This window comes from Callionymus lyra, chromosome 19 (assembly GCF_982586985.1).
Source record: "Callionymus lyra chromosome 19, fCalLyr1.hap1.1, whole genome shotgun sequence".
Taxonomy (NCBI): Eukaryota; Metazoa; Chordata; class Actinopteri; order Syngnathiformes; family Callionymidae; genus Callionymus; species Callionymus lyra.
The window spans coordinates 10667792-10732758 of record NC_141836.1 but is presented as its reverse complement, the minus strand read 5'-3'; the positions used below and the strand labels follow the sequence as shown (position 1 = coordinate 10732758).

The 64967-nt window shown below is 36.2% G+C and overlaps 5 protein-coding genes across 9 annotated transcripts; 1 reads left to right on the top strand and 4 right to left on the bottom strand.

The window, feature by feature from the left end:
- Positions 1 to 7671: 7671 nt before the first annotated feature.
- Positions 7672 to 12609, bottom strand: mrgbp (MRG/MORF4L binding protein). The gene is made up of 5 exons (XM_087782232.1): positions 12398 to 12609; positions 10575 to 10696; positions 10415 to 10496; positions 9629 to 9703; positions 7672 to 8784 (listed from the first exon to the last, which is right to left on the bottom strand). Exons 1-5 carry the CDS (start codon positions 12537 to 12539, stop codon positions 8555 to 8557), a joined length of 651 nt encoding a protein of 216 aa, XP_087638358.1. The 5' UTR covers positions 12540 to 12609; the 3' UTR covers positions 7672 to 8554.
- A 756-nt stretch (positions 12610 to 13365) lies between these two features.
- Positions 13366 to 23984, bottom strand: hm13 (histocompatibility (minor) 13). 2 transcript variants are annotated; one of them, XM_087781665.1, is made up of 12 exons: positions 23646 to 23984; positions 21671 to 21706; positions 20389 to 20487; positions 20238 to 20320; positions 20058 to 20146; positions 18866 to 18951; positions 18661 to 18786; positions 18516 to 18573; positions 18293 to 18413; positions 18087 to 18189; positions 16912 to 16997; positions 13366 to 15242 (listed from the first exon to the last, which is right to left on the bottom strand). In XM_087781665.1, the coding sequence occupies exons 1-12, from the start codon at positions 23856 to 23858 to the stop codon at positions 15170 to 15172; spliced, it is 1173 nt and encodes a 390-aa protein (XP_087637791.1). In that variant the 5' UTR covers positions 23859 to 23984; the 3' UTR covers positions 13366 to 15169. The 2 variants fall into 2 exon arrangements, with proteins under 2 accessions (XP_087637791.1, XP_087637792.1); XM_087781666.1 differs by lacking the exon at positions 21671 to 21706.
- Positions 23985 to 25304: 1320 nt separating this feature from the next.
- LOC148059466 (deoxyribonuclease-1-like 2) lies at positions 25305 to 35796 on the bottom strand. 4 transcript variants are annotated; one of them, XM_087781969.1, is made up of 10 exons: positions 35697 to 35796; positions 31723 to 31885; positions 31558 to 31658; positions 29924 to 29935; positions 28307 to 28393; positions 28115 to 28212; positions 27868 to 27980; positions 27651 to 27808; positions 27485 to 27581; positions 25305 to 25861 (listed from the first exon to the last, which is right to left on the bottom strand). In XM_087781969.1, exons 1-10 carry the CDS (start codon positions 35702 to 35704, stop codon positions 25730 to 25732), a joined length of 969 nt encoding a protein of 322 aa, XP_087638095.1. In that variant the 5' UTR covers positions 35705 to 35796; the 3' UTR covers positions 25305 to 25729. The 4 variants fall into 4 exon arrangements, with proteins under 4 accessions (XP_087638095.1, XP_087638096.1, XP_087638097.1 ...); XM_087781970.1 differs by having other exon boundaries at positions 31570 to 31658; XM_087781971.1 differs by lacking the exon at positions 29924 to 29935.
- A 27-nt stretch (positions 35797 to 35823) lies between these two features.
- On the top strand, positions 35824 to 42927 carry snx21 (sorting nexin family member 21). The gene is made up of 7 exons (XM_087782177.1): positions 35824 to 35858; positions 36150 to 36297; positions 37488 to 37814; positions 38681 to 38883; positions 39756 to 39897; positions 39980 to 40145; positions 41219 to 42927. Exons 3-7 carry the CDS (start codon positions 37496 to 37498, stop codon positions 41682 to 41684), a joined length of 1296 nt encoding a protein of 431 aa, XP_087638303.1. The 5' UTR covers positions 35824 to 35858; positions 36150 to 36297; positions 37488 to 37495; the 3' UTR covers positions 41685 to 42927.
- Positions 42928 to 47425: 4498 nt separating this feature from the next.
- LOC148059464 (uncharacterized) lies at positions 47426 to 61179 on the bottom strand. Its single transcript, XM_087781256.1, has 6 exons — positions 60868 to 61179; positions 52366 to 52598; positions 49344 to 49527; positions 49181 to 49276; positions 48615 to 49110; positions 47426 to 48512 (listed from the first exon to the last, which is right to left on the bottom strand). The coding sequence occupies exons 1-6, from the start codon at positions 60892 to 60894 to the stop codon at positions 47560 to 47562; spliced, it is 1989 nt and encodes a 662-aa protein (XP_087637382.1). The 5' UTR covers positions 60895 to 61179; the 3' UTR covers positions 47426 to 47559.
- Between the last annotated feature and the right edge of the window lie 3788 nt (positions 61180 to 64967).

The window sequence follows — 64967 nt, the reverse complement described above, 5'->3', positions numbered from 1 at the left end:
GCGAAGCGGTCGCCACAATACTCCATTTCAATTCGACAGCAGTATCGCCATGTCACCTGTGACTGTTGGCTGGGCGGCAAAGCATGCGAGCTGTTCAAGCCACTGCAATGGCAGGGTTGTTGAAAGGTTGAATGGAAGGGAGTTCTCTGGTGATAAGAGGTGGAGCCAGTGTTGAAGGGGGATTATTTGTGCTAAAACTAGCATTGAGGAAATAAAACGTCATGATGATATATAATGAATGTGTTAAGAATAGATAGCGACGCGACGGTGCTATACTTGTTCAGGAGGAACAGTTGGGAGGCTTTTTAAAAAAAGATAAGAAAATGGGTTTTGTCTTACTTGTTAAAATGAGATTAGATTAGGGAAAAAAAAAAAAAACATTTCCAAAGTTCCCAACTCTTCCCTAAAGCTCCTTTTGAAGTCTGAAAAGAAGCTGAGGTCGAGGTTTTAGACAAAGACGTCTCATCACGGAACTCAGTTACAACACAAACTAATTAGAGTTCAGGAAATTTAATTAACTGCGAAGCGAAAAAAGGCAGAAGGAGCCGAGCCAAGAGGAGAATCCACAGAGGACAGCGCGGCTGTCTCTGAACGCGACGTGCAGACAGGAAGTGACTCACAAATGAATATCGATCAGTGTGTGTGCGTCCGCATGAAACATGCTTCCATGAATCAACATTAAACCGGTTTGGTCTGATGTTTTTTTTTCGTCAACCGACGGATAAATAACCGACGGAAGAGAAGGAGGAAGGTTCGTGAAGAGGCCGACGGGCTTTGAATAATGGATGAGTTGTGGAAGAAGGTCTAGACCACCACAGTCAACAAACCCTCTGTTTTAGGCCTGAGGTTACGCTTAAATCCGACTGAAAAAACAACAACATCCGACACACACACACACACACTAATGCACACGGACTCGGACAAAAAGGAGCCTCTGAGATTCTTCCGACACCAAAAGGCATTGATGCAGTTCAGATATCATACAAAGACGTTGACGTTCGTCACTTGTTGACCAGCTGAACACACAAGACGCGGCGAATAAGAAGAATTAGACCCGTCGTGATCAGACGCACTATTCAACGCACACTACTCAGTGGGTGAACGTTTATGTACAAAATATAACTTCTACTTCTTTCCAGACAAAGCTGAAGGAAGTCGTAACTTCCACAACTCAATCAATCAATCCTCGAATGTAATACTCGTGAAGTTTAGATGCTCTTTTTAAATGACAGCGCAACATTTGATACGATCATAGTTGAAGAATCCATGTTTAAATGGTTCTCAAATCAGAAATATTTAGAGTAAAAAAAACAACCTTTAGATGGAAAAAAGTCATACATAACACTTGAGAGCGGAGAGAAAACTGCAAACATATAAAGTAGATATTAAAATAAAATAAATAAAACACTGAAAAGCGAATGAAAATATCACACTTTTATATTTCAAAACTGTTCACTAATTGCAGCATGTTTTTGTTTCTTTCAATTGAGACTTGAATCACTATTATTACTTTTAAAATAGAGCCTGCAACCTGGAGAAGCATATGACTAGTTAGCTATATGCCCATACTAGCTAGCTAGTTATATGCAAACGCTGTGCTCAATTTTATACATTTGAAGGTTTTTTTTTAAAGATAGCCCTTATCTTGTAATAGCGGAAGAATTCATGTTTAAATGGTGGTCAGAAATTAGACATGTTTAAAAAAAGATGTCAATCAATCAATATCAATCATGAAAGATTAATAAATGGAAAAAAAATTGCCAAATTGTAATAGTTTTTTATATAAATAATTAAAGACAAACTAAAATAATTACATTTTACAGTTATGTTACAATATTCTATTTGAGGATATTTTAAGGACAGACTTCTGAGAGAAATATGGCCAAATTACATGTAGATTGATTTATTTTTTAATTATTAAAAATACTGAAAAGTCACATATTTACATGGCACAATTAAATGATAGTAGATGTGCTACACAAGCTCACTGCTACAGCATTTTCCAATTCTCTATAGTCTTTAAAACTATTTTATCAAAGAGAGTTGAATAAAACCAGCATCTTTCTTGATTCCAACTGCGTAAGAAAACTGACAAGCCTTTCTTTAAATTTTCCCCCAAAACTTGCTCCTATGAGTGAGTTACATGCATATGCTAGCTAATTTTATAAAGGCTTATATACTTCTATCATTTTTAAGTGTATTTTCATTCATTCATTTTCTTATTAATTTTTTTAATCTTCAAGTTAAATCATTCATCTTAAAAGTTATTTAACATGAGATAATTGTGGACGTTCACAGATGCATATTGACTGTCAAATAAGTGAGGAGTTTAATTAAAAAAGCAGATATCAAAACACAAATGTGACTAATTGAAACCGCCAAACTAATGGAATGCAGCTTTACTTACCACACACACACACACACACGCACACACACACACGCGCACACACACAAGCACACACACGTACTAAGGTCATCAGTTGTCGACTCATGTCTCTGCTAACTAGCAGAAAATTCAGCAAAGTATACACAACCGTAGAAGTGCAAATAGAAACGCACATGTATGCTCATCTTTGTAATCATTGTGCGCTTCACAACGGGGGGCCTGGGACCCCCAAGTGTGTGTGCGTGCATGCATGTGTGTGTGTGTGTGTCTAAGAATCCACTAAAAAGCCCCTTTTGTGTTTTTTGAGATGCTAATCGTTCCATTATCAGCAGGATAAAAGAGAGTTTAGCCGCTTTAAGACAAACAAATGACTTCTGGCACACACACACTGCTAATGAGCTGTGTGAGAGTTTGTGTGTGTGTGTGCGTGTGTGAAGACTATGTCCATTAAGTGACAGAGATAAGTCTAAATCTGTTTTTTTTTTCCCGCACTCTCCCTCATGACGACACGGTCCTCGCGTCAGGAGAAGAAATCCCATGGCGAGGGCCACAGGAAGCCTTCATGACATCACTCACGTCAGCTTACACACTCGGGGCCAAGTGTGATGTCAGCGAAGCCGCCGAGACGTCTTCATCCCGCGTGAGAAAAGTCTTTCTGTTTAGGTTCTGCCAATTATGCAGCTTATGAAAACAATCGATGGTGGAAGAAAAGTTTGTTATATTTCCAAATCACCTCCAACAATCCCAGCATGCAGTTGTATTTCTGCCACATTTCTATTTTTGAGAGCTGAAAATAAGCCAAAACTTCTACTCAATGAAGACTAAATGTGTGTATTATTACTGAGAAAGGGACCGCATTTGATTTTAAATGATTAAAATACTCTAAAAAGTAAAGTTCTTTCCCGAACTTTCCCAGATCAGGCTTGAATAGCATTTTTTTTATGATCCTTTTAAGTGTGTCCGGAGTGTATGAGGTAAATTGGTGCCATAGGAATTCTTAATGGTTGAATTTAACATTTTAAATGTTTACTTGGGAGAAACTTGGGAGGGAGCAAAAAAAAAGACTTTAATTGTTCATTTTTTAACTATTTTATTTAAATAAATCTATATTAAAATATATTTTTTTAAACAAATAATTGAATACAATTATTTGTAAATGTTGAAAATAAATAAATATTTTATGATGAAGTAAGAATGTAAATCTATCCAAATTTTTCCTTTTATTAAAATGTATTTTTGAATTACTTGAATAGGTATATTAAACTGTAAACAAAAAAACAAAAAATCGTTTTAATTAAATTATTTAAAGAAAATAGTTCAATACAGAAATTATAAAATTCGGTTATTAAAATTAATTCAATGCTTAAAAAACCTTTCAATACAAAAAATGATTTCATAATTTCATAATTTAGAAATAAATCATTCAAAATTATTTCCCAGTTAAATATCCTTATATCCACAAAATTAGAACATAAGCGTTACGGGGTGTCGTGTATAAACTTCGGCACGAACATGTAATGGTTTTTCATATAAATTATTATCCATGTCTTTAATGTAAAATTATTCTATGATGTAAGATTTTTATTTCAGAAGCACATTGAAATACATAACTAGATTAAAAGTTTTTATATTAAAAATGTATTTTAGGTTATTTTTTATGTATAAATTTTGTAACATTTGTAAATTGAGAGCAAAGTGAATGTAGGATGATTCCTGGTAGTGAATTGTGAAGAATTCCCCGGATTAAGTCGTGGTATATCAGCCAAAACACCAGTACATCAATATATATATACATCTCAAATATTCACACACAAGAATCGGTCTACTTGAGAAATTGAACCAAAAATGAAGCTCAAATCAGCTGTTCTTGGTCTGTCATCAAGTCTTTGTAGGTGTTTTAGTGTGTTTAGATTCCTATTGACAACCAACAACAAACATACTTTCACGGTCATTTACGCACAAACCCAACGACAGCAGCTGTAACACTAACCCATCTTCAAAAACGTTGTGTCAAAAGTATCATTTTTATGAGACAAATATAACGTCTTTCTTGAATCAAATCATGCTCAATCAGATGCTGATACTGAATGATTATTCTGCGTGTGCTGTGACAAATTTGTCACCAGTTTGATTCATGTCTCACCTGATAAGCAGCTGATGATATGACTGGGCTCACAATTGTGGCTTCATCGTGACTACATCACATCTAAAAAGAAAAAGAAAATGTTACTTTTAAGTTAATAGTAAACAACAAAAACAAACGCAATATGAAATTATCACTGGAAATAATAAGATCTTTAAATAGGAGGTTGAGCTAAATTAAATGGAAAAGACTTTTAAAGGTTGTATTAGATGAAATAAACAGTGTCGTTAGGGAGTTTGTGAGACAATATTTTCTCGGTGATGAAATAACAGGCTCTTAATTGATCCCTCGCTGCGATCTGCTTTTTAATAATCTCCCTGGTAATGAAGTGTTGAGTGGGCGACGGTGCAACTGCAGGCGCTCACTCTTGGTCTGACTGGAATATGAAGTGTGGCATATCTCTGCTAATGTCCCTATGGTATCAGTGGCAGCAGAATTTATGACTTGAGATGTAACATCTCACTCTCCTCAACTCCAGCCCCGTCCCTTATCTCGCGCCGACGTCCTCTGCAGTCGCAGCTCCTGCTCCCGTCCGACACAGGCTCGCTCCGCTCTCCGAAATCTGATTGAAAAACGCGATGGTTTCGGATTATTTCAACTGAATTTAAGTGACACATTGTGATTCTTCTACCCTTTCGGTTGAATCCATAAAACTTAAAAAAGACAAAATATGTCCAAAAAAAAGCTTTAAAAGACGCTGGAGTCGACTGTATCCTCTCATCCTCAGTCATAACTGGGCTTGCAAGAATTTATTGTTATTTATTTGTGGAGGTGGTAACGACTGCTGCCATCTAGCGGCGAGAGGTTTTATTGCAACACGAAAATGAACAAACCTCGTTATTGAATATAATTGTACTTTTTTTTAAAAACCCACTTAATTGAATGTAAATAAAGATTATAAAATATGATTTGAAATCACAATAAATAAAATAAAAAAATATTACAAAATACATTTTGAGTAAAAATATAAAAATAAATACAGTGCTTTTGAATATCGATATAGTATGGTGACATTTTTTTTGGATAAATAATGGTATATTCTTTTTTTTTCCCCTCACAATCCTAATACTTTGTATGTTTGGTTTGGTTAGAATATTATCAAGTTTTAATATAAAATAAATGCATTTACTCTTGTAGTTGAGCTGCAGCGTCGCAGCAAAGTAGCCGTGGTAAAGTGAATTTAGTATTTATGGAATACATTATTAAAAAAAAGAAAATAAGATCATGCTTTATAAGAATCGTATATCAAATTCTGAAGTACAATAATTCACTTAGTTGAACTTTGAATCTGTTCTCCAATATTACAACACAAAAAAGTAGCAAAAAACGTGTGTTTTGATAAACTATTTATTTTTTTAATAATCTCATATAAATGCACCTTTGTTCCCCCAAAATATCTTTTTATATTCAATGAAAACAAATGTGTTTGAGTCACCTGGACCCTGAGCTTAGGGTTAAATCTTTTCGTGGGACAACAAGTTCTCACAAAAATGACAAATACTGAGGAAAACCAAAGTCACATTTAGATACTGATAATAAATAATAAAAAATATATACATTTGTACATGATCTTTGACCTCATGAGGGCCACATAAGTAAAGGTCATGATAATGTTAAAAAATAATAATAAATGACAATAAGCCAAATTATCTTTTTTTTATAATTAACATTTATCTCTTTTTGGACTATAAGATACAAAAATACAAGTTCTAAAAACGGCACATGTGTTTGAGCTAAATAAACTAAACGAGAAAACTATCTTAATATGTTGGTGATATTTGTTTGCTAAGTTAGTAAAGTAAAAAAGGATACTTCTAAAACTACCGTTATGAATATAAAAAACAAAAATAAAGTAGGTTTTACGTGATAAACGTGCTTAAATTGCTCTGTTTTAAATATACACAATAATGAGCTTCACCTGCTAAAAACCACACTTTTCCAAAAAGTAATTCACATGTGAAACTCTTTAAACTAAACTTATGAATACAAATTTGCAAGTACAACATGTATTCAATGTAATACTCAGCTTGCATTTAATGAAATACTCACCTTGTATTCGCAGTAGTACCTCGGAGAAACAGAGGCTAATAGCTAATTAGCTAATAAGTGCTCAGCTGCGAGTTGTGTCTACGGAAGCCCCACAGCGCCACCTGTAGTCAGACCACCATCACGGCAGAATGTAGGAAAAAACGTTTGATAAAACAAAAACAAAAAAATGATTATTTCATTAATATAAAGGTCATAGATTATTGTAGAGAAGGGAAAGAATTATAAGTAAATAATTTGTTTTACGTTGATATTATTTTATGATTTAATTTATTGTGTTTAAATAATTTATTAAAGCTACAATTTTAACTTTTTTTATTTATGTAACATTTTAATATTTATTTTTTATTCACAGAATATTTCATTAAGTCTATTACGAGGAGATTCTTGCAGTTTAAATGGTCAGTCCATTATCGAATATATTTGTTTTTATGCGAGAAAAAAAGACAGTTCGCCCACTGACTTGTTTACATAATCCAGTATGAATAAACATGAGATGATTTCAGAATAAACATAGAAAGGCAGCAAGTGGGGTAAAAAAAATAAAAGAAAGTGCTGGGAACTCTTGTCGACCATGAATATTCATTCACAAGCATTTGTTTGCTCACTCTATCACGTTTGTCTTTCTCTCAGTCTGAGTGACAGCTCTCTCAGATTGACTGACACCCACTTCTCCTTTACTTCATCTTCATTCTATCTCTTTTCAAGGAATTTCCCAGGGATTGGAACATTAAACTCAAACTTCCATTTCACTTTTAACTAGTCTATAAACCAATCGCACCTTTATTTACCTTATTACACATTATTTACTGACCAATTTATTATATATATAAATATTTAAATTATTGACACTAGTATATACTTTGCCCCCTACTTTATTGCCTTTTTATGTTGCGTTTTCTTCATAGTTTTCGTCATCATTTTTACTATGATTTTTTTATTCATAAATCATCAAAACATTCCAATATAAATTGTGATCTATTATTGTCATCGCTAATCACGTTTCCTAAAAAACAGCACCCCCTTGTGGCCACAGGCAAAAACGCAGCTGGATTAAGATTTAAAAACAAATTAAAATTCACAAAAAAATGAGTCGTCGTTAATAATATTTTTAATGTTACAACCAGTAAATGATCCATTTAACCTTCTTACAAGTAAGAGCTAAACATGTAGGCGCCTGGAAGATGTTTTGCAAAAGTCTTTTTTTTCCAATAACCAAAACAGTTCTTACAAAAAATGTAGAAGGCATTTCTTTTAAATGGCAAGATGAGAAAAAAAACATGCAGAGAGTTTCAAGTTTATTGCAATTTATCAAGTGAGAACAGGTGCTGAGAAGCAGTTCCTCGGGGGGGAGATCATAGAAGTAGAAAACTAAACAGAATGAGATAGAAAAGAAAAGGTTTAATTAATTTGAACCTGCTTTGTGAGTGATTTAGACTCAAGACTACGTGAAGTATTGGTTGAGAAGCAAACAGGAGGTAGAAAGTTAGATGAGAACATGCACGGCAGAAGTCGACAGTGAACTGAACTTGGTCACCTACTGAGTAACTGAATATTTCCTTAATAAAAAAAAAAAAGAAAAGACGGTAGGTTTTAAAATCATTTCAGAATAAATAAAAACCATCACACGTTTCATTGATTTCAGAAGCTACAACTACTCCAAAAGTCGCTCTACTTTAAGTTTCATACAAACCTTGACCCGAAAAAAACATTAAAAACAATTCATCAAAATTAAAATGTAAACTCGTGGCCTCCCTCTTGACGCCAAGCAAGACGGCGGGGGCCACTGAACGTTTGCTACAGAATATAATATGATCACACACGACGGGACGAACAACATTCAAGGCTCTTAAGATCTGTTTTTGTTTTGTTTTTTTTGCAGCAGTGATTCGCCGTCGTCACGGCGACGACTACTCCTCCGGTGCGGCGATCAGTCATGGAATAAGAGGCTCACAGGTTTCGGTGTTTCCCCGGGGGGCTCAGGTGCGCCTCCTTTTGGCTCCTCCCGGACTCGCGGGGTTGGAGGACGACAGTAGCTTATCGGCGGCTCGACTCCTTTTCCGCTTCTCGGCCTCCTTGGCGCCTCCTCCTGCTGAGGGCGCCGCGGCGCTTCCCTCACTTCCGCCTTTCTCCTTCTCCCGTTCGCGCTCGCGCTCCTTCTCGCGGCTGTTGCTTATTCGCTCCGACATCTTCACGGATGAGTTGCTCCCTGTGTGGTAAGACAACATTTTTCAAATCTGGCACAAATTTGACATTGACATTGTGACCTATAAAGACACCAGTGTTCAGGATAAGATACAACAAACATTATAAACAAACATTATTAAGATATAAAAAAAAAAGAGAAGAAAAGACAATATAAAAATCAAACTTCTTTTCAGGTGTGAAAATATTTTTTTCCTACACGTGTACAAGTAACAGCTTGTAAGACACAAAAGTGTACTATATAAGGACAACAGGGTTCTATCTCCATTCAAACTACTCCTAAACCCATTACAGCAAAGCCCTTCCAGTAGTTATCAGACACATTATTATTTAATAATACCTTCATTTACCACATCTTCAGACTATAAGGCTCACAAATATCCACAGTTTATTAGCCTTTTTTTTTTTATTAATTGTGTCGTACATACGGACCTCAAACCAATTTTATCTGTAGGCTCCGCTGTAATACGAAGCTGCATAATATTTATTTTGTACTTTATGGACATTTTAAACCATTTATAAGTACAAATAAAGCTTAATTACTTACTTATTTATTACTTACTGTATGTATGTATGAATAAAAACTATTGAACTAGATGATCTTTTTAACAATCGTTCAGTAAAAGCTTTGTCAAGTCATGAACAAAAGTCTCAAAAACTTTATTGAAACCACAGTCTCTCGTCACATGACCAAAACACACACGCCCCATTGGTCAACAGCAGTTTCGGGGGGAAAAGGTAGAGAGAAAAAAAACCTGTCGACTGCTATAGATTTTGCAAGAATAAATGGCATTTTAAACAAGAAGTGTAAAATAAGTATAATAATAATAAAAAAAACGCTTGATCACCTTCTTCTTGTGTAGCGGGAGGTTCCCTCTCCATCTTGAACTCCTCTTTGGCGTCGTCCTCTGAACCCACTTTCCCTGAAGACGTGCAAAAATATGAAGCTTAATACCACGACAAACTCACATTCTCCTTCAAATATTGAATAAACTTCAAGTTTTTCTTAGTGTAAAACACATTTAATTGTTGCCTTCAATTGCTATTTTTTAATGCAGAAGTCAAGTTAAGAAATATTAAGTTTAATATAATTAAAAAATACATTTAAGACCAACTCGACAATCAACCAAAACTTGAAAAATAAATTCAAAACAATTAAAAGGTTCAACTGAATTACTTTTCTTGACTCTTATAGTGCAGATCATATTGACCCGAAAGGCCCGAAAACAAATGGGTACTGCTTGTGCCGTTTCTGGGTCAAGGTAAAAACAAGGGCTATCACAAACACATTTGTTTGCGGGCCTTCGAGTCACCTTGACCCTGAGATAACAAAATGAACAAATAAATGTTGCCAAAAATGTTGAGATTTGAAAAAGGGATAACAAGTTACTTATAATGTTTTCACGATTTTAAATTATGATTTTATGGAATTTAATGCCAATTAAGGCCTTATTTTTGAGATTTATACACGTTAAGTTTTTCCAAGAATCCACAGGAACTCTGTCTCCTTTAAATACCGAATAAGCTTGATGTGTTTTCAGTATAAAACACTAAAATTTGGCCTCCACTGAGAGAAATACTTCTATGATATGCTAACATTTATTAAGCGAGTTAAACTAAAACAGGCGTCTCACCTTCCTTCACCTCCTGAATGATGTCGTCTGGTAAAAAGAAGCTCTTCTCATTGTTTGGGAACGGCAGGATTTCAGACTCGTGCTGCACAAACCAAGAAAGTAAATCTCAACATAAGAGCGAAGGTTTCGAACTTCCATCGACCTCGGCGTTGACCCTCACCAGAGCCTGCATGTCGTACATGGTCCCCAGGTGGTCCCAGATGACGGAGGACGAGACCTGGCGTCCGATGTTCTGACTGAACTTGTCTCGGATGCAGATCATGTGGAAATGACGGTTCACGCCTGGAAACAAACCTACGTTATTATCGTCACAGACTTTTGTACTTTGTTGAATCAGTAAACATCCTCAACAATACGTCTTTGATTTGCGTCTTGCAGTTTACTGAGGTCACAGGTTCAAATCCCACTCTCAACACTTTCATTTATTTTTATTGCTTATTTTGTGTGTTGTCTTATTTTTCTGGCCATAAAAGTTTCTTATTATTGATTATTATAGAGACTTTATTGTATTGAGGCTGTAGTAGCAAGACTTGCTATAGTAAGTAAGTAAGTCATTTTTATTTATATAGTGCTTTTCCAGACCAGGGTCACAAAGCGCTTAAACAATCAAAACAATATTCAATAAAGTATATACTTTAAATGTCAAGATAAAACTGAGAACACAACAGGAGTTCCAGAAAATCAAGGAAAAGCCTGAATAAATAAAAACGTCATAATAAGTTTCTTAAAGGAGTCAGTAGATCATCAAACACAGAGGGAGAGGAAGATCGTTCCAAAGCTTAGGAGCAACAGTCTGGAAGGATTTCTCTCCTCTGGTCCAGAACCGTGTTCAGGAACCATCAGTAGATTCTGATCCACAGACCTCAGAGCCCGAGCTGGGGTGTAAGGCTGGATCAGATCAGTGATGTAAGGAGGAGCCTGACCATGAATAGATCTGAAAGTAAGAACCAGAATTTTAAAATTGATCCTGAAAGAAACTGGCAGCCAGTGAAGAGTTTTAAGGATCGGAGAAATGTGAGTTCTTCTACTAGAGCAGGTCAGAATTCTCGCTGCAGAGTTCGGAATCAACTGCAGGCGAGACAGCTCCTTCTTGTTAAGAAGTAATTCGATCTTCCTGTTAAGAAGTAATTCTTAACAATAATTAAATAAAACTTTAGCTTTTTATTCTGGTTACACTACTTGTGTTCCTACAATGTACTGGATTTTTAAACAACATTACTTCCCATCATTACTTGAATAGCTACTGCGAGGTCATGCCAACCGTTTTAAACCCTTCTACTGAGAGAAGATTGAAGAAAATTAAAAGTAAAACAACACATACCTCTATTTTTCTTATTTTTATGTAAAAGTTGAGGCATTGTTAATAGTTTTTAATTAGTCATAATAAAAGATTATCTTGATAAATTGGCTAATTTATCATTGAAAATAGGAAACCTCCATTTTCTTTCGGAGATGTTATTCTGAAGAATGTACTACCTTTGTTTTTCTAGGATTTGTTAGACTAGAAGAGAGATATTGTAATTTACTTTGTTAAAAAATCTGGTTATTTATACAGAACCATTACAGACCATAATGTTTGGCTTATAATTCTGTTTTAAAACGCAACTCTCCATGTTTAGGAATTCATAATACTTGTTTAAGTTAGTTTAAAGTGTCTAAAAAACAACACTATACCCACAAATTGTACAACTCTTCTCCGCAATTGATCCTATATTTACCCTAATATTAGTTATCGATTTTAAATGTAGGTAAAATGGTCAAACAACGGTACAATTCGATTTACAGTCAAACTGCAGCCATTATTAGTTTTGTCCATTTAAAACAATGCATTATTATTGACTGGCCTGAGACAGATTTCTCCTGCAATAACATCGTTATTTACTTTTTTAAATTTAATAATCGATATCGATGATCGGTTCGGTGTTTGAACTTGTTCTCCAGCGACCAGAGGAAGCAGCAGCTGTTCGTCTGTGTTTGTCTCACCGACGGGCTTGTGTCCGATCATCGCGTGAAACAGACAAACCTCCACCTCGTGGCTCCAGACCACCGAGTCCTCTCCCGGCACCAGGGCCGCGTCCGGAGGCTTCTCGTCGGACTGACTCAGCATCACGTCGGCTTCTCCCATCTTGAGCTGCACTTACGGCACAACAGGGACAGAGTCGAAACTCTGGAGCTAAGGAACCGTTGTGGAGCTCGGCAGGCTACCGGATATTTGGAATTACTTCCGGGGGGCCTGATGATTTTCAGAATAAGAGACTCGTCTGACAAGTTTGTTTACCATTTGTTTTTAATATACAGTATATATTTTGTATAAAACGAAAAACCGATTAAGCAACACAATTAATTATTAATGTTTGTATTTTATTGTATTTAAACATGAACCACAGCGTATAATTCATTCCAATACTAAATAATAGTAAATTAAATTATCTTGTTTAAATAATGCTCATTTATTTAGTTTGGAATCTAAGTTCTTTTCGCAATTATTTAAAAAGAATAGCAATTATTTTTCATATTAATAATAATGAATAAACACATATAACTTACGTTTAAATATTTGTTTTAGTGTATGTTTATAATGAAATAATACAATGTACTAAATCGGTAATTGATTGGAAATAATATTCCATATAATATTGCTTTATTATTTATGTAACATATATACTGTGTTTGTACTCTACTGTAATTACTGTATTCCTTTCTTTTATATATACACGTTTTATCAAAAAATGTAAGGTTATTTTAGGTTTTTTTCTCTTGATAAAGTACAGTAAAATTAGGAGTTCAAGTCATTTGAGTAGTTCACTCCACATCCAAGGGAGAGAGTCTAACACAATGACTCTTATTTTATATTTTAAATAAACATTACTTAGCAAATACATATGTTTAGGAAATGATAATTTTTGCAAAAAGATTAAATGTTATAATAAATAAATCACACGTACCATCTGTGATGCTTCTCTATATGGTGAACAAAACACCAAGTTTATTGCAAATAAAAGATATCCAGGCTCATTAAGAGCCATTTGCACAAATACAACCAGAAAGATAAAGAAAAAAAAAAAACTTTTCAGATACAAATGAAGTACTAAACTTTACCAAGAAGAGCATGAACCTTAAACCCTTAACATCAAAAATACATAAAGGATAAAAGCGTCAATATCAGCAATAACAGCAAGCATAAAATAAAAATAATAAGGATGCAGGATATAGATCTTGTCTCCAAGCATCTGTTTGATACTGTAAAATGTGAAGGAACATTCAGAACTTCACAGTGTTACACAAGTCAAAACGTTTTCCAGAACCGCCAACGAGTGACGTCATTGTGTTGAACATTGTGTTTTCAACTATGAGATCCATGTTTTCTTTAGACGCATCTACACACACATTGGTCACAGGAAGCTTCCCTGCTGGACAAGGGGGAACCGTACCAGACCGACAACTGCTCCCCGTCTCAAATAACTCCCTTTGAAATCAGTCGTTCAGGATGAGAATCCCAAAAAACACTGAGCACAACTTACTCATAATGCATGAATTACACTTTAATTTAGAAGGAATATTTATTAGACCAGTGTTTTTCAACCTTCTTTCGAACCGGGGTACACTTTGTCAATCCAATAACCATTTGATTGACATACAGAGCAGCCAATCTCAGCTCTTTTAAATCATTTTTGACTTATTAGGTAAAACACTGGACTAGACGATGGTCTCGGGAAGTATTTTCTACGTAAAGTACATCCTAAACAAACTGATGGAGTCTTAAGTCAACATGAAACCGTGGTGCTCGTAATGTGCGGAATGACTTTTTCTGATGGATAAAAGTTGATATTTGAAATTATGGATAACAAGAAAAAAAAAGAAAAGGCAGCACGACCTCATTATCAAGGATTTCTAATGAACAATTTACGGCTGAAAATAGCCCAAGGGGATCAAACCAACAAAAAGTTGTTGAGCTCGAGTACAAAACCAAAAAATACCTAATTCTAATTATACATTTTTTGCTGCCGTTATCTGGTTATAAACCTTTTATCTTGAGATTCTGAACACTTTTGTTTCGCTCTTCATCAGTACCAGAGGCATGTTTACGTCTTCACACGATCAAAAGACTAGAATGTACGACGATCACAATGATATTGTGCTGAGCCTGAAGAAGGACGATGATTTTTCCTTAGCTTGTGGAGTAATGACCATGAAGAGTACATTCAGTATTCCAACAGAAGTGACATGTGAGGAAGATTTTCACTCATGTTTGCACGTCTGGACTGAAGATGATCGACAGCTGATGAGTTCAGTTGCAGGACTCCGGGGGACAGAGAAGTCGTAGATTCTTCATATTGAAATAAATAAAATTTAAAAAAGCTAAACTGTTTATCAAACTCTTTTCAAGGCTAGTTTCAATTGAAATGTTCCCCATTCCATCGACAAGCTGCAAACACACAATATTGATTTATCTTTTTAACGGAAACACGTGAAGGTTTCAACCCCCAAAAAAACCATTCTCTGGGGGTTCCTGTGCGAGTGCAGCGATCGGACGACGGAGGAAACTAGGCACAGTCTGAAGTGACAATAACAACAACCTCTACATGATCACCACTGCTAACGTGCGCAGCCGTTTTTACTCATGGTGACACAGAAACACAAATGTTGGCAAATTTGACTCCTTTACGCAGGAAATTCACCAGGAGTCGTTGGGGCGACGCTCCAGTGAACCGTGGCTGCAGCAGCAGGTCGGATGAAGGGGGGGATCGATGAAAACTATTGGTCCTTTTTATCAGATTCTGAGGATTCTTCCTTCAGTGCCAGATCCTCAGGAGAAGTCTCTTCGTACCTGGACGCAGACGGAGAACGTTAGAACAGAGCGCACCAAGAAGTCATTGTTTATACAGAAATGAATTCTAATATACAAACGATAAATCCTGCCATAGTGAGTTTCTGGATCAGCAAATAAGTGAGAAGAACATTTAGACCAAAAGTTTAGAAGTTTCAAGTTTTGTTTTCAATCACACAAAAAGTTAATGACAACAAATTGAAATAATTACTTCATTATTATAATGTAATTATCATTACTATCTGTAACCATCACTCCATTGAGAGTTAATATAAGTTTTATTGAAACACTTTATTTCTCTACGGAAGTCGATTTTTTAATGATTGAATTCACTTTAAAACGTTTTTACTAAAATGCTGTTTTCTTAATCATTCTACTATTTGTTTGGTAATAATTTATGCATTAAAAGGTTGAATTTGTTTTTATTATTGTATGATTATTAATTTGTTTTTCATATATGTAGTTTGATGTTCAAATTTAAATTATTTAAAAGTAAATAATCAAACACAGCTTTTTTAAATTCAATACTAAGTTTACATTATCTGGTGGCAATATTATCCCAGTATTTTAATACTGAATTTAAAATGCTACAAATTAAAACAAATATTGGACGTTGACGATTTACTTTGAAATCATTTAAATTTGAAAATCCAACTATATGTGTAAAAAAAGGTAATATAATTATGATTTTTTTTTGATATAGTAATTATTAAATAACAAATACAAAGCTTTAAAAAAAAGGGGGCACCAGATAATGTGAATTTAATATTTAATTTAAAAGAATATTTGGTTTTGAATACCAAACTTAAAAGGAAAATATATATTTTTTATTGTATTTACTTAAATTTAATATACAATGATATAGAAATTATTGAATTAAATGATTTGCTTTCAAAATAAAAGTTTCAACATTTAACAGTTTTGTTTTGAATATTCTGCTCGTCCTGATTTACTTCCATAATTTCATGCCTAATCCAGCATAACTTTATTTAGTTTTTTTTAGTTTCTTTATAATTGCAAACATCAGCAATCTCTGTTTCTAAACTTAAACTATTATCTTTAATATCAACTTAAACATACATCTGTTTTGACAAATAAAATGTTGTGACACATGATTTAAACGATGGTGATGTTGAGAAATGAAAGGGTGAGATGGCTTCAGTCGGGGGAGAAAAAAAAGGGGTAAATGATAAATGGATGGTTGGCTGATGGAGCTCATTATCCAGGGCCAAATTACCCATCAAAAAGGGGGTGTGGCCTCTACATGGAGGTGGGCTGCAGCCAGCGGCGGCGAGGGGAGGAGCCCGACCCTGAAGAGGAGGCGTCCATGCAACTAGCCAGGCTGGAGGGAGAGCCACTGACAGTTGGGAAAGAAGTGAGCCGAGGAGAACCGGGGAGAAACTCCTCCGCCGACTCAAAACTAATCACGGGGGACGTGGAGGGAGGAGGAGGAGGAGGAGAGGAGAGGGATGGAGGGAATAAGGAATGAAGAGAAAGATGGCGGTGAGTGTTACTTGAAGTCAACAGACTAGAGAAGAATTAATGATCATGAGAGAAAACTATTTTAAATCCTCTAGTTTGCATTGAAAACGGTCGTAAACTCGTTTCCATGGTTACTCGAGTGAACGCCTCTTTGACGTGAAGCGGATCAGTTGTCACGGTAACTCACCTGAACATCTCGGTGAGCTCTCCTTTGAGCATTGCTACGAGGACGGGGAAGCCGATGCAGGCGGGCACCAGGTAGAGGAGGGCGGGCTGCAAAACACACAAACAGTTGAGTCGAGTTGTAAGAAATTAGATTAAAATGAGATTAAAATTGTGACCCATGATGAATTTGTGTCCGAAACAGGATTTTGAAAGATTTCAGAAAACTTACTGATGGTAATAAAAGTTAATACAATGATATACGTACGTTTATCAGCATCAGAATATTGAACATTTAATAGTTTGAGACAGTTTTTTTTTTTATTGAACTTAAATTATTCTTTTGAATCATTTAATTCTATAATTTCTACATAAAAACAGATTTTTTTTATATTTTAAAAATGAAATAATTATTTTTACACAGAGTTTGATATTCTTCTTCCAATAAATAAAAAAAGCAGAAATTTAATATATATACATTTTTTAATTTTTAGCTTTTGAACTTCCATATAAATTGTCAACATATAAATTGATAATTATTGATAATATAATTGATAAATATAAGTTGTTGTAAATATCATTTTATCACACAGACTATTTAGGCATATAAAAATCTAATCACCCCCAAATCAATTCAACACACACACACACACACACACGCACACGCACACGCACACACACGCACGCACACGCACACGCACACACACGCACGCCCAGACTCCAACAAAATGACAAAAAAATAATGAACGGAAACACAAAATTAATTTAAAAGATTAATAAATAATAATATTAATAAAAAAAACAAAAAAACATTTGTTAACAGTGTGTGGTTGAGTTTAAATGGCTATGATTTTAAACATATTGAATTTGAATTATTGTAATTAAAATATTTGATTTTATGTGTAAAAAAAAAAAAAGCATTCATTGAAAAATGTATACATATATTTTCCAATTCATTATTTTTTTTACAAAAAAGAAAGACTCTACTTTTCTTTTTTTTTTTTACAATTTAAATCAATAATTTGTACAAAAACAAGAACTTATAATTCTTGATAATGATATAAGAAATTAAATGTTCAACTATTTAATATTGTGATGGCACTGATAAACTTCAACAGGATATTAATCAAAATAAAATTTAACAACACAGAAAACAAAGTGATACTTGGCGTGTTGTTGGTGAAAAGTGAAAAAACTCACCTGTGCATGTTTGAAGGTGTGCATGACGAAGATGGTGAGGCCCAGTCCGAAGATGTAGGCCAAGAAACTAGAGTAGAAATAAGTCCTGCTGTTCTTCTTCAGGCTGCAACGACATGGAATCTCATCAGATCTCAGGCGAGGGGGAAGACGTGAATTATTAAAAACATCAAATGCTGCCGTTAAAAAGAAAGTAAACTCGACACTACCTGACGTCGAAACGCAACAGCAGGGCGATGAATATTCCTGGGATGACGATATCGCCGAGGCCGAGCATCGCAAAGTTACTGGCGTCCAGACCTCTTTCCAACAAGTCCTGGGGGAAAACCACTGTGGAGACATTGACCCACTATTAACTACATCCCAGGCATGGAAGAACCAAACGGAGAAATGGATAAAGATTGAGAAAAAGAGAGAGAAATGAAAACATACATTTGATCGGTGCTTCAAATGACTTGGCAACAGTCACCATGACATTAGTGCCGAACACCTGGAGAGAAACAAGAAACAGAATATTAGATACTTTTTATAGAAAGTAAATTGTCCCGTTAAATCAAGAATAATGAAGAGCATTTACCCAGAAGACGTCGTAGACGAACAGGCCGCCCAGCAGGATGCAGCCGGTGCTGACGTTGTTCAGGTGGAGCAGTTCGACTCCGTTCAGAGCGAAGGCCAGACCGAACAGGTTGTTGGCGATCCAGTGCTGCATAAAGACATGAACGCTCACGATTAAACACAAGGATCCTACATGTAGCAGATGAAAATGTTGAATTAATATTGACCTTCTTGAGCAGGTACCAGACGCCCACGACTCCACTGATGATGAGGCAGATGAGGTTCTTCGTGTCGAACTCGTAGTTGAGAATGTCTGTGGAAATTTAGATCATACATTTAAGAAAATCTGGTTATTAAAAAATGTACAACATCCCTTCATTTGTGAATGTATCGTATCAAAACGGAGAAAAATGTCACTTTGATTCCGTTCTTCTTCCATAATTCAAATATTATATTCTTTTATTTTGGAGGTGTATCATTATAGAGCCTCACCGAGTGACACTAAGGAGAGTAGTGGTGAAGTAGTACTACGGGGACACGCGGAGAAGTACTAGTGTAATACTGCTTTTCTTCCACGCAATAACACTGCGCATTTCTTAAGAATAATGCTGCTGTTTTTCGCACAGTAATAACACCTCTCGGAGTAATAATACTGTTCCTCTAGGAGTAATAACACTAGGACTTTCGGAGTATTAACACTGTGCCTATCGGAGTAATAACACTGTGCCTATCGGAGTATTAACACTAGGACTCTCGGAGTATTAACACTAGGACTCTCGGAGTATTAACACTAGGACTCTCGGAGTATTAACACTAGGACTCGCGGAGTAATAACACTAGGACTCGCGGAGTAATAACACTAGGACTCGCGGAGTAATAACACTAGGACTCGCGGAGTAATAACACTAGGACTCTCGGAGTAATAACACTAGGACTCTCGCAGTAATAACACTAGGACTCTCGGAGTAATAACGCTGCGACTCCAGGAGTAATAACACTGCGACTCCAGGAGTAATAACACTGCGACTCCAGGAGTAATAACACTGCGACTCCAGGAGTAATAACACTGCAACTCCAGGAGTAATAACACTGCAACTCCAGGAGTAATAACACTGCAACTACAGGAGTAATAACACTGCAACTCCATTAGTAATCCCACAGTGACTTGCAGTGACTGATAACTACTGGAAGGGCTTTGCTGTAATGGGATTAGGAGCCGTTTGAATGACACCTCTACCTCCCACACCTTTCAACCGTCAAATAAATCAATAAAACTTCTCCATGTTTAAGGCAACCATCATGGTGGAATAGTATCTTCATTATCCGATTCATTACTAATCTGCATTTTATTGATAAACACACGACTGTCATACAGTTACTATGACAGCACTTATTAAACGACTGAACAGCAAGACTCGCCTTCTTTGGACTCTCCCACGCCCTGAGTGAAGAGGAGCTGGTACTGTTTGTTTGGTATCGACGATGGAAATATTCTGGACATAAATGGACTGAAATGAGAAGCAAAGGAACCGGTTGTTGAATCAACAATTTTGCAACAAAGTGAATAAATTAGCGATTAAAGTCACAACTTGAATCTACCTCATGGTGTGAGACAGAGCCAGGACGCCGAGGGCGAAGAAATAGATGGACAGCAACAGGTTGATGTACTCTTGAGAAAACACCTACAAGGAAAACAATCATACTTCATTCAATTATGTTTTTAAAGACTTCAATATTAAAGACAAGTTACCTTGAAGAATAGATAGAGTCCAAAAAGAGTACAGCTGGCGATGATGGGAAACCGGGCTGCGTCCCGACTGGTGATCGTCTCTGGCATTTCTGAAGCGTTCTGAAGAGACACAGAGACGGACGTCGCAGAGACATTGATTTTTTTTTTATCTTCAGAAGTATTTCAGTCAAAACTATATTAATGCTTAACTTTAGTTTTGGTTCAATGAGTGACTGCATTTCTTGAGCAGTTCTAATCCAGGTTATTTAAGTTAATATGATTCATGGAACCTTCAAGCAAAAACCCTCAGTGTGCACAAGAACCAGTTTGAAGTTTCAGTTCTAGTTAGTTTGTTAGTATTCATTCACAGACTACATTTCGTTTAGCCTGAGTAAACAAAAAAAAGAAGAGAAAGAGAAAAACATATTTAGGAACATTAATGAAATCAGAAAGGGGTAAGATACACATCTCTGTATATAATAAATTAATAAAACCTTATGATAATTTGTTTAAGTATTTACCAAGTATTTCTTATTTATTTATAAAAAATTGTTTGCTTTACTTTTGTCGCCGCAACAAATAATTACATGGTTGTGTTTACAATACGTTTTCTGAATCAGAGTATCTGTAAATGATAGGCTTGTTGGGTTTACACAGTAGCTCTTTACAGAAGATAACTATATTAAAAAGGAAATGAGACATGTTCTGCTCAAGGTTTCTGCATGTTAATCAGACCTTTTTTCCTCGTCATTAAAGTAAGTTTGGACCCGTTAGTCTCTTCTCTCATTAAGTCATTTTAACTGTAAAATGTCTTATGATATGAAAATAAAATACAATTAAATTGATAACAAAACGAGAAGCCGAGTTGATCTCGATAAAACACAGTTTATTCTTTTCTCTACATATCAAAGGCAGCCATTTTTAATATTTAGGTTCAACCGTCACTCCTTCATTATGAGTAGACCTTCAGCTTACCAAAAACGAGACAGAAAAACAATTTGCATTTCAATTTGCATTTCTTACAAACTTACAAAGATAAGCAGGATCTATTTCAAGTTCATTCTTATAAACGGGTGAAAAGCAGAAGTAGCATGACAATGTTAACACCCCGAAATAATAGATGAAACAACTTATAATAAATTATAAATGAGTCAGTTAAGAAACTAATGCAGCTTTTTGTGTGAGGGCATATCGTCATTAAAATACACACTAAACCTCTCTAAACCTAAATCCATTATCTTTACTCTTCACTCAACCAGAGCATGTATGTAGGCTGTATGTTCAAGGCGGTTCTCATACTCACTCTGAACCCAGATTCGTACCCATTTTCTCCGAGCTCCTATCACGGACGGACAAACATGCACAGACACGGACGAGACAGGAAGGGAGGGAGAAACAAGGATCAGAAAAGCAACAGAAGAAAAGCAACGCAGAGCTGTACATTATCTTGCAGGTGCAGGAACGCAAACATAAATTTGGCGACAGAAAGAAATCAGTTCTGAAGCGTAAAATAATGAGGGAAAGAATTGCGCAAAAAAAAATAAAGAAGTATGATGTCAAAGCACTAGAGAGAGAACGAAGAAATCTAACTCGACAAGAAAAGTGTGTTCATCATCAAAACAATAGAAAAGCTTTTTTTTTTAAATATATATATATATATATATATAAATTTGTGTTAAAAGGTGGGTAAAAATTGTGAGCCTAAAGTTTTCTCTACTTAACGTATTTTCCATTTGTTACAGTTTGCGGTTCACTTTGTAATTCTAGTCACAAAAGTCAGATTCCTTATTAATCTGAATCAAAGCACAATCGCGAACAACCGTATATTCTGACATATTTATAGGCAGAATCCCTTTGACAATCATTCAATCACTATTTTTACAATATATATTTTGTTGAAGAACAGAAAATGCGTCTCTTCAAGTTAGCGTTTCATCAGAATTTTGAGATTACAACTTAATCTAAAGCTTCACAGTTCTTAGTGTTACACAATTTCTAAGACAGAAAATTTCCAATTAAAGCTCCGAGTTAAGACAAGTATAAGCCCTTGTTTGCATCAATATGAATGTTTATTAATTATTTACAATTAATATGCAAATATTAATGGTGAAAGAAAATGTTGATTTACTTAAATGTCGCCGTATTTTTCATGATGTCGTATCGATACTTGAAAATCCGATATTTATAAGAAGATTTATGTTTTCATAGTTGATTTATATTTCAATAAAGCATGTATTAAACAAAATAAAGGGTTGTTTTTTTTATTTCGTTTTATTTACAATTAACACAAGCGTTTACTGCGATGGTTCCATCTTATGTTGTATGCCAGCGCTCATCATTTCTTCTGCAGCGAAAAGTATAACGAAGATCCCAGCGATGACTGAGGATAAGAGGATACCCTAGCAGCTTTTAAAGTTGATGTTTGGACATGTTTTGGTTTTAAAAACAAATGAAAGCAGTTACGACTTCGTCAAGTGTAATGTGGTCTTTAAATTCTGCAACACCAGAGTCAAGTACTCGACAATACTACAAATATATACTTACTACAGGGATATATATCGTATTGTTGCCACTGATATGTATTGTATCGCTTGACTATTGCCAATAATACTTATTTAGCCTTGTATTTACAATATTTTAATGAGGATCCAAACGTTTTACACATTAATATCTTACTGTAAACTGTAAACACATCAAAGGATAAATAAATCTACTTAATTTATCTTGATCTTCTTTCATAAACAAATAGAATAAATCATACAATAATAATAAATTATTTCCCCACAAGAAAACTGTTGTTAAAAGTTGAGTGCAACTGCGCATGTGCTCGACGTATCTACCCAAAAAAAAAAGAAGAGAGCAAACAGATGCAACATGTACACGTCAGTCAACGACAGAAAGTCTTCTGTGGTTTCCTCACTTCGACTGTGACGTTTGACGTCCATCTTCTGCCAAAGTCGAATGAACTGCGACATCGATCCACTTGCAAACATTATTATTTACAAACCCTCACTGACCTCTGACCCCACGACGTCAACAAAAACACGGACCAACAATACGCGGATAAATAAATAAAAAACATACATTTGTCGATTTGAGATGGGATGTCAAACATTTAAACAAGTGAATTCGTGAAGTTAAAACACTCTTTAGTGTTTTAATGCGTTAATAACTTGTTGTTATTTCTATTTCATCCCAACATTAAATGACTCTTGCTAGCAAGAGGCTAACCGGCGGAAGCTAACCGATGAAAGTAAACGTATTTCTGGGGGTGTTACCTTGGACTTGGAGCAGGTGACTGACCGCAGGGCTCCGAAGAAGATGGGCAGCAGGGCCATGACCACCAGACTGCCATATGCCAGCGCGGTGCCCTCCGGGGTGGCCACGAATTTGGCCGTAGCGTTGAGGGTCTCATTCTGGCTCGGGTCGGAACCATTGAGCGCGTCGATGATCACCGAGGCGGCGGCGGACACTTGCTCTTCCGCGGACATGGTTCCTCGGGGTTTCTTCTCACAAGGATCCGCGGCTGATGCTGGAGATGTGGCGGCGAGTGACGGAGACGCGGAGATGGAAACTCATTTATCTTCCGCTGCTACTGAGAGTCTGGATAAGGCCACGTTTGCTAAAGCGGTGAGCAAAGATGGGACTATTGAGAAAGAGGATTACTCTGTTGAGGATTTTAGCATCGTCGATCTAATAAACTTGGAAAAATATCTTAACACGACATAACATCAGACGCGCTACTTAACTATTAATCACAAGATAACACTTTTAATTTGGATTAAAATAACCTTTACCTTAAATAAAGCGCAGCCCTATCTGTAAACTACACCGCGCTGGCATCACATCAAGAGAAGATCTATGTTTTCTTTTTCTTCGTCGGTGAACTTACGCAACTTTATCGCCATCTATTGTTAAAAAGGCGACACTGCAAAGATGCATTTAAACCCTATCGAGGAATTAGATAAATTCTATATATTAAAAAAAATTGTAAAAAATTAAGAGAACTCAAAATCTGAGCATTGAAACCTGAAAACATTTTTTTCCCGGAGGTAACTTTTGGTACTATTGTAGGAAAAAAACATGGAAAAAAAGATCTATTTTATTATCTTTATTTCGCATTTCTTTGGATTGACATATATTTTCTTAGCCTGTGACACGTCAAGACACTCGTTTTAGTCAAGTTTACTCAAAAAATAATCCTGTAAACTAAAGAATGAGCGACACACAAATGATATTATATCTTTTTTAGGCTGCTATGTCAATTTAAAATTTCTATTACAATTATTTTTTACCAATATTTGAATTTTCGATTCAAATATTAGTTTTTCCAGCCAGAAATTATTATAATAGTAATAATTGTATTTATATAGCGCTTTTCAAACCATAGTTACAGTGCTTTTCATAAAAGAAAACAACTACAGCTAAAAATGACCCGATACATTAAAACAGAACATATAAAAAAAAGATTAAACTGAGGGAAAATATAATGAAATAAAATGATAAAACACTGCAAATAAATGATAGAAAAAGCCCATTGATGAACACACTTAATGGTTAAAAGGCAACATCACATAAAAGCCAGTAGAAGATTATTATTAGAATAAACGCCAATTAAAGATTACATTCTTCCAAGACAATAGTTTTAACACAAGATGATTCTCAACCATGTCTCAAGAGTTTCAGAAGAATTAAAAAACATTATACAGTATATACCTTTATTTGATGGGTTTGTCTTTAGGCTGCAACATGTTTTTTGTCGACTTTAATTTTTATTACAATATAATTTTTTAAAACAATATTTTAATTTTAAATTCCACTATTATTTTTTTCAGGCAACATTGTTTAAATTATTGAAGATTCATCAATTAGTTCATGATCGTTGACTAGCAAAGAGGAAACAATATAACATTCAAAAGAGGTAAAAAGCGAATACATTTTGTCTCAAGTTCCATTTTAATACAATTTAAAAAAAACACAAACACAGAAATTAAAACCATTTTGAAACCAAAAACAAAATCCATATGTAATAATTATTAAACATATATTTACATACAGTCAACGAGATCAATTATGGCACACAACATGAAAAAAGAAACTTTAGAAATATACATATTTTAAAAAGGTACTGTATTTGCAGCACTATCTTTGGATTCAGCTGAAGATAATCTTTAATTGCAGGAGACACAACTTTCTAAATAATTTGTTATTAAGCTCGAGTCTAAAGCTAAATTACACGATTTAGATCCAAATAATTGTGCAAATAATGACAAATTATTTAATTTGTTATGGCATCTTTCTTCCCTGTGTAGACACTTGTTAAAACAATCAGAAAGTAAAGTCCTGCACGATCCCAGGTGCATCACAGTCTCGCCACAAGCGACTGAACGATCACGACGAAGCCGAGCAGGAGCAGGAGACGCGTCGAGCGAAAGAGGAACCCGTCGTTCTTCAGCGTTACCTCGATCGGCAGGTGTCGGCTCATCGACTGCACCTGTCCACACAGAAGAATCACATCCAGGAACTAGTATCGAAATTAGGTTATTTATCCAGTTATAACAGTTTATTAACAAAGATTAAAGCACAAAGAGCATCAAACTAATACCAAGTGCACGTATCAACAGGAAGAAAAGCTGGATAAGAAAAATTCAGGGGGTGGAATCTTGTTATTGTAAGTATGTTAAACAGTATTTATGTCATTTAAGTTTTTTGACTAGTTGTATTTTGCCTTTTTTCCTTATTTAAACTGTTATTACACAGTCAAAAACTTAAAAAGATGTTGAATATATTCCTTTTATTGAAAGTGTGGCTGCTTTTTGAGATTCATGGAGGTTCAATTTACTTTAATTATCCCAGAGTTCTTCCTCCTTCATCAATCACTGCCAGCCTTCAACATCAGTTTCTGTCTGATCTTATCTTAAACCCCGGTATCTGATTTTTGAGCCAGTTTGACACTTTAACCAAATCTTTGCTCAGATACTTTATTGTAGTAGCAGAGAATAAACAAAACTGTGGTTTAATCATATTTATTATATAAGTTTTGATTTTATTGATCTATTTTAAGAATCAGAAACTTTTGTTGCCAGTGTAAACACAACACAGAATTATTTAATTTATTGCATAACAGAATAAAATAATGAATTATTATAATACATCATTATTCGTGTAAATCATTAATTCACTTTTAATATGTACAATATAGGTTTTTCATTTATTTCCATTTCTTGAGATCTTGTAGAATTAGAGTGAGTGTATATATATATAGCTAAAAGAGCACTAGTAAGTGTCTAAATATCATTGTCTAAACAAGAAGGATCTGTCTCGCCTGCAGTTAATACAAAACTCTGCAGCCAGAATTCTGACCCGCTCTAGTAGAAGAACTCACATTTCTCCGATCCTTAAAACTCTTCTTTGGCTGCCAGTTTCTTTCAGGATCAACTTTAAAATTCTGGTTCTTACTTTCAGATCTATTCATGGTCAGACCTTACATCAGTGATCTGATCCAGCCTTACACCCCAGCTCGGGCTCTGAGGTCTGTGGATCAGAATCTACTGATGGTTCCTGAACACGGTTCAGGACCAGAGGAGAGAAATCCTTCCAGGCTGTTGCTCCTAAGCTTTGGAACGATCTCTCTCTCCCTCTGTGTTTGATGATCTACTGACTCCTTCAAGAAACATCTTAAGACATTCTTATTTGTGCTTTTCCCTGATTTTCTGGGACTCTTGTGTTTGTCTTATCTGTGTTGATCTTTTAAAGCATATATTTTGACTGTGTATTGTTTTTGATTGTTAAAGCACTTTACAAATAACCTTTACTTTACTTAACTAGTAAAACTTTTAGTAAATCAAAGAAGAAAAAGTGAATGACTTACGAAGTGTAAAGAACTTTGGGTTCATGCTGCCAACAAGATATTTGTTTATTTTGTAATATTTTGTAGCATTTTTGTAGCTTTCATTAGCGATGTTTTTCCATTTTTGTCATGTTATTTGTCAAGTTTTCTTGACTGTCTAAAGATGTCAAAGTGTACTTGGAGATAAAGCTGCAAGTAAATCAGTCGCTAGGCAACCACTTGTGTCTTTGTACTCTTCGGGGACAAGCAAAACTCTCTTGTACGAACCTGCGATCGTGCGATTTTGAAGGTTTTCCCGTAATCGAAGACCTTGGCAGAGTATGGTTTGATGGACTTCAGGAAGGTTTTACCATGAACCACGATCCTGAGGAGAACACACGGCGTCAATTGCTTCGTTTCAACCGGCAAAAACCCAACCCGCCGCTGAACCCACCGGTCGTAAGCGCAGCTGGTTTCCTCGGAAACGGTCGTGTCCAGCTTGTCCCCGATCAGCCAGTGGAAGGTCGTGTTGACGAACAGTCGGATCTTCTTCTTGTCTTTCTTCGTCATGTGGGCGCAGGCGGCGTTGAAATCTCCCAGGAACATGATGTTCTAGGCAAACATTTCTTCATCAGGCACTTGCTAAAGACGAATATCGAGGATCCACCTACTGTGTTACTCCATTTCTTTACGACGTCTTGGAAGACATCGTAGAGCTTGTCCATCTCCTGGATGGCTTTCGCCGGGTCCGTGTGCAGAGGGACTAATACGAAGTCTTTTATTGCTGTGGGATGAGAAAAATGTCAAAAAATAGCTTTAAGAGAATCTGAAATCGACTAAAAATCTTTAGGACATTAACCTTTAAAGCTGTTTTGCAAGCAAAAAGTAGAAACTTTTTTATATATTTTTTTCACTGACCCGTTTTTGCACTTTGAAACTTCACCACAAATGGTTCTCTTGTAAAGAACTGTTTGTTCTGGAACTGGTATTGACCCGTCACGTTCACAGTGTCAGTTCTGTGTGGAGAATAACAACAAAACAAAACTTAATCATTTAACCCTCATTAAAACATTCCTGAAATGAATTTAGGTGGAAAAATTTGGATGGTACCTGTAGATGAAAACATATTTCTGCATGTCGTCCGGTTTATTTCCCAGACCTTTGCTCGACACCGCCTTGTACATGTGACCCTCGTACCTACAGAGACAAAGACATTGGAATGACGATAAATAAATGATGGATTACAATCATGAAGTTTGACCTTGATTTTCTTGGATTTTATATGTATATTTTATAGTACTTTAATATAATCAATATCCACAAAAATTGACTGATTTGAAAAATGAAATCAATCATTTTATTCCCTTCATTTTGATCAGAAAACATTTTTTTTTTTTTTGCTGTAAGGCTGCAGTACTGACTCCACCACCGCAAAGCCCTGTTGAAATGATCTAAAAAAATATAAGATAAAAGATGCTGCATTTGCTGCCCCCAACGTTTCCTGGTGTTAGACTCCATTTCCTTTTGCAAACATGCATGAAACGTTTGTAAAAACATACGTACGTGAAGTTAAGGATACTGTCAAAATGTGCACATAAAAAAAATACATGCTATTAATTCATTTTATGTACATTTTAGTGTGGGATTAATAATAAAAATAGTATATAATGTGTTTAAGGATACACATATTGAGTGGAAACGCCAATAGATTTATTATGATTGTGATTCAACAAAACATTTAAAAAATAAAAATGTATACTCTTTTTAATTAAAAATAATTGATTTAATTTGTGAAGAAATGCTAACAAACATGCACACATCTACCATTTGACAGTTTCCTTAAACCACATTTAGACACTTAAAACCAACACCATGATGTGGACACCAGTAGTGGGTTAGTAGGTCACATCCATGTGTTCATTTTAAAAGGGTTATCAGACGATATCAAATTGACATTTAACGGTCAATTTGAAATATGTTAGCGGGCTTCAGATGAGCCCGTTTTCATGCATGTTGGTGAAACAAAAGTTCACCAGATATTGGGTCTCAACATGCATTGATTAGTGGGAGAATTGTGAACAAAATCATCTTTTTTTTTTTAAGTGACCGTTAGCGTTAGCACATCGTATGTTGTTTCTATAGAGCAGTGGTCCCCAACCCACATCTATTTATCTATTTATATATACAATTATTATTGTTAATCTTTAAAGATGGTATTTTCTCTGAAGTAATTTTAGTCTGTGACACGTCAAGACAAAAATAAACCTGAGAACTAGTGAAAACGTGTGAAACGCAAACTTTATACCATTTATTTTTTAAATGTTTTTATCTGTAGGTCGGCTCCGTGATGCAAAAAAAAGTTGGGGACCCCTGATATAGAGACTTAACCCAACAGATCATCACAAAAAAAACACCTGATAGTTTGACGGAAAAATTAAGGACAATTCTGTGAATTTAAGACATTAAATCATCCAAGAATCATGTTTTAAATCAGGTCGAGTGGAACACTTTATTTTCACAGGGGTTGTCAACAGGAAATTACATTTAAAATGTATGTATTGACTCCCACACTTTTATTTTATCCTTATTTTTTTATCGTTCTTCTCAGCTGCCATGACTGTTGACCCTCCAAAATAAAGTGTTGTGTGTTAAACACAGAACTAGGATTAGTTTTGAAGAGTGATTAGGATGATTAGATGTTACAGATGCTCACAAAATCCAGCATACCTTTCTGTTTCCCTGTTGGAGGCAGACGGCAGACACAAGAAAACTCTCGTTAAAAGCAGACTCAAAGTACAATCTCAACATCAGCCGGAGAACGCAGCTCGGATTTAACAGTTAAAAATTATGAAATAATTGGAAAATGTACATTTCCAGAGGAAAATGCAGCGTGAATGCTGTCTCTGCTGAATCAGAAAAGTATCTAGAATCTTGAAAGTAATAGTTTTCAAAGTAAAAATGTGTGGAAACAGTTGAAATGAAGGCATAAAGAAGAAAGACTGATGTGAAAACATTGAAATAAAGTGGAAAAAGGTTGAGACGATGAAAAAAAAGAATTTGTAGTAGAAGTAAAATAAGAAAAAGTAGTGGGAGTAGAAGAAGAAGAAGTAGTAGAAGTAATAGAAGTAGTAGAATTAGAAGTAGTATTATAAGTAGTCGTAGAATTAGTAGTAGAAGTAGTAGAATTAGTAGAATAAGTAGTAGAAGTAGAAGTAGTAGAATTAGTATTAGAATAGTAGAAGTAGGTTAGGTTAGGTTAGGTAGAACTTTATTGATCCATCAGGATGTCTCCTTCGGGAAATTGTTTTTTTCCAATTAGACACAGCAATACAGCAATTATTCATAAAAATAAAAATAAGAACAAAGAGAAATAAAGAGAAAGAAGATACAATCTAAGTCTAAAGATAAAGAACATAAAGTAACAGTCATTAGTAGAAGTAGAAGTAGAAGTAGATAGAAGTAGAATAAGTAGTTACTAGAAATAGTAAAATAATTAGTAGTACAAGTAGAAGTAGGGGTGTGTGTGTGTGTGTAAAACTTTATTGATCCCTCAGGAGGTCTCCTTAGGTAGAACTAGTAGTAGAAATAGTAGAATTAGTAGTAGAATATTACAAGTAGTAGAGTTAGTAGTAGAAGTAGAGGTAGAAGTAGTACCCTTTGTAGTAGAAGTAGAAGTAGTAAAAGAAGTAGAAGTATAATTAGAAAAAAATCAGTAGTAGACTAAGTAGAAGTAAAATTACTAGTAGAAGTAGTACAATTAGAAGACATAGTAGTAGAAGTAGTAGTGGGAGTAGAATAAGTAGTAGTAGTAGTATAATTAGTAAAAGCAGTAGTAGAATTAGAAGTAGAATTGGTAGTAGAAGTAGAAGTAGTAGAAATAGTAGAATTTAAATACGTAGAAGTAGAAGTAGTAGTGGGAGTAGAAGAATGATTAGAAGTAGTAGTAGAAGTAGAATTAGTAGAATTAGTAGTAGAATTAGTAGTAAAATTAGTAGTAGTATTATTAGCCTTCAGCATTCAAACAATTATTGCATTAAAACAAATAATAAAGTATTTTATCAAGCTTTAGTAAGATCTTTTCAATATTAGGAGCATCTTAAACGATTAAGCAGAAACACTGCCATCTAGCGGTAGAAGACATCACTTCGCAGAATGCGATAAGTAACGTTGATAGAATAGAAAGGCTTGATGTTTTCTTCTCTTAAAGCAGAAATAAATGAAGCTACTGAAGTCGACTAGAATGAACACAAGTTAAGTAGAATATTTAAAAGGAGAACATAATGAAGTCACAACAATCTTTTGATGAGATTCATTCAGTACTTTCGCTCGAAACGCTTACATCTAATGTGAGGGAATCGTACCTTTCACAGTACCTGTTAAGAGACTTCAGAAACTTGTTGATGACCGAACTGTCTGAATCGATCACCTCCTGCAGGAGGATGATCTCACAGCGAGCTGCCACCTGAACACAAGCACACCTGCCCGTCAAACACAACCATCCCGCAGAGAGTTTGCAGTTTATTTACCTTTATCAAAGTGTGCAGAACTCGGAAGTTCCCCACTTTGACCTTGTCCAACTTCTCCACATTATAGGCACAGATCCTGAATCCTGAAGCTCCTCCCAAGACGACGAGGAGGGAGAAGAGATGCGACAGAGAGATGTGAGAGATGCACCTCATTTTGGTTTTACTGTGGACAGAACATAAACACACATTAAAATAATATAGAAAAAACTTAAACATAGAAGAAAACATTCAATTAATAATATCTAAATGCATTTAAAATTCAGATTTTAATCCGGAAATTTAATGAATTCGATTTTAAAGTCAATTCAAACACTTTAAATACAGTTAAAATCTAGATATTAGCCAATAATGTAAAATAATGATAGATTCAAACTGTCTTCTAGTTTTTAAAAACAGTTATTTAACTTGAGGTGAAATATCGTCTTAATTACACAACTCTGATAATATTTTCTCCAGATTTGGACTCATTAAAACAAATAAATACAGTTGCTTTAATGTATGTTTCAAAAAACAATGTACTTCCTCGTTCATTCCACTCGAGACAAAGTGTTTACTCTAGTGAGGCGTGTGTCCGTCACACATAAACCTCCGAGGCCGACTAATGACTGACTTTGTTAACTTCGAAAGCCTCTTTTGTTTACTCATGCATGAGTTTAAATCAAATTAAACTCCATTTCCTAGTGAGTATTTTATATATTGTATCTCCATGAACAGTTGAAGGAAAATCCGGGTCTCTTTGCCTCACACGCTGCCCCCATGACCCTTGATCAAATTAAAGGAAAATAAAATTAAAAAATGATTGAATGAGTTGTTTTTTTTTAATAAAGATACATGTTCGTGTTTAAGTTGACGAGTGTTTATGCATCAATATAAAGATAAAAAATAAAAATAAAGCTGCACTTTTTTAATACACTAAGGTTTAAGATAAGATTAGTAACTGAGATTATAGATGTCGAGAATTATACGTATATACAAGTAAAACTGATGTTAAAGGATAATCAATTGAGGGTGAATGTTCGATGTAGGAAACAAAAGGTACTTTTAATAAAAAATACATCTCAAAGAATTTAAAAAAATATCACAATCAAACATATTCTTCCTGGTAAATGTACATATCGTTTCAGCCCTCGTTCAATGTATAATGGAGTTTGACAGCCGTGTTTAAAGCTAACGAAAAAGCTACATATCTGCTCTTTTTTTGTCTTTAAAAGTCAGTTTATGCCAAGAGTTTTGAGTTGTAGTTTCTCCAGGTACTCACTGCAAAAAAAAAACTCCAAAAAGTTTGTTCAAATGCTTCGGTGGGTGTCCAGGTGCCATTTTAAACTCAATATAAGCAGGTTAATTTAGTCAGGCAGGGGTTTAAAGCTCATTATATATGAATAAATAACTGAAGCGTCGATGATTCATTGAACGGACGGAGGGAGTTGAACCTTCACACACGAGGTCTACGACTGACGGGGAAGACATATGAACAGTATTGGTTGAGGACCTGGTTTAACTGGTCTGAAGTCAACGCTCGACAAGTTTGGACCCGCTGCTCCGTCACAGTCGTGTCTTGTTGGACCGCGAGAGAGAGAGAATATTAAAATGAATATGTGAGGAAAGACGTGGATGATGGAGTTTAAAAAAATATTGGTGTTAGTGTGAGAAGCCAGGATTGTGAAATGAAACCTCAAAAATGATGACATGACACCCGTCACAGTCAAACAACTGAAGCACTTGCATTAAACTGGTGTTTGTAAACGTTTGTTTACAGTGATACAGTTGATTTTTTAAATTAAATTAAAATTGTTCCAATGATAGCAGCTAAATGTTAACCAATGTCCCACATATGTGAGAATAAGACATGTGACACACAATAACTATTTTTATTGACGCAACCTTAGCAGTGGCAGACATTTATCTTCTATTCGTGACTCAACACTAACCACCAAATAAATGGCTTAAACTGAATGATGCTCACAAATAATAAAGAAAATACGTATATGTATATATTCTTCAACTGATTATATCTATCGTGAATCATTTTTAATTTTAATTCATTAAAAATCTTAATGATAATAGCAGATTAAAATTAAATATTGATTGACAGGAGTGTGTTCTTCGTTGGCAACTGGAACCTTTTATTTAAAGATAAACAGTGTAACATTCAAATGGCTTTGTTTCCACTTCTACTCCGTCGGACCTTCAAGCTACTTCTCAGCCACTCCTATGCCTTGAGGTTAGTGGTGAGACCGGTCAGGTGACTTCTGCTCGCAACTCCTTTGATTTGATACGACAAAGCACTTAGTAATATTTCATTGATAAGTCAAGTCGTTTGAAGGATAAAAAGTATAGAAAAACGTTGTTTTACATCATCAAAAAGATTTACGAGAGAGTTACGCTTTTAATAAACAGAAAACTGGAAGAAATAAACACAAAGTTAACACTTAATTGAAGGGGAAAAAAATGTCTTTGAAACACAAGAATTACATAATAATTCCATTTTTTTAAATTAACTTTATAACATTTATCAATTATTGTTTGGTTGATAAATAAGCATCATTAGATTTTATTAAATAAGAAATGTGTTTTGGTTTAATTGTCCTAATTTTGTGTTTGAAAATAACTTGTGTTCTAGACTTTATTATGAAATAAAAAGAATGGATTTATCCCACAAATGTACCTCTAAATTATGGGTAAAAAACCTCAAGGAAAATAAAAAAAGTAGAAGTCAGCAACTAGCAGGAAAACTGAAGTGAAACTGTTGCATAGTGTCGTAAAAATTGTTTAAACAATCGATTCAGGATTATTTATCAATGCGTTTGTCTAAAAATGAGCTAAAAAAAAAAGGAATTTACGTGAAAACGGATTAATATAAAACTCCAATTTTTGCTTTGTTTTGATACAATATCCATAAAATGAACGAATTTACAAAATTCGATGTGTATAATGAATACACGTTAAAGAAGACGACTTTAGAGGTAAGTAGGTAAGTAAGTAATATTTGTAGAGCGCAAATTTTATAGTTGATCCTGAGAGAAACTGGCAGCCAGTGAAGAGATTTAAGGATCGGAGAAATGTGAGTTCTTCTACTAGAGCAGGTCAGAATTCTCCTTGCAGAGTTTTGTATTAACTGCAGGCGAGACAGCTCATGGATGCTGTGATCTGAGGGGAATAAGTGCAACAAGATAGGATGTTCAAGATTGGTGAACACAGATGGCAAGTACAAAAAGTATAAGAGAAAATAAAAGAGTTTTGCTTTAATTAAGTAGATATACATGAATGCACTTGATGTGTTTTAAGAGGATTGAACTGAAAATGTCAAGTTGAATTGGGACCACAACAGCACTAGGAGAATTTTTTTGGATCCACTTTTAGGTCTGTTAGTGAGTATTTGCTGATACACTTGGTTTGTGATTTTAGTTTGAAGAAGTAAGTAAGTAAGTAATTTTGATTTGTGTAGCGCTTTTCCAGACCAGGGTCACAAAGCGCTTAAACAATCAAAACAATATTCAATAAAGTATATACTTTAAAGGGCAATATAAAACTGATAACACAACAGGAGTTCCAGAAAATCAAGGAAAAGCCTGAACAAATAAAAACGTCTAAAGATGTTTCTTGAAGTAAGTCCATCTGAGGGACATTTTTTTTTAAATATTATTTTACTCAACTTGTAATAACAAATAATTAAAATCATTCAAATTTAGTACAGAGGAAGTAGAGAATTCGCTAAATGTACATACTGAATTAAGTGTTTATTATTAACAATATTCTATATAGAATATGTATACACATAATTCTTGTGAAAATAATATAATACATGATTACAAAATAAAAAGAAGAAACACTGCATTGACGTTTGTAGAGAAAGCGACGTTACAACTGCAACACGGAACCTTGAGTCATGCGTTGAAATGTTTGCTTAAACTTCATAACGGTTTTCTTAAGATCATTTTACATTTAAAAACTAGATCCAAAGTTAGTTCACTGACCTGTTCATATGAAAGAAGGCTCCAGATTCAGGTGTTAAAAAAGGTGTTGAAAGTTTGCAGGGTGGCAGCGCAGGAAAAAAACACTGTAGCTCCTCCCACTTCCTGGTTCCGACAGGTGTGCCACGCCCAAGAACTCTGCTGGATTCAACGGTACCTGAGAAGGTTGGATTTTTTTTTGTCTAGTTTGTAAACATTCTTTGAATGTCTCAAACCTGTTCGTTTAAAAAAAAACAACGAAAAACGTCTTTTAAGTTAATTAAATTATGCATTGTTATCGTTTTAATTTTATTGCATGACCATTTGTTTTATATTTTTAGTATGTCATTAATAACCTTTTATAAAATAATGACGTGTTGTGTTTTTTTTATTCGATTTTTTTTTATATTTAATTAACAAAAAATATATCCCGGAAAATTAAACGTGTTACGTGAAATGTCGCCATCTTCCGGACAGACGCCGCAGTGCAGCTGGTGGGTGTCCTAGTCCAGGTCCGACAGAATTCGGGGATTGGTACCGTGACACAACACCCTCATAAAAAAATCCACGTTAACGGGGCGACTATGGGATCCCAGAAGCCGGGACGCTGAGGTCCAGATCCAGGGTGAGTCTTGTGAGTGTTTTCCAAGATGTCAGTAAACTTGTTAGCTACACTTGCTAACTTTGAAGTTATGCTAACAGCGTTTAGCATCGATCTAACGTTTATTTATTTTTATTAAACAAGAGGAAGTTGATACTTTCGATCACATGAGGAAGTTTAATAAACTAATTGTAAATATTTAGAAGAGTTTTGTTGCTAACTATGTACTTATAAGGTCGTTTCCTCCGCCATGCTTAAATATCAAGTGTAATAAGGTTGTTTATTTATCCTGTTATAACATTATTAGTCTTATTGACGTGTTCTCTGGACAACATTACTAGTCATTATTCAACTGTAACTAGTTTACATTATTGTTTGTAATTCTTATGATGATACAGTTTAGTTAAACCTTTTATTTTTTATTTGGAACATTGGTTTTTGTCGGTCATCCTAGATGATTTTTCTAATATGTTTCAGTGGATAATAACTATGTTTGAACTCATAATAATTCATACATTGTATATTGTATTCTTAAGTAAATGTATAAAGTCGCTGCCTTGGTTCTCGGTTGTGTTTTTCTCCTTCTTTATTGTGTGTTTACAACACTGTCAATAAACACTTTTTCCGATTGTGAAGTGAAAACAATAAAGCACTCGTTTTTTAGACATTTTAAACAAAGGGAAAAGGGTTTTTTCTTTGTATTCTTTATTCTGACAATAGAATAGAATGTCTTTATTGTCCAAGAACAACATGGTTTGGACAGTGTTGTCCAATGGAATTCTGTGTCTCTAGAACACTATATACACAAAACTATACACAATACAAAACAAATAATGACATTTTGAATTAGAAAAATGTGTATAAAATAATTAAATGGATACCCAAATAAATAAAACTGAACAAAGATAAAGAATGGGAATCAACATGACTGAGGCTGTCCTGACCCGGTCACTACATTATTAACGCGTGACTTGATTTCCATGTGGAGTAGCTGGAGGCTCTGTAACTGGAGCCAAGTCAACCTGCTGGCATCTCGTTCTCAGACCCACTTGTTCCACATATACATTGTTATACACGCCGAGCGGTAACACAACAGTGTTTTCCATTGACCCGGATACGGTGGTGACCCATGAATATTTTATCGATTACAACAACAGGTCCTTTGTTAGTTGTTGTTTTTAACTATTTCAAATTTCAAATTTTTACGATCCCAGGTGGCGTCATGGCTTCCCGACTTCTGGACCGTTTAAAGCGTTCGCTGTTCAAAGATGGAGTCGCGACGGGACCTCCGGAGCCGGACGAGAAAGGTGGACAAGAAGGCGGCGAAGACGAGGTCTGTAAGGAGCATTGGGAGGCCGAGCTGGAGGAGGAGGATGACGAGTGTGTGACGGAGAGACTCGGAGGGATGCTGTGCTTCGACGGCGGCGGCGGCGGCGGCGGGATGGAAGACGTGGAGGACGGATTGGACGGAGAGATCTCGGGGATCGACAGCGACTCCGACTTCCTCGGGGAGTCGATGGAGGAGGGTTTGAGCAGCACGGGTGAGTTGGAAGCATCCGAGTCGGGAACGGAACATATTTATCGCTTTAAAGATGTAATAGAAATATTGCAATATCTTGTGATACTATTGGAACAAGTATATATTTGTAGTATTGTCGAGTACCTGACTCTGGTGTTGCAGAATTTACAGACCACATGACTCTTGACGAAGTCGTAACTGATTTCATTTGTTTTTGAAACCAAAACTCGGCTTTAAAAGCTGCTTGAGTCGACAGTATCCTCTCGTCCTCAGTCATCTACGGCAATCTCGCAAGATTTCATTGTTCCTTAAGCTGCGGAGGACGTAAATTACTGGCGCCATCTAGTGGCCGGGAGTTTAATTGCAACACAAAAATGAACAAACGACATTTTTATTCGTGCAGGCTTTCCCTGGATTTTCTGGAACTCCTGTGTTTGTCTCGCTGTTATCTTGACCTTTTAAAGTATATATTTTATTGAGTATTGTTTGATTGTTTAAGCGCTTTGTGACCCTGGTCTGGAAAGGCGCTATATAAATAGAGATTATTATTATTATTATATAAATACAAATTACTTACTTACTTAATATTTTTTGAATGTTAATTGTAAATGAGAAATGTGGAGTTATTATATTTTAAACAAACTTTATTTTAATGTATAATATATAAAATAACTAAAAATAAACCCCCCAAAATGTTAAATGTATTTCTTTTTTATTAAATTTTTATATCGATGCAGTATCTTTAAAAAAAATGTATATACCATTTCCGTTACTTTATACAACTATTTAACCTTATTTGTTGTTTTAAGCTTAAAATCTCTGATTCAAAAATCATTGAGCTCACTGAAGGAAATTTATCTCCTTGAATCCAAACACCATCTTTTCCAGACACGAGTCCAGTTGGAATGTCTCCGGTCGGTCCGTCCTCTTCCTCTTCCTCCTCCAAGCTGACTCGGCAGCTTCACGACAGCTGGCAGAGCTCATCCTTCGGCGAGAGAAGCCTCTCTTCTGTCGGAAAGCAACTCGCAGACACTTTATTATTCGAGGTGACGGACGCCAGTGTGGTTCAAGACGGATCCTCCAAGTATGTGGTGAGTCGTCTTCACACACTGTCAGTCATTTCTGTCATTATTATTCACCTGGGAGAGGGAGGAGAGGTTCTGTCTCTCCATGTTTTGATTGTTTAAGCGCTTTGTGATCCTGGTCTGGAAAAGCACTATATAAATAAAAATTACTTACTTACTTACTTATTTGCCGTCCACTGCTGTCAGAGTATTTGATTCAAAATGTCATGTTCTAGTTAGTATTTTTCAACTCCCTCCCTTCTCTTTAATACGTCTGCAGTTTCAGCATTTAAAAAATGGCATTGTTTTCTATTGTAATTATGTTTATTGTTTTTAATATATTTATAATTATTTTATTTATTATGTTATTTCATTTGATTAAAGTTTATTATCAGCACTATTATTTTATTCATTTGTATAATTGTTTGTATTTTTTAACTGTATTCTTTTCTATTTTCTTCATTGTTCCAATTTTTTTTTTTTTTATATATATATGTACTTTTTGTTTTAATATAATTTAAAAAATGGTATTGTTTTCTATTGTATTTATGTTTATTGTTGTTGATATATTTATGATTATTTTATTTATTATCATGTTATTTCATTTGATTAAAGTTTATTATCCGCATTATTATTTTATTCATTTGTATAATTGTTTGTATTTTTTAACTGTATTCTTTTCTATTTTAATCTTATTTGTGAATGTAGGTTAAATAAAGTTATATCAATCAATCAATCAACATTGACACATTCAAAAGGTCATGAACTTTGAATTTTCTTTTTGAGCCAAACATCTTATCTTATATAATTCCAGGTTCATATAAACACAGAACAAATAAATAAAAATGTTCATAAAGAAAACTTATGTCACCGTAAATGACATCTGTGTCGTCCTCCAGCTCTACACCATCCACGTGATCCAGTCCGGCAGCAGCGACAAGACTCCCGCCGTCATCACTCGCCGTTACTCCGACTTCCAGCGACTGCACGCCACGCTGCGTCGTAACCACGGCGACCAGATGGAGCGCGTCTGTTTCCCAAGTGAGCCTCGAATCCGCGTCCGACGCCCCGATTCTTGTCCTCGTCTTCCTGCTCAATCTTGCAAATGTTGTCGCTCCACCAGGGAAGAAGCTGCGGAGGAACTTCACGGCGGAAACCATCGCCAAGCGCAGCCGAGCGTTCGAACAATACCTGTCTCACCTGTGCTCCGTGTCGGAGCTGAAGGCGGCGCCGTGCGTCCGGCAGTTCTTCTACATGAACGACCTGCAGGCGGGGCAGGTGCTGATCAGGTACTGAGAAACTTTGATATGAAAGTCGGTTCCATCAGAACAACGAATGGTTTCATTTCAAATTTTGAAACTGAAAAAACAGAATTTCATCTTTAAATGTTGTTTTTTAAGCATTGAATTGATTTTATGAAATCATTTTATGAAATAATTTCTATATTTATAGGTCAAAAGTGGTTAAACTGAATAAATTCAGTACAACAATGTTTTATTTAAAGTAGTTGTTTTTTTAAATAATTGAATTACAAATAATTTCAAAATTAATCAATTTTATTTTACTGAGTTTTATCTTCTAATTCCAATTATTAAAAACACAACATATCTATATTCAATACGTTTAATTTCTAGATGTTTGAATTCAATATAAAAATGTTAAAAATGGTGCAACAGTGCCACTGGACTGATCGACCTTCTAGCCAATCACACGATCCGCTTACGATCATGTGACAACGCACATGATCAAGTAGCTTGATACTCTTTTTTTTAATATATATATATATATATACACTTCAGTACCATTCGAATATTGAATGTTTGAATTTTAAACGTCAAAAACTTTAAAAAAAATTGTTTAATAGGATTTTATATTGAATTTAAAAGACCGACAATTTAAAAATATTGAATTTATTAAAAGAAAATCTAAATTATTGGAATAAGAACATCATACTGTGTGTAAAAAGATTTTAAAAAAAATAATCAAAGTAATTAAAAAACTAAAAACAAATCCAACTTTTCAATATGCAAATTTTGAATTCTATCAATAAAATAATTAGAATTTATGGAATTAAATGGTTCAAAACAAAATGCTTAAAAAAGTTAATTTTAAGCAATAAGCAAAGATCCAAGACTAGAGCAGGAACTTTTCTAATCCATTCGTGTTCACAGAATAGTCACGATGGAAAATGTGGCAGAAACATGACGGAACATTTCTTAACAATGATGCACGATGACAAATATGTGACCTCGTTTTTTTCTGCCCCAAAAAAAAAAATCGAATCCCCTCTAACCGTGGAGACACTAAACAAAAACACAAATCGTAACCATTGTTGGATTGAAGCTTGTCTTGTTCTGTCGAGGGTGGGACGTCACCAGGAGGCCCTGGGACCCCTGCTCAACGCCAAGAGACTTCAAAACAAACTCGGCTGGGCGTGTTACTATGACGACCTGGCTCAAGCTTCATCATCATCATCATCATCATCCGCCCACTGGACCTTCACTCTGGTGGGACTGTCCAGTTGTTTCCAGGAGGTCAACATGCTGGAGGAGGCCCGGGACCACTGCGAGCTGGCCCTCCACGTCCTGACCGAGACCTCCGAGACCCGGTCCAAGAGGCCGCGACCCCGGGTCGACAGGCCACACCCCCTGCTGCTGCACTTACTGCGAGTGGTCGTGCGGCTGTCGTGGCAGACGGGCCGAGACAAGCGTCTGTGGGAGGAGCTTCTGAAGCAGCTGGAGGAGCAGGCGGACGCGCCGGACAATCAGACGACCATGAGGGAGTTCCTGGTGAAACACAACCTTCTGGAGAGCGAGGCGGAGAGCTAGAAACGCCACATTCCTCGCACGCGTCATCCAAACACATCCTTTATACGAACCAAAGGGAGACGACTCGGCAAAAAAAAAAGTGAGCAGTGTTGCTGGAGCCACATAATGACTGCAGGTATTATTTTAGATCCTTTTGTCTTAATAAAAACAGGGAAAATCCACCATTTATTATAATAAAATTAACTCCTGGAGCTCTTTTTTCCAGCAGTGGTCAGTAGCTGTCGTGTTGTATATCAGGATTTTTAAAACCACTTTGCTGCTTCAACTCCCACTTTCAAGAGACTTTTTAAAATATATATATATTTTAAAAGATGGATTCTATTTATGGAGGTGGTGTAAAACCCTCATCTCCAAGTTTTGATTTGACTGTAGAGTCGAACACAACATCGTCACTAGTGTCTTTTAAGCAATTACCTCTGAAAAAGTTTTGACTTTACTTCGGTTTGCGAGGAAAGTAACTCAAAAAAGAAAGTGTATGGGATAAATATCAGATCATATTCTTGAGTCGTACATTTTTTTTCTAAGATTTTGACACTAGTGCTCTCAGATATGGAATTGTATCAATAGATTTATTAATATATTTAATTTAATAATTTGTATATCAAATGGTCCAATTTATCTCATAGTTTTTTATTTTATATTTTCAAAAGTAAATGCATTTACAAAGAGTTTGATATTCTAATTTCATTAATTAGAAAATGCAATTTCTAAATTCAATATTTTAAAATTCATAGCCTTTTAAATTCAATACAAAAATGTCGGTGTACCAGTGCAGGGGTGTCCAACTTTCAGCCAATCATGGGACAGTATTGTCCTGTGGCACTTTTATGTTGAATTTATAGGGGTATCAATTACATTTTTGAATTTAGATCATTTATTTTTTAATTATTGGAATTAAAATAAACTCCATGTGTAAAAAAAATCAACCTAATCATTCATTTTGAAATTATTGTAATTAATGAACTCAATTATTCAATAAAAACAAATTCAATCTTTCAAAAATACTCAATGCTTGAAAAAAAAAAAACGTTTTAATAAAACAATTCCATCATTTTAGTGTTAAATTAAACCTGATATACTACAGTACACGACTCACTTCTGCTTCTTGCTATCAATGCTATTTTCAAAAGGGAATCAAACTTTAACTAAATGCACTTTGAAGAACATGCTCGGACACTCATTTTATACGACACCCGTCGCTGCAGCAACTTCACACTAAAGTGAACAAAGTAAAAAAAAAGAACGAAGGGAGTTCTTTCCTCTGATGACACTTTTCTTTGCCAGTATCACTCATGACTGGAGTTTTGTTGCCTTTTGTGCCAGTGATGTACATAACGTACTGTAAAGTCAACACTATAACACACTATGAATGAAAGGTGTTTCATGAGGGACAAGGAGAACCTTGTGGTCGTATAGCAACACTAGCACAAGAACCACGACATATTTACGGAACCATGTAACGCATGTACTTTACACTCCGTTGCTGAAAGGGACAACATTGTATCTGTATTAATAACTCCAAGAGAAAGGTGAAGTGGTGACAATTGTGCAATTATCAGACGCAAATAATATATATATATATATAAATATATATATATATAAAACATTGTATTCATCATCTTCCACATTTCCTTTTTTTTATTTCCGTGTCTATTTTCAGAGCAATCATGAGTTCAGAAATAAAACAATTCAGGTCCAGCTCAGTGATATCAGTTTGGTTTTCAGGTCCAAAAAAATGCTGCCTTTGAAGTTCATCTGCGTTTGTAAACTGCTGCAGTGACTTTACTTTCATGTATTGACTCAACCGTGTCGATTAAAAAAATATGTTTTTCAAAAACTTTCCTCCTTTTGTACCTTTTTTACTTCTTGTTAAACGGTTGCTATGATACCAAGTTGTCATAATGTTGTGATATTTTGCCCAATTTTGAAATCCAAAATAATAATACAACTTGTAAAGTAACATCATATTGCTAGATATATTTTAATTGCTCTTTTTAAATAATATTTTTTCACATCGGAAGATAAATATATTTAAAAGATATTTTTGCTCGTTTAAATTCTTCAAGTGTAATATCTAAACATCACCACAGGAGGTCGCCGTTGTCGACGGATAATCCGATGACGCAGGTTCAGATTCCATCAGTGAAAATCCTGAACTGTGACTCACATGTGACTCACATTTGTTGGATGTCCTTCCCTGGACTCAATCCCGGGATCGATTCCGAAAACTCTCGGCTCAAGGTTCTCGCCCCTCAGTCGATGCTTCCGAGATGACAAACATGTACCGTCATCCTCCACAAACCGTCTCCATGGTGATAAAGAGCCGAGCGATCAGCTGCTATAGAATCACCGGTTGCCATAGGAACGGTCACAGAGCAAGACTGAGGAGACAACATGGATGTCAGGAGGGAATGTGTCACCAAACATCCTGAGCTCTGTCTGTCAAAAGCTCATCCTGTCGCGGCCGAATGTCCAGAAGTCTGAGAGAACAAGTCACTATTAAAAATTCAAATTCTAACCATTTTCTTATTTGTATTATACTAAAGATCGTCTGATGTCAGTCATAGCTTGATTAAATTTCTTCGAGCCCTTGATTCTCTAATTTTAATCACACAAATAGTGACGGATCTGATTAAAAAGTTATTGGTTTAAGTGTAAACGGTCAATGTTTTTGTGTCATATGGTCGAACAAAAACATGTTTAGTTACTTAAATGTAAGTCTTGTTGTAGGTGAAATAATAACCAGCAAGTTATACTCATTGCCGTTTAAAAATTGAAAACATTTTTTAATTTTAAATGTTACTTTTTGTCACTTTAAAAGTTGCGTAAGAAATTCAATATAAAACATATTTATGCATTTTTTTTAATCTTCGATATAATTAAAAGGTGGGGAAAATGGGACGAAGATATAACGGCGAACTAACAGCTCAGTGCTTCGGAAATACTTGTAAACTTTTCTTCTACTCGTTGGTAATAATGTGCGACTTTAAACCAGATCTGATTTCTATCGTTTAAGTAAAATCTTCAAGTCAGATTCATGTCAAGTTCTTCTCCTTTTTCGACATCCAAAGGACACCTCAAAGTTTTTACTCATTTGATTCTTTTCTTGTTTGTCGATCGGTCCAGTCAGTAAATTAGGTCGTAAACCTTTAAAGATAGAAACAAACTTTTAATTTAAACACTTATAATACATTTGTCTAAATCATTTAAGACATTAAACTAACTTTTAACCACCATCAGATAAACAGAAACATATCTTTATATATCAAAGTTTATCTTTCTATCTATCAAACCACCTTAAACAAAAGGAAAAGCAAACGAAACACTTCACCGACCATTCATTGGTGTCTTTTCTCTGAAGATTTCATTTTCTGAACAGCTGCGTCCCAGAACTTTACAGGTGCTGCCAATCAATAACACTGATTGATTGGGCGACAGGCAGCCATTTTGATTTTTGCTATTGAATTATGGGAATTGTAGTTTGCAACTTTACAATTCCTAACCTGAAGAAAGCATTCTGAAAAAAAAAAATCGCCTTCATTCAACACAAGTGCAATCAATTCCTTCCTGTTGAAGTATTTTGTTTATTTTGTTGCGATAAAGTACAAACTTTGCAAAAAACGTGTAGAATAGAAAATAATTCCAGTTATGAGAATTCCATTGCCACGAATCTACGCGGAGATCAAACGGATGACGTCGTCATTTGGATTCGAATCCTCAGAATGATTGACAGAATCGGTTTACTTTTAGGTACTAGTGTGATGAAGTAAGTAAGTAAGTAAGTCATTTTTATTTGTATAGCGCTTTTCCAGACCAGGGTCACAAAGCGCTTAAACAATCAAAACAATACTCAATAAAGTATATACTTTAAAGGTCAAGATAAAACTGATAACACAACAGGAGTTCCAGAAAATCAAGGAAAAGTCTGAACAAATAAAAACGTCTTAAGATGTTTCTTGAAGGAGTCAAGCTAAAATCAATATATCAGTCAACCCAATACTGTGTTTTCATACTTCATATAAATAAAGACGATAGCATTGATTGTTTGGCATTCTTTATTTGCTCACTGAGTGTTGTGCACAAACATCAAAATACGTACAGCACAGCAGAATGTCAATAAAAATAGACATTTTTGAGAGTTGATATAAAACCACTGTGATCATAAAGTACTCTGTGACATCATACATGATGAACTCATGGTCGCGAGCGTCATCAAATATTTACTTCTACCACTATAGAAACGGTGCCGCACACACAATAAACACATACGTGTTCGTTCAAGGTCGTGACGACGAGTGCAGGGACGTCCACGGAGTCGTTCAATACGTTGTTGTGACGAGTGAGTTTCTATTCATCGAAAGAATCCTTACGTTGTCCAGACGTCTCGGCGCTCGCTGATCTTCGTGGTGCATCTATAGCGTTAACCATGAATCTTTCAGAGACGTCCTGGAACACTGAGATGCTGCTGCTGTTATGTAACCTTTTGCAGGGATGGATTGTTTAATGTCTCTTTCTTGAATGAAGAATGGTCTTCGCCATAAAGAAAAAAGAAGATCAGTATCATCAGAATATTGACAGGCTTAAGTTTGAGATTCAAATGTAGAAAATGTGGATTTTTAAAAATTGTATTGCTTTAATTGTAGTATAGCATTTTTAATAATGGTTTCAATAATTCGTTTATTAAAATGTTTTATATATTTTATTGAATGATTGAATATAATAATTGGTATATTGAATGTTTTTTTTATAATTTAATTCAGTTCAATTATTTGTATTTTGAGAAGTTTAATTACTTTTTTTTATTTCATTTTAAAAAATTGAATTATTGTTTTTTTTTTACAAATATATTCTTTTATCCAAATTAAAAAAATAATTTCTCTTCAAATTCAACGTTTTTTAATTGAAAGCCTTTTAAATTCAATCTATATTTAACCAGCATTTGTATATTGAATTAAAAAAGCTACGGATAAAGGTATATTGAGTTCTATATTTATATATATAAATATTTCCAACTTTACTTGTAAATAAAAAATGTATTTAGATGTATTATATTATTATTCAAACTTTTAATGTAGAAAATAAACGTTAAAATCTTCTGACTTTTCTTGTAAAAAAAAACAACAAAACCTTTTTACATATATTCAAAAATTCTAATTCAATAAATAAATAATAATAAACGCATTCAACCTTTTAATGTAGAAATTATTACTGAATTAAATAAACAAAATAAAATTTAAAATGTTAAAAAACAAACATTTAAATCAAATAAATTAAATTGTAAATGTTAAGTTAAACCATGTTATATTCTGATGACACTGATCTATGACCTTAAAAAAATAATTTTACAATCTACTAAATGAAGTTTTAAAATCTTTAAAAATGAAGTGGGTTACAGTTTTCAACCTTAAACGCTCAAGTCTAAAAGCCTATATATATAAACTCGTTCATCGGCTGACGACGACATGTCGCCACAGAAGCGGTTGCGACGAGCAGAAGCACCAACTGTTCACGCCTTTGAAAAGTTCACCGACATTACGTGATTAAGATTCACAACAAAAAGGCAATGACAAGAAACATAAACACTTTTTTTTCCTCGAGGTAGCACGACCGAACAGTGTGATGTTTGGGACCAGTGACGAGCAATCTGGCGTGTTAAAAACCCGACCGAAATCCATCCAGTTTCAACGACACGACATGTGCTGCTGTTTTTTTTCTCATCTCCGAAACCATTTTTTCCCTCAAATATTTAGCAGAAAAGACGACGAGCGAGTTCTCCGGTGCAATTTCTAACATGCCCGCCCTGCTGGTTTTTGGCAACATTTTCATCAAAGCAACAATTCTAATGATCTGGGTGCGACAATCAGATACGAGTCCATCACACGGTGGTGACGGACAGGAGGGGGTTGGGACAGAGCTGACCGTCCGCCTCCATCCTGGTCCCGTGAGTCAACAGCTCCTCCACGGTGGTCCAGTCGTCCAGCAGCTTGCTGTTCCTCAGCCGGTTCTGCTTCATGTGGCTCAGCTCCAGGACCGTCTGGGACGACATCAGCCCCGGACCTCCCTCCGCCGGCTCCTCCCCTCCCCGCCGGTCCCTGTGCTGCCGCGTCAGCGCCATGTGACGCTTTCGCTCGGTGCGATTCCAGTACCTTCCCACCCACTGTCCGTTCTCCCCGTTGCCCACGCCGCCCCTCACGCCGTCGCCTCGCACCTCCTCGTCCGTGGTGACCTCGCTGCGCTCCCTGGCCAGTTTGTAAGCCCGGGCCCGGAGGAGCTGGTTCCGCACCGACTTCTGATTCGAGAGTCTCGACCTGGGGGACGGCGGCGACCGGGGGCTTCGCTGAGGGGCTCCCAGTGTGCTGTAAAACGGCACAGAAAGACCCCTCGGTTTGTCCATCCGACTCCCGAGCGTCTGGATCCCGCGCCATTCTGGCACGTCCACGGAGGCCGAACCGGGCCTCCTGGGCAGCAGGTCTTCCTCTCTGCCGCGACTGGAGCTCTGACTGTTCCTCAACAGGTTCTGATGGTTGGCCAAAGTGGTTTTGTCCAAACGCGTGGCCGGGTGACAGTTGTTAGGATAGCTGGCCCTGCTCCGCGGCCCCAGGGAACCCCGGGTCGGACTCCTCTGGTTGTGGTTGTCCTGTTGCTGCTGCTGGTTTCCTTGCGGGTCCGGGTCCAACATGTGGGGGTGACTCGCCCTGCGGTGATGCTGTCGCTCGCTCAGATCCGTGATTGTCTGACTGCGGCCCGGCGCCTCGATGGTTCCACTCCCGCGGTGCTGCTGCTGCTCCAACCACAGCGCCCTCCTCTGGCAGGGCTCGGTGCGGCAACCTTAGAAAACAAACGTACTTTGAGTATAACTGTTGTAGTGCAGTATGGAGCGTGTAGTGGCGGGACTACTGAAATGTGCCGGAAATAAATAACCATACAGACCCATAGAGGGCGACGATGGCGAGCGGTGTCGCGGTAACGTCGGGCTTCTCTCCGCCCTGTGAAAGTGGACGGTGGTGGTGGTGCTGTTTCCCACGGAGCAACGGGACGCCTGCGGCGCCGCGGGGTGGGTCATCGGAATGGTCTCGGGAATGGACTCCAGATCCCAGCGCCCCCTCTGCTCCCGCGGGGAATGGCCCGAACGGAGCTGGTGCCTGTGGCCGCCGTGGATCTTGTGCAGGAGCCTGTGCTCCCCGGTGCTGACGCTGTGGAACCCCGAGTCGCTGGGCTCGGACGACACCAGGGACTCGGACGACGACGAGGACCCCCGCGAGGACGGGGTGTGCCCGGGGAGCGAGGACATGGCGTCGGTCTCGGCTTCCGAGAGCGGCACCCGGTGGTGCGGGCTGTCCGGTCCGCACCCGAGACCGCTGTCGAGCTCGCTGAGGGGGAGGTAGCCGAAATGGTGGTCGGACCGCCAGGGGGGACGGTAGTCGGGCTGATAACAGATAGAAAAATGAATCAGAGAAACAGAAATAAAAGGTATACAAATCATTAAAATAAGGTACATGTCTTGTATAGTGCTTTGGATCAACCTCCTCTGTGTTGTAGCAGCCGATCAGGCAACTCTCAGAGTTGGGCTGGAACGGCAGCATCTCCGAACACTGGGGAACGATTTTCACAAATTAACTGAAGTTATGCCACAAGAAGAAGCCCCTGTGAAGGACTCACCTGGTACTCCAGTCGGTCCAGATGATCCAAGCTGTACGACACGCTCGGCAAGTAGTTCCCTTGCTGTTCGTTGTTCGGCCCCCTGGACATGTAGCCGTCGGTGGAAAAGACGTCGTGAGGCATCATCATGCGATTATTGCCTGGATACACGTCAGGTGGCAGCGTCATGTGGCTGTAGTAGGGCCTGCGAGAAGATAAACTTATTAGTACTTTTTTAGGTCCGATGTACATCTACATACATTTCACGGGTCAAGAAAGTGTCCCGTGAAATGTATATTCCTTGATGAATATTTATAAGGTTCCTCCACATATATAATATAGCGTGTGTTAAAGCGACAGCTGCCTCAGCCTCCACGCTTGAATATTCATGAGTCAATGGAGTGTAACTGTTGCCCTCGCTAACTCCACCTGCTCCAAAACCCTCAGGTGAGAGATGTTCCTAGATTTGGAGACTAAAACAAGAGGTCATTATCTCTATTCTCTTCTTTCTGAAAAATTCCTGTTTCTTCAGCTGGAAATGTAATTTAGATATAGGGCTGTAGCGAAACACTTGTCAGATGATATACAATATATTCAGCTCACAATACAATATTGAACTCATGATACAATATATTGAACTCATGATACGATATATTTAACTCATGATACGATATATTTAACTCATGATACGATATATTTAACTCATGGTACGATATATTTAGCTCATGATACAATATATTTAACTCATGATACGATATATTTAGCTCATGATACAATATTGAACTCATGATACAATATATTGAACTCATGATACGATATATTTAACTCATGATACGATATATTTAACTCATGATACGATATATTTAACTCATGGTACGATATATTTAGCTCATGATACGATATATTTAACTCATGGTACGATATATTTAGCTCATGATACAATATATTTAACTCATGATACGATATATTTAACTCATGATACGATATATTTAACTCATGGTACGATATATTTAGCTCATGATACAATATATTTAACTCATGATACGATATATTTAACTCATGGTACGATATATTTAACTCATGATATGATATATTTAGCTCATGATACGATATATTCGACTCATGATACAAAATATTTAACTCATGATACGATATATTTAACTCAATATATGATATATTTAACTCATGATACGATATATTTAACTCATGATACGATATATTTAACTCATGATACGATATATTTAACTCATGATACAATATATTTAACTCGCGATACGATATATTTAGATCACGATACGATATATTTTACTCATGATACGATATATTCGACTCATGATACAAAATATTTAACTCATGATACGATATATTTAACTCATGATATGATATATTTAACTCATGATACGATATATTGAACTCATTATATGATATATTTAACTCATGATACGATATATTTAACTCATGATATGATATATTTAACTCATGATACGATATATTGAACTCATGATACGATATATTTAACCTCATGATACTATATATTTAATTTATGATACGATATATTTAACTCATGATACGATATATTTAATTTATGATACGATATATTTAACTCATGATATGATATATTTAACTCATGATACGATATATTGAACTCATTATATGATATATTTAACTCATGATACGATATATTTAACTCATGATATGATATATTTAACTCATGATACGATATATTTAACTCGCGATACGATATATTTAGCTCACGATACGATATATTTTACTCATGATACGATATATTCGACTCATGATACAAAATATTTAACTCATGATACGATATATTTAACTCATGATATGATATATTTAACTCATGATACGATATATTGAACTCATGATATGATATATTTAACTCATGATATGATATATTTAACTCATTATATGATATATTTAACTCATGATACGATATATTGAACTCATGATACAGTATATTTAACCTCATGATACTATATATTTAATTTATGATACGATATATTTAACTCATGATACGATATATTTAATTTATGATACGATATATTTAACTCATGATATGATATATTTAACTCATGATACGATATATTGAACTCATGATACGATATATTCGACTCATGATACAAAATATTTAACTCATGATACGATATATTTAACTCATGATACGATATATTTAACTCATGATATGATATATTTAACTCATGATATGATATATTTAACTCATGATATGATATATTTAACTCATGATACGATATATTTAACTCATGATATGATATATTTAACTCATGATACGATATATTTAACTCATTATATGATATATTTAACTCATGATACGATATATTTAACTCATGATACGATATCTTTCGCTCACGATACGATATATTTCGGTCATAATACGATATATTCAACTTACAATACAATATATTTAGCTCACGATACAATATATTCAACTTAAAATACAATATATCTGGCTCACGATACGTTATATTTACCTGACCATACCATATTTTCAACTCACGATAAGATATATTCAACTCATGATAAGATACATTTAACTCACGATACGATATATTCAACTTACGTTATCATCTATTCCACCCACGATACGATATATATTCATATATTGTAGAGTTCATTAACCGCCACAGTGGTACTATATCATTATTGTGTTGTCTTAACATATTCCCAATTCTTAACTCTCCAAACTTGCAGACCCAAGACTTACATCCTCAAACTAACTGTTATCAAAATATCGAAGAACTTGACAAATTGATTTTAATGAATTTCTTCTGTCAAAATTGTCAAAGATCCATCTGATCCCACAAACAACTTTAAGGTCCGTAGCTCACCGTGGTTCAGTAGGAACTTCAGCTCCTAGTTTTCCAGTTGGTTTGTATTGTACGTGTTGGTGAGAGAGTTCTGGTGAATCGGTGCCCCCTGCTGTCCTAATGGGCTCATTTTCCCGGGCCTTGACTGTTTTAGGGTCACCTCTCCACTGAACCAGCCGGGGACGCCAAACGCTACTTACCCGGTGTTGTATCCTTCCCTTTGACCTTCTTCGCCCTCCATCATCCTCATGGCCCTCAACGCCTCCCAGTGCCTCTCGGCCGGAGCGCCGGGGTCGGCGGCGTAGTGCGGGCGTCGCCTCTTGTGGTCCCGCGCCCTCTTGCGGTCCACCTGCACGGATACGGGCTGACCATACTCGTCCACGTAACGCACTTCCTCGTGGTGCCTCTGCCGGGTCGGCTCGCGGATCTTCGCCTGCGGGAGCGAGTGAAAAGTAAGGTAAAGCCAGCAGGGTATAATTTCTTTTAATTTCATTTCCGAGAGCAGAGAGCGGGAGTTCGCCCTGAAATACAATGGTTTCCTCTGAGATCTTTCAGGCTTTGACTGACTGCAATTGTGTCGCACGACGTGGCGCATGAATCACACCGAATTTAAATAGAACCTTAAAAGACGCCGCACTCCAACACGGTTCTGCATTTCAAAAAATGAAGCAGAATTTGTCAAATAGTAACGTTTAACTCACGGACACACACGTTGACTCTAAGATACATGGTAAAACTCAAGGCACACGGGCCAAATGTGGCCCCGCCAAGACATTTTATGTGGCCCACAAGTCAAGTTTGTGTCCATACAGAATAAAAATATATAGAAAGACATTTGAATATTATTCTGTCAAAATAAACTTAGGAACAGAGATTGATGTTGGCAGTTATAAATCATTATAACAAAATTAAAAAACAACACAGATGGTCATGATAGATTTATATTGATATTTATAGATTTTTAGAAGTATATCAGTGCCATCAGAATATTGAATTGTTTCATTAAAACAATTAAATAAAAAGTAAAAATAAATTTAATAATATGTTTATTAAAAGGTCGATTTTTTTTAAATCATTTAAATTAAAAATATATATATTAATTTTCGAAATGAATATTTGTATAGTATGTTACCTATACCAAAAATTCTTAAATAAATCTTCTAAATTCAATATTTATTAATGGCCTTTGAAATATTTTGCCACCAGCATTTAAATATTACATTTATATAAATTTATAAATTAAAAGTAAACAATTAAAAAAAATATTGAACTTGGAAAATTTACTTTCAAGTTAATGGAACTAAAATATCAAACTCTATGTGTAAAAAAAATATAAACAAAATATTGATGAAAAAAGATATATATTCAAAAGTGGCTGAAAAGTTATTAAAAACAGAGAACTTCTTATTTCATTATACACATTTTTTAATTCAATTATTCCCAAAAATAGCTTAATACTTAAGATTCTAATAAAGAAATTCAAAGTTTCAACATGTAAAATTCAACCATTCAATATGGTTTTCGTACCGATATTCTTCCGTAAAGAAATACATCATCGCAATAATACTATCTTTACTCTTAAAGACGTGTTTTTTTCAAGTCAGTCTATAGTCATGTCTGCTCCTCTAAAGGGCCCTCGCGAAGGATGACGAGCGGTGAGGCTTCATTTCACGGCCGGTGATCGGCCGAGGCTTTGTGCTCTAACACCACTTTTGTGAAAGTTAAGATGAACTCAATACGCGTTATCAAGATGTAGGTCAGGACGCCACTGCCCCTGGAGAGCCTGGACAGACACAGGGATCGTTACAGTCAGTGGGAAGCCCGAGGTCACACACACACACACACACACACACACACACACACACACACACACACACACACACACACACACACACACACAGTCACTCCCGGGGAGAGTGAAGTGCTGTGCGCCCTGAAGAAGTGCGTTGTGCTTCAGTGCACTTTGACAGTAACGCAGACTGATCTCTTTCTCGCGCCCTCTTTATCCGTCTCTTCTTTTCTTGGCGGTTCTGGTCAAACACTTCGCTACAGTCTCGGCCTGACATGTTAAACCTGTCGTGTTAAATGCAATTAGCCAGAGAAAATCAAGCTAAAATTTGTATTTTTTCTTTTGGTTTTTCAGTCATTTTGAACCGAAGATATTTCTAAATTATTTGTGTATACTAAGGGTTAGCAATGTCGATTTTTTTTTCTTTCCACAGAATTTTGTCATCATAATTTATTGTTTACCAAATGTCTTTGCTGGTTTATATTTTATTGTGTTTAAAATAATAATACGATTCATAAAATGTAAAATTAACATACAAATATTCTCTGCGTTTGTTCATTTTTGTGTCGCAATTCAACTTGGTAGGCAGCAGTCATCTGCTGAACAAATCCAATGAAATTCCCTGAGATCCTAGCCATAACTGAGGACGAGAGGATACAGTTGATTTCAGCAGCTTTTAAAGCTGATGTTTGGACGTATTTTTGTTTCAAAACAAATGAAAGCAGTTACGAATTCATCAAGAGTCATGTGGTCTATAAATTCTGAACAAATCCAATGAAATTCTGTGAGATCCTAGCTATAACTGAGGACGAGAGGATACAGATGACTTCAGCAGCTTTTAAAGCTGATGTTAGGACATATTTTGGTTTAAAAAAAATAAAAATTAAACAGTTACAAATTCATCAAGAGTCATGTGGTCTATAAATTCTGAACAAATCCAATGAAATTCTGTATGATCCTAGCTATAACTGAGGACGAGAGGATACAGATGACTTCAGCAGCTTTTAAAGCTGATGTTAGGACATATTTTGGTTTAAAAAAAATAAAAATTAAACAGTTACGACTTCATCAAGAGTCATGTGGTCTTTAAATTCTGAACCAATCCAATGAAATTCCGTGAGATCCTAGCCATAACTGAGGACAAGAGGATACAGTTGACTTCAGTAGTTTTTAAATCTGATGTTTGGACATATTTTGTTTTTTAAAAAGAAAAAAAGGGAAACAGTTACGACTTCATCAAGAGTCATGTGGTCTATAAATTCTGAACGAATCCAATGTAATTCCGTGAGACCCTAGCCATAACTGAGGACGAGAGGATACAGTTGACTTCAGCAGCTTTTAAAGCTGATGTTTAGACATATTTTTGTTTCAAAACAAATGAAAGTAGTTACGACTTCATCAAGAGTCATGTGGTTTTGAAAATTCTGAACAAATCCAATGAAATTCCGTGAGATCCTAGCCACAACTGAGGACGAGAGGATACAGTTGACTTCAGCATCTTTTAAAGCTGTTGTTTGGACATATTTCGTTTAAAAAAAAAAATGAAACAGTTACGACTTCGTCAAGAATCATGTGGTCTTTAAGTTCTGAACAAATCCAATGACATTCCGTGAGATCCTAGCCATGACTGAGGACAAGAGAATACAGATGACTTCAGCAGCTTTTAAAGCTGATGTAAGGACATATTTTCTTTTTGTTTTTTTAAGAATGAAAGCAGTTACGACTTCGTCAAGAGTGATGTGGTCTTTAAATTCTGAACAAATCCAATGAAATTCCGTGAGGTCCTAGCCATGACTGAGGACGAGAGGATATAATTGACTTCAGCAGCTATTAAAGCTGATCTTTGGACATATTTTGCTTTAAAAAAAAAGAAAGCCGTATGACTCCGTCAAGAGTCATATGGTCTTTAAATTCTGAACAAATCCAATGAAATTCCGTGAGATCCTAGCCATGACTGAGGACAAGAGGATACAGTTGACTTCAGCAGCTTTTAAAGCGGATGTTTACACATATTTTGTTTTGTTTTTTAAAAAGAAAAGTAGTTTGACTTCATCAAGAGTCATGTGGTCTATAATTTCTGAACAAATCCAATGAAAATCCGTGAGGTCCTAGCCATAACTGAGGATGAGAGGATACAATTGACTTCAGCAGCTTTTAATTCTGATTTAATTGTATTCTGATACCTATTGTATCATCAGATTTTGCAAGTAAACACCCCTAATATCTACTTTAAAATGTAAATTCCAATATTATATCACACACACACGATTAAGTAAATCTCAAAAATACTCTTCCCATGATTCTGATCGTCTAAGAAATGAAATCTTCATCTAATTCTGCCACTGGTTGCAGAATCAAAATTCTGTGGCCGCAGCTTTCTTTCTTTGATCAAGAATGGTATTTGGAAAATGGAAGTCGGAGCCGTTCAGAAAGGATGATGTGGAGAGTGAGTCATGTTTTGTTCACTTTTATACAATGCTCTGATGATTCAAGAGCCAGTATGTTATAAAACAACCTCACAGAACTTGCCTGCGATGGATGGAAAAATAGATATTGGTTTTGGTTCGTCGCCGAGGAACAAATGTGCCGTTTGTTTCCTGCTTCTTTTTTATCGCGTCTAATTTTTCGTCGGAGCCATTAGCCCCGGAGGACGACCACCACCGCCCATTTATGTCAAAGTGTCAGCTTTTATATCGTCACTTTCCCCTCTATGCGGCTTCATGTCTGAACGGTGAAGCCAAGTGTGATGCGGCTCCGCAGCCATTCGTGATCTCACAAATAAAAAAAGGAGAGGACGGTGGGTTTGGGCGCCGACGCCGACTCGCCCCGGCGCCCTTGGTCCACGGCGAACGTGTCGAGCGGAGATGAGTGACAGCGAGACTGAGCCATGGTGATGAGGAGTCTTGACAGTTCGGCGGAGAAATAGCAGGGAAGTTCACAAGGCTTTGAAACGCGATGATCGTATCCACACTTTGTTTTCCTGGTCGACTTGAAGGAGCTGAGATTTTTTTTCGCCGAGAGGGTCTTGAAAACAAAGCTACAATTATTATTGACGTTTAACATCGATAATTAATCCAGTGAAGCTTCATCTTCACAAAATAAGATCTGAATAGGATAAATGTGATAAAACTAATACTTATAATAATATAATGAATCGTCAAAAAATATACAATTAAAGATATTAAAAAACATTGTATTTTAGTGTTTATAAAAAGCACAATATAAAATGAACTTGATAGGAATTATCTGACAAAATTATTCTGATTGGGACCAAACAAAAGTATAGATTTTTCAGTACCTACATGATAATAAGTTGCATAATAAGTATACACTTATCTATAAAATACTATACATTGTATAATTATATGAACCTCATGTTTTAGTTTATTTAGAGGCATTTCTATCCATCCAGCCATCCATCCATCCATCCATCCATCCATCCATCCATCCATCCATCCATCCATCCATCCATCCATCCATCCATCCATCCATCATCCATCATCCATCCATCATCCATCATCCATCATCCAGCATCCATCCATCCATCATCCATCCATCCATCCATCCATCCATCCATCCATCCATCCATCCATCCATCCATCCATCCATCCATCCATCCATCCATCCATCCATCCATCCTCCATCCATCCATCCATCCATCCATCCATCCATCCATCCATCCATCCATCCATCCATCCATCCATCCATCCATCCATCCATCCATCCATCCATCCATCCATCCATCCATCCATCCTCCATCCATCCATCCATCATCCATCCATCACCTATCATCCATCTATCCATTCATCTTTAAAAAAAGAAATTTGAATTCAATGTTTTTTTTTACTATTGTCACAAATGTGCTCCACATATTTTTTTTTTTATTTGGTTTGTTTACATGTATTTAATTATAAACTATTAACCAACTAATAACATGTAAAGCTAACTTTCCTTTAATTTATTAAAAGTTTTTGTCTGAATGCTAAACTTTGTACTATATAGTTACTGCAGGAGTGTCAACAAATATATTCACCAAACAGAAAGTATGATTTTGCATTTTCATTCTTACGTTCTTCATTCATCTGAATTATTTCTGTGTTTGATCTGCTTCACCAAACAACTTCATTTACTTCAACATCCATTTAACTCTTAGCGTTGACATCCGTCATCTCCTTTATCTTATCTTTAAACACTTACATCTTTACCGCTCACACTAAAACGAACAATAATCTGCATTGATTTTACGACAACCATCCGACGGTGCCTCATAAAAACGACCGTATTAACGATGACAGCCGCCTCCTAGATGTGGTCACCTCAGCATCCATCAGGTCGGGTTTGAAAGAGTCCATCTCAACTGGTCTTCGGCTCAACGGCGTGCGAGTGAGTGACGTCACGAGGTGTGTTTACGTCCATCCTCAGCCTCATTTTCGCCGAGGATGAAAGTGTCTCCGACATGCGTATCTGCCTAATCATGTGTTCCAGTTTCCGAGAGGAGCATGTGCCAGGATACATCGGCCTTTCTGTCGTTGTTTACAGATTGTTCAGCTCTGCGTGACTAAACAGCATTTTAAAGCGAAGCCGGCAGACGTAGCCGCGATAATACCATCAAAAAAAAAGCTCTCGATAATCTTTAAAAGGAAAATATAGCTGTTTTCATCTTAGAGAAAGTGTGCGAAGATACAACGCTTTTGTTTCCGCTCCGGCTCTCATTGAGATACAACATCATGTTCCCAAACCTGACAGAGAGTCAAGGAACAACTTTTGCCTTTCTACAATATTCATCAGCAGTTTTCCACCCAATTTTCGCCATCACAAGATTCTCTCCATTCTTTCTATGTATCTGCTACAATGTCTCTGTTACAGACAGTTTGGTAAATATAAACTTTGTTGGCCAGTGACCTCGACTGTTAAACAATGTGAATGAGTTTCAATAGACTCACAATTACAGTAAAGACACACATTTAAAACCGTCCAACTTTTAACAAATCCTGAAGTAGGTAGAAACCCATTTGTTCGTGACAAATCCTAGACTTGTTGCGTGTTTGGATGTTGACGATATTGGAGTTGAAATGTTAAGAGTGGACCATTGCGCGCTTCTCCAAGTGCACTGCTTTACAGTACACTGTAAGACAGTTCATTTACTTGCGAAGTGCGCACATTTTCGACAGGGTAGTACTGTCTCAAATCAAACTCTGTCGCTACACACTTACAGAAAATGACTCGACAGCTTCTTCTTCTACTACTTTTTAACGCTGATCGCAACCAGCTGTTGGAACACTATCGCTGACACTTAACAGCGGTTTTTCGCCATTTAAGAAAAGTTATTAAGTTGTCTTTCATTTCACTATTGCTTTTGTTGTGTTGTTTTGTGGAAAAATGTGTGTTTTTCGAGACATTTACGCCGCTATCTTCTCCGAAGACGCATCATCAGTGACGTAGCTTAACTTAGATGGTGACCGTTGAGTGTGGAAAGTGTCCATCGATCCACACTCAATTTGCTGGCCATTTGAGTGGACCTATTAAGTGCGCAATACAATTTCGTACACTGGTCATCGTAAACGCACTTGTGGACTCAAAAGTGTGAGTGCAGATGTGCGTATTTGGGACACGCCACATGTTGTCATCGGTCTCTTTCAATGATTCCTGATCCACGACATAAGTGTAGCTACTCACAGGTGTCAATAAACCCCATGAATCCGAAGAAGGGCCCCTTAATAAAGTTGCTTTGTCATTTGAGAAATTAGGATTCGTTCTCTTCATTCATCAGACCCTTAACGGTAGAGACGGTAATCCATCTTCATGAAATTAGGGTTGCAACATTATTCCCAAAGTTCGTCCCCCGAAAATAATGGTATAAACTTTTTGCGAAGGTTTCCAACTGAGGCTCACAACGATATAACAATAACAATAACAATAATTTCGGGGCGACACATGCTTGTACGTGGTGGTCTTCTTTACTCTATATCCCTGTAGTTAAAGTAAAGTTGTTGTTGTGTTGTGTAAATACTTACGATGTAGAGCATATGGAAGTATATCATTGCCATTAGAATATTTAATGATGAAATGAATGAATGAATTAAAGGTTTAAAAATGTTGATTTTTGTTGTTGTTGTTGTTTTTGTTATTGTTGTTGTTGTTTTTGTTATTGTTGTTGTTGTTTTTGTTGTTGTTGTTGTTGTTTTTGTTTTTGTTGTTGTTGTTGTTGTTTATTTTAAAAAAAAACATTATTTTAATTGAATAATTACATTTTATTATGTTTAAATAGAAAGGTTTTATCTGTTTGTTTTTGGAATAAATAACATAAAAATCAAATACTTTTAAATAAAATTTAAAAAAACATTTTTACACATAGAGTGTTAAAGTTTAATTCAAATAATTAATTAATAAATCTTCTTAATTAATGGAAGGGTTTTCATTCGTAGTCTTTTAAATTCAATATAAAAAATGTTGGCATAATAGTGCCAAGAGACGATACTAAAAGAGTACCGAGCTTCAATCTTTAAATAATAGTACCATTTCAATTTAAAAAATGCTAATTTTCAACAATTAAATATTCTTACTAGAATGTGGTGTTAGTTTTAAACCCAGGAATGTACTTTTGCAACAACCAAACTTCATTTTCATGCCTTGTGGTCTCTTAGCAATAACAATCTTGACTAATACCTAAAATTAAATTCAATATTTTGTATTTGTCGATCAAGTATTTGCTTCAAACTCAATGAATACGTATTCACATAATAATAGTTTAGATACAAATAATTGGATAAATGTAGAAAAGTTACCTGGAATATAAAGATTTCTCTAATCTGAACCACACATTTCTTTTGTAGTAAGTGTAGCATAAAAAGTGTAATTAGCATCGATTGATAATTAAGTGTAATTACAGAGAGTCATTAAGAAAATCACTAACCTTGGCCCGAGTCAGACGACAGCCCATCCTGACCTTCCTTCCTCCAGTCAGCAGGAGGGTTTCACGTTGAGATGATTCCGAAAACGAGACGATTTCTTCTGCTCTTTGTCCATCACACTTCCAAACTCATGGTGCCCACGATCCCCGTCTCTTCAGCTGCACCATGTGCCAAACCACATCTCCCATGATGCCCCAGTGTAAACAGCAGCAGCAGATGCACCGTCAGTCATGTCGCATCCAACCCGGAGGAATCCAGGAGCACATCATCGGAGGTCGGATGCAGATCCTGATCGAGCGGGGGGGGGGGTGAGATAAGAGATGTTCTCCTGAATACTTCTCTCTTACAATCTTCTCAGTCTTCCCTCTCTCTTCTCCTCTGCAGCTCAGCCTCTCTCGGCCAATCACAGCGTCCGGAAGGAAGAAGGAGAGAACCGCTGCCGCGATTGGCCGAGCCCAGCATCATTTTAAAACATCCATTCATGTCTACACTCTCTCCTCCCCCGCCACGCTCTTTCCATTCTTCTCTTCAATACCACATTCCCCAAAATCCATCCGTCCTTTTTTTTTTTTTTTTCCTCCCATCACTGTCTCCATCTGAATCTTTCCTGCCTCCAGCTGCGACGGATGCTGACGGAGAATGTTCCGTGTCTGAGGCGCCACATCATGTGCGTCTCCATGTGAGTCGGGTTTTCAGGTTTCTGGGTTGAGATCAGCGCAGGTTCTGTTCGACCCGCTTCACTTCAGGAGACAGGTGACTTTGTCAAAACACAAGTTATTCATGTGTTTAAAACCCATTTTTTGAGGTCAAATAATGCATTTTTCATTGAAATTGTAAATATTGTTATTTGTTTTACACTTTCCAGTCCAACAAAGAAAAAGCCCCTAAAATATTAAATCAAAATTTAGATTTTGAACCAAATATCGATTCATTTAACCATCATAACGATGCTGTTGATATTACCCTATACTTTTGTTTATTACTAAGTATATAAGTTAGTATTGCAGTATATATTTCTAATATCAAAATAAATCGCAGTTGTATATACACACCTGTGATCTGGCTATTACAAAGACACTTTTTTTTTTTTTCAAGTGAAAGACAAAAGATAAAATCACCATTGCAAGAGCCAAGGTCTCAACATTTGATATAATCTACTTGCTTGTTTATGGAACACCTAATCAAATCCAAATAAAATGGTTGATTGTCGATTAAGATACAAGGAAAATGGGACACACCGGAGAGAAGTCAACATTTGCAATTTTCTCTAAAGAAGGAAGTGAAAAATCAACTCTTTGTTTTGTTAACCTTTCAGCAGCAGAGCTTCCTGTAAACCAAACATTAGTACAGTAGCTAAGGATCCTCAGGGAATGTAGTCAGAGCTCAATCTTCTTCACAGTAGCTGTGGTCCTGTCCGTCCAAGTCAGTTCTCATTGATGGACAAGGGCAGGGGGGTCAGCTCAACACTTCCTGAAGTCTATTATTAGTTCTTTGGGTGTATTTGAGTGTCAGGTTGTTGTTGTTACTCCTGTGGTACTTCACACATTTCAGCTGTTCCCCCCTGAAAGTATTCCTGATAGCGTGGTGTCATCTGCAAACAGAATGATTTTGTAACTGGGTTAGGACAAGACAGTCTTGATGGATGGATGGATGGATGGATGGATGGATGGATGGATGGATGGATGGATGGATGGATGGATGGATGGATGGATGGATGGATGGATGGATGGATGGATGGATGGATGGATGGATGGATGGGTTGGTGGATGGATGTATGGATGTATGGATGGATGGATGGATGGATGGATGGATGAGTTGGTGGATGGATGGATGGATGGATGGATGGATGGATGGATGGATGGATGGATGGATGGATGGATGGATGGATGGATGGATGGATGGATGGATGGATGGATGGATGGATGGATGGATGGATGGATGGATGGATGGATGAGTGGATGGATGGATGGATGGATGGATGGATGGATGGATGGATGGATGGATGGATGGATGGATGGATGGATGGATGGATGGATGGATGGATGGATGGATGGATGGATGGATGGATGGATGGATGGATGGATGGATGGATGGATGGATGGATGGATGGATGGATGGATGGATGGATGGATGGATGGATGGATAGATGGATTGATGGGTCGGTGGGTCGATGGATGGATGAGTGGATGGATGGATGGATGATGAATGATGGATGATGGATGGCTGATGGATGATGGATGAATGGATGGATGATGGATGATGGATGATGGATGATGGATGATGGATGATGGATGATGAATGGATGAATGGATGGATGATGGATGATGGATGATGGATGATGGATGATGGATGATGGATGATGGATGGATGAATGGATGAATGGATGAATTGATGGATGATGGATGATGGATGATGGATGATGGATGATGGATGATGGATGATGGATGATGGATGATGGATGATGGATGATGGATGATGGATGATGAATGGATGGATGATGGATGATGAATGGATGGATGATGAATGGATGGATGATGGATGATGGATGATGAATGGATGGATGATGGATGATGGATGATTCCCTTCTTTATCTTATCTTTTATAAAGCAACAGTAGCAGCAGCATCTATCAGGAAGGAAACATTTCATCGTCTCTCTCTCTCCTGATGCTTTCAGACGAGCTCTTGCCGAGTGAGTCATTGGTGATAAACATGTGATATTTATTGAGCTATTGAGTTATTTCTGTCGCTCAGGTTGACTGACATCGGTCTGGAACAAAAAAACCTTCCACTTCAACAGCAGCAGCTTTGTGTTGAGTTCACTTCCTGTATGTTTTGCCAAGTTCTTTCCACCCCCGCTACCTAACCCCAAATGATGGAGTGGATAAATATAAATAAATAAATAATACTACTTGTTGAACATACAGTCTATAAAATCAGTTAGTATTTTTAAATACCATCGAAATAAATACAAATTAAAATGAATCATATTGGCAAGAATCGGACGATGCGATACGTGTCAGGATACAGGGGCAACCGATACGATACATCGCGATACTGTAGTAACAAGTATATATTTGTAGTATTGTCGAGTTCTTGACTCTGGTGTTGCAGTATTTACAGACCACATGACTCTTGACGAAGTAGTAACTGCTTTCATTTGTTCTATAACCAAAATATGTGCAGTGTATCCTCTCGTCCTCAGTCGGGATTTCACAGGGATGAGGACGCATGTGAATATTTGCTTGTTAATTGTAAAACCAAAAAAATCTTTATATTAAATTTTATACACAATTTATTTAACTGAAAAGCATAGTATAACTATGGTGAAAAATATAAAATAAAACTTGATTTGAAATCCCTGCAAGTATCGATGCAGTATTGTGAAAAAAACATTGCGATATATCGGCGTATGGATATTTTCTAACTCCTATTATGTGATATATATACATAAACTAAGCAGGTATCCATATACATATATAACTTTTACTACATTACTCGTACCAGGAAAGGCTCAGTCTTGAATGTTTTGCTCAACAGTCGTCCGTCTTACATAATCCAGCGTATGAGCCGCAATTCTCCGAAAATTGATCGACTAACTTCCGAGACAAAGACTCAACCGGAAACTTGAAAGAATATTCCTTTGAATACTAATGTACTCGCTCAAGGAGGTGATAATCGTTGTTCTCTTCTCGTCCTCTTCTCTTGGAAAAAAAAAATGGACTTGATTATTTAGCCAGAAAGATCCGAATGACAATGATGTTCCCACTGAGCTGAGAAGGATCGAGATCCTTTGGTCACAGAAAGTGGATTAGTCTAGTTGTTATGGTTATTTATTTAATTGTTGTTTATTCTTCAGGTAAAAAAAAAGTCATTTTATTATTTATGGATCGTAATGGTGCAGGAATATTCACAGAATTATTAATATATTTCTTTTTTTTCATAGTTTTATGATATTTTTTAGGGGTTTTCTGATAATAAATACATTTTAAAATAGGTTTTCATTACACACAGAGTGACATCTGTATCTCCGGTGGTTCATAGGACCATCAAGGTGATAGTCAAGACGTCTGAATGTTCTCAAAGTAAGTTTTTCTTATTTTC

Excerpts from the sequence above, each read along its gene's own strand:
- mrgbp (XM_087782232.1), bottom strand. The coding sequence starts at position 12,539 with ATGGGAGAAGCCGACGTGATGCTGAGTCAGTCCGACGAGAAGCCTCCG. Across the intron at positions 10,697-12,397 it reads GATCGGACACAAGCCCGTCG|GCGTGAACCGTCATTTCCAC; the intron begins GTGAGACAAACA and ends GTTTGTTTCCAG. Across the intron at positions 8,785-9,628 it reads TCCCGCTACACAAGAAGAAG|GGAGCAACTCATCCGTGAAG; the intron begins GTGATCAAGCGT and ends CTTACCACACAG.
- hm13 (XM_087781665.1), bottom strand. The coding sequence starts at position 23,858 with ATGTCCGCGGAAGAGCAAGTGTCCGCCGCCGCCTCGGTGATCATCGAC. Across the intron at positions 18,952-20,057 it reads CGTGGGAGAGTCCAAAGAAG|ACATTCTCAACTACGAGTTC; the intron begins GCGAGTCTTGCT and ends AAATTTCCACAG. Across the intron at positions 16,998-18,086 it reads ACACCTTCAAACATGCACAG|CCCGCCCTCCTCTACCTGGT; the intron begins GTGAGTTTTTTC and ends TGTGTTTTGCAG.
- LOC148059466 (XM_087781969.1), bottom strand. Across the intron at positions 31,659-31,722 it reads TTCTGCACACTTTGATAAAG|GTGGCAGCTCGCTGTGAGAT; the intron begins GTAAATAAACTG and ends GCTTGTGTTCAG. Across the intron at positions 27,981-28,114 it reads GTTTCAAAGTGCAAAAACGG|CAATAAAAGACTTCGTATTA; the intron begins GTCAGTGAAAAA and ends CTCATCCCACAG.
- snx21 (XM_087782177.1), top strand. The coding sequence starts at position 37,496 with ATGGCTTCCCGACTTCTGGACCGTTTAAAGCGTTCGCTGTTCAAAGAT. Across the intron at positions 37,815-38,680 it reads GGAGGGTTTGAGCAGCACGG|ACACGAGTCCAGTTGGAATG; the intron begins GTGAGTTGGAAG and ends CATCTTTTCCAG. Across the intron at positions 39,898-39,979 it reads GGAGCGCGTCTGTTTCCCAA|GGAAGAAGCTGCGGAGGAAC; the intron begins GTGAGCCTCGAA and ends TCGCTCCACCAG.
- LOC148059464 (XM_087781256.1), bottom strand. The coding sequence starts at position 60,894 with ATGGGCTGTCGTCTGACTCGGGCCAAG. Across the intron at positions 49,111-49,180 it reads CAAAGCACTATACAAGACAT|CCCGACTACCGTCCCCCCTG; the intron begins GTACCTTATTTT and ends ATCTGTTATCAG. Across the intron at positions 48,513-48,614 it reads GCCATCGTCGCCCTCTATGG|GTTGCCGCACCGAGCCCTGC; the intron begins GTCTGTATGGTT and ends TTGTTTTCTAAG.